General features: G+C 34.0%; 4 protein-coding genes across 7 annotated transcripts; 1 reads left to right on the forward strand and 3 right to left on the reverse strand.

Annotated features, from left to right (window-relative positions):
* The first annotated feature begins 19,207 nt into the window (after positions 1–19,207).
* Positions 19,208–20,387, forward strand: LOC114188047. The gene is made up of 2 exons (XM_028076541.1): positions 19,208–19,856; positions 19,960–20,387. Exons 1-2 carry the CDS (start codon positions 19,208–19,210, stop codon positions 20,385–20,387), a joined length of 1,077 nt encoding a protein of 358 aa, XP_027932342.1.
* Positions 20,388–28,363: 7,976 nt separating this feature from the next.
* LOC114175616 (metal transporter Nramp6-like) lies at positions 28,364–40,164 on the reverse strand. Of its 4 annotated transcripts, none has more exons than XM_028060406.1 (14): positions 39,969–40,164; positions 32,857–33,008; positions 32,436–32,514; positions 32,304–32,344; positions 32,154–32,232; positions 31,951–32,055; positions 31,421–31,530; positions 31,123–31,304; positions 30,963–31,032; positions 30,282–30,455; positions 30,011–30,115; positions 29,524–29,655; positions 29,085–29,180; positions 28,364–28,901 (listed from the first exon to the last, which is right to left on the reverse strand). In XM_028060406.1, the coding sequence occupies exons 2-14, from the start codon at positions 32,974–32,976 to the stop codon at positions 28,557–28,559; spliced, it is 1,638 nt and encodes a 545-aa protein (XP_027916207.1). In that variant the 5' UTR covers positions 32,977–33,008; positions 39,969–40,164; the 3' UTR covers positions 28,364–28,556. The 4 variants fall into 4 exon arrangements, with proteins under 4 accessions (XP_027916207.1, XP_027916182.1, XP_027916190.1 ...); XM_028060381.1 differs by lacking the exon at positions 39,969–40,164 and adding an exon at positions 34,200–34,324 and having other exon boundaries at positions 28,557–28,901; XM_028060389.1 differs by lacking the exon at positions 39,969–40,164 and adding an exon at positions 34,187–34,323 and having other exon boundaries at positions 28,557–28,901.
* A 12,928-nt stretch (positions 40,165–53,092) lies between these two features.
* On the reverse strand, positions 53,093–53,620 carry LOC114188055. The gene has a single exon (XM_028076554.1). It carries the CDS (start codon positions 53,618–53,620, stop codon positions 53,093–53,095), a length of 528 nt encoding a protein of 175 aa, XP_027932355.1.
* A 1,151-nt stretch (positions 53,621–54,771) lies between these two features.
* On the reverse strand, positions 54,772–55,314 carry LOC114188063 (uncharacterized mitochondrial protein AtMg00860-like). Its single transcript, XM_028076565.1, has one exon. The coding sequence runs from the start codon at positions 55,312–55,314 to the stop codon at positions 54,772–54,774; it is 543 nt and encodes a 180-aa protein (XP_027932366.1).
* Positions 55,315–72,089: the final 16,775 nt, after the last annotated feature.

Raw genomic sequence — 72,089 nt, forward strand, 5'->3', positions numbered from 1 at the left:
TAACAATAGCCATCATAGTTCCCAGCCACGTACAAAAAAAGGTCGTGATAGTTCCCGACCATATACAAAAAGAATTAAAATACAACAAAAACTTAGAAAAACAAAATTAACCATAGATTTAATCAAACTAAACATCTCTTATAAAATCAAATTTTCTACGCGTGTCCTCAACCCTTACCTGTGCGCCACTACTTTAAATCTCTTCCCTATGCAATACTATTTAAATTTCTTACCTATGCGCCATTATTTAAATTTCTTACATGTATAGTAAACTCACACAACGTACACGAAATGAAAAGCATCCAAATTATAGACCAAAGAAAGCAAGTCAACATAAACACATTTGCCCAATTAAAGAAATTAGAAGTTGTCATATACATAACAATAACCATCATAGTTCCCAGCCACGTACAAAACAAAGGTCGTGATAGTTCCCGACCATATACAAAAAGGAATTAAAATACAACAAAAACTTAGAAAATCAAAATTAACCATTGACTTAATCAAACTAAACATCTCTTATAAAATCAAATTTTCTACGCGTGTCCTCAACCCCTACCTGTGCGCCACTACTTTAAATCTCTTCCCTATGCAATACTATTTAAATTTCTTACCTATGCGCCATTATTTAAATTTCTTACATGTATAGTAAACTCACACAACGTACACGAAATGAAAAGCATCCAAATTATAGACCAAAGAAAGCAAGTCAACATAAACACATTTGCCCAATTATAGAAATTAGATATTGTCATATACATAACAATAGCCATCATAGTTCCCAACCACGTACAAAACAAAGGCCGTGATAGTTCCCGACCATATACAAAAGGAATTAAAATACAACAAAAACTTAGAAAAATAAAATTAACCATAGACTTAATCAAACTAAACATCTCTTATAACTCCCTGGCAGCATGCTTGACAGAGCCTCCATCATCCTCAACATTAGGAGCGACAATAGTCGATTCCAGACCCTCGGCAGCCTTTAAATCCCAATCTAATCTTCATCAAGAAGACAATTGTTGTAGATGTCCTTATTCACATCAAAATGAGCATCCTTCACTGATAACCCGCTATATAAGAACTCGGCCTGTCATAGACCCTTTTGAAAATCGTTAATATGTTTGGACACTACATACTTCTTCAAATTTTTCATTTCAGTCTCCACCTCAACAACTCTTCCCTTCCATTCCCCAACCTCCGCCTCCAATTTTTCACCCTACCTTTAGCCTTTTTCTCATAGTCCAAACACTTGACCTTCTAGATTCCCAACTGTTGCTTTTCAACCTCCAAGGTCTTCTCCTTCCATGCCCAAGCCACTTTGTCCTTATCATACTTGGCCTGAAGTAAAGATAAATCATCGGCCACCCTATCCTTGTCCCTATCCCTCAACTTCTTCTAATAAAATTGCCTACCTTCTAGCTCATCAACAAAGTCTTGCTTCTAAATTCCAGTAGGACATGGACAACAAATAGACTCTAACTAGGCTTTTGATAGGCAGTTTGTGGGGAAACTTCTTAAGAATCCCCACAATCTTCCTATCCTCAGTCGAAAAAATCTCCTTCATCATGTCCTTATACCACCACGGATTATCGGTCTAGTAAAATGTAAACTTTGCATTGCCATTGTCACCATAAAAATGGGTCTGCCTGACCGTCCTTATGACAACCCTGAAGAACCTGTCTTTAAACCGCTTAAAGGATTGGGAATACACATATAAAATGTTAATGGCCGACTAGCCAACGACAACCAAGTAATCGGATCTTTAGGACGTATGTCATAAAAATACAAAAAACACTCAAATGATGGTCGTAAATGCAATGATCAACATAGCAACCTAAATGCTTGAAGGTAACCTCAACTATTACGGTGTAGCTGAGTAGGCACAACATTCAGCAAACGAAACACTCCCATGGTAAGTTCATCAAAAAGCAACTAGATACAAAACTCGACAAAATGACACACACACACACACACACACACACATATATATATATATGTGTGTGTGTGTGTGTGTGTGTGTGTGTGTAAATAACTCCTCATTGTATTACTCTCAGTCACAACGGACGTTGTCCACAACACTCTAGTGAGACTATGTCTACCGACATACCTCTCTCAACCACGTAGATACTTTGCAGCCATGAGTTCAAGATCCTAGACACCCATTGTCCTCTAACCTTTGGCGACACCCATTCATATCCCTGTTACACGACAAGTCACTTTCACTTAATTCCTCTGTTGGGTACTCCATATTATTAAGAAATTGTCTCTGTAACCAACCCGCACATCCTTGACAACGATTCACTCAAAGAAGAGGTTAAAGTTAGACTGCCTTGACTACCTGAACCTCCCAAAGACTCTTCACTTGAACCACTGCAAGACATACCTTAAGTAGACCAAGTGAATTCAAATTCATAAAAAAATATATATGCATGTAAAACCACATTTCAATGTAAGTTGGACACATGGAAAAAACATAATTGACCACAATCACAATTGGTTACCATTATAACATGATTGTTCAAAAGCTAGAGACAACCCACGTGCTACTAAAAAATGAATAACACTTCACTTATGTGCAAAAATGTCATCATATAAAATCAGGCAGATAGAATCACCCTACACATCACATATTCACTAATCTACGAAATACAGTTCAAGATCCTACACTATCTATACACGGAAAATTGACCTCTAACCTCTAGCGACACCCATTCATATCCATGTTACGCGGCAAGTCACTTTCACTTAATTCCTTTGTAGAGTACTCCATATTATCAAGAAATTGTCTCTGTAACCAACCTGCATGTCCTCGACAATGAGTCACTCAAAGAAGAGGTTAAAGTTCAACTGCCTTGACTACTTGAACCTCCTAGAGACTCTTCACTTGAACCACTGCAAGACATACCTTAAGTAGACAAATGTTAACGACACTGAGAAATTTCTTTTGCATAGATATCTCGACAACACAGATAGGATAATTATCACACAAAGCTCATAATGACAAATGGTCTCCTTTTTATAGACAAGTCTTTGCACGCCTTCATGTTCCTGCCCAACCCAATTTCCATTATATCTACATGAGTTTCTATTTAAAAATTTTAACATCAGTTTCATATTGTATTTAATTTATAGTGGACCATATTACACAATATGCCTACATTTTACTTTAACAATGATTCGTGGATATCCATCTTATTTTAATATAATATACATGTATTTATATCTACATATGTTTCTATTTAAAACATTTAACATCAATTTCATGTTGTATATATTTTGTACGATATCACATTATACAATATGCCTACATTTTAATTTAATATCAACCCCTGCATACACATTTCATTTTAATGTAACATACAAGTGTTTATATTTACGTGTGTTTCTATTTCAAAATTTTAACATAAATTTCATGTTGCATTTATTTAATACGGGATCATATTATACAATATGCTTACATTTTCCTTTAACAACAACCCGTACATACATATTTCATTTTTAATTAAATATACATGTATTTATATCTAAATGTCTTTTTATTTAAAAATTTTAACATCAACTATATGTTGTATTTATTTTGTACGAGACCATATTACACAATATGCCTACATTTTACTTTAACTACGATCACCCGTGCATACACAATTCATTCTAATATAATATATAACTCCTATAAATTTTAATCATATAATAATGTTATTTTACTACACATTACTAATTAATTAGTGTTAATTTTATAATTTAAAACAAACAAATTCATATATAATTATTATCTTTTAATCTTATTATGATTATTATTAATATTAATTTTATTAGTAAAATCTATTATTATTATTTATATAACAATAATTATATTAATTATATAATAGTAAAATATAATATTATAGTTAGAAATTTTATTAATATAATAAATGCAGTATAGTATTAATATGTATTTCAATAGTTATTACTTAATATATTATTACAACTATATTTTTTAATTAATTTAACTAAAATAAACTTATTATAGTTAATTAAATCAATAATAATTAGGGATGTTAATGGGGCGGATAAGGTACGGCTCCTATCTACTAGATAAATATTTGTCTCATACTCGTACCCATATCTGTGTGGGTATCCATTATGCGGGTACTCGCATATTTTTTTAATATCCACGGATATTTACGGGTATCCGCGGGTATTTACAAAAGAAAATTTTAACATTTAATAAAAAATTTGAACTATAAATTCAAATAAAAAATACAATGCATAACCTTTATAAATTTCAAACAAAGTGAGAATAATTCATTTAAATAGTGTTGAATGATAGTTTACAAATAAATAATTTTTGTTTAAAATCAATTGATAAAAAATAACACATTCAAAATCAATATAATAATATTTTAATATTTTTTTAATTTAAATTATAGTATAACGGATATGGGTATCCACGGGTACAAATATTATGATACTCGTACCCGCCCCGTTAACATGCGAGTATAAAAAATACCCGTACCTATTTCCTACCTGTTGTGGGTTTTATATGTGGATACCCGTTGGTACGGATTTTTTGGACATCTCTAGTAATAATAAACATTCAAATTATTTTTTTATTCATATATAATAACAACAAATCTATTTTAAAAAAAAGAAGTCAAAATTCCAAAATATCAATCATTATATATAATTAAACCAAAAATAATAATCATTCAAATCTTTAATTTATACATAATAACAATAAAATTTGTTTTAAAATTATAAAAACCAAAAAAAATATGCTCGCACGACGCTCCTTATAGTTATTAATTATTATTTATTATGCCATATTATCATTTATTATTATTTATTATTATTTACTATTATTTACTATGAATTCTTTTAATATTTTTTGTTATTTATAACATCTTCACACCCAACTAAAACTACTAAATGAAACACTTGTTTAAACTATTGAAAGTTGAGAAATTGAAATGAAAAGCTGGTTAGAGTATGATGAGGGTTGTACCTCTTCCTAATTCATGGAAACATTGAACATTTTAAATTTCAAGAAATTTAAAACTTTAGTAGATCATGTATTGCTTACGTGTGATTCAATACAAAAAGGTTTTTAAAAAGAAAGCATGAGTAATTATATTGGTGTTAGTAGCTAGACAGAAATTTGTTTACTTTCGTGTTGGGCCTGGTGTAAAAGGATTAAATAGTGTAAGGGGATTTCTTCTTGCATTCCAAATATTTCTTATGCAGCCCCAAAATTTTATGGCCTTCCATTTATACCCTTTAAGAAAATAAATCAAAATAAAAAGGGAATCAGGTAAAAGTAATAATTAAGTAATTATGAAGTTACAAGGTTGATGACTGTCTCAACAAACATAATAACTTATGTGGTGTGTAGGGATGTCAACGGAGCGGGTAGGGTACGGTAATAGCTTCCTCGTACCTTACCCGATGGATAAATATCTGCCCAATATTTGTACCTATATTCGTCGGATATCCAATATACGGGTACCCGCCTATTTTTTTTATATCCACGGGTGCCCGCGAGTATTTACAAAATTATTTAAAAAACAATTTAATCATAAATTCAAATAAAATACATCATTGTCATAAATTTTAAATAAAGTTCAAATAAACTCAAGTTCATACAAGTCCAAATAATTATAAAAGTAAATATAAAATGACATTCAACACAATGAAAATTCTTTAATTAGTACTTTGATCAACAAGCCAATTTTCTCCGATTGATTCCTGAAAAATAAATAAAATAAACAAATAATAAACCTCAACTGCCACTAGAGATGGCAAATAAACTCGTCCCCGTGGGTATTGCCCGAACCCGTCCCCGTTTTGACGGGAAATCCCCGCATTGACTGGGTATGGGTACGGGTATGGGGAATCCCCGACTTTTTCAGTTGGGTATGGGGATGGGTATGGGGATGTACATATACCCGCCATAATACCCGTCACCGCCATATCTCCATTCTCGTTTAAATTATTAAAATATTCACAATTAATCAAGTAACCCCTATATATATATATATATATATATATATATATATATATATATATATATATATATTTTCTATTTTTTATTTCTTTTAATTATTTCATTTGTCATGAAACTCATTCTCATCTCCAATATATTTTTTATCTTATCATAACCTTTATGTAATTATGTTAAAATGATGTATGTTAATTAAAAAAAATTATGCCTCACATTTGAATATTTATATTATTTTTTAATATTTTTATTTATTATAAATTTTTCTTTCACATGAGAATGTTTATACTCTCAATTTAGGGTAATATAAAAAAAATTATTTACTTATTATTATTATTAATTTTTGTTTAATTTGAAGAACTCTTTTTTTTCATTAAAATAATTTTCGTTATTTTTCAACCATTAAGTATATATGTTGATATTTGAAAAGTTTTCTTAATTCTCTAAGATATTTTTCGTCTTATCATACCTTAGTTATGCATTTGATTTGTTTTTTTTCGATAGTCTCTCAAATTATTTCTAAAACACACATTTGTTAGTTTTTTAATATTTTTATTTATTGTTTTTATTTTCATCATGTAGAATAATATTTCGATATATTCTATCTAATTATTTTTTGTTTTATAACTCATTATTAATCATAATGTAATTTTTTCACTTTAAATTTTTTTTGGAGTGGTTAAAATTATATATATATATATATATATATATATATATATATATATATATATATAATGATATTTAGGAATAGTATATGATAATTCACTACAAGAAAAACATGAAATGGTGACTGATTTTTCGTCATTGGTGGTAGTAGTTGATTTATTGTCTGAATCAATGACTAAATTAGTGACCGATTCAATGATCGAATCGGTACTTAATTTAGTGACCAATTTAATTACTAATTTATTTGTAATTTAATGACAAATTTTTTGGTCACTAATGATATTTCTATTTAATTTTAACCACTTCAAACATAATTTAATAATTAGTTCTCTAAGGTATTTTTCATCTTATCATACCTTAATTATACATTTGATTTCCTTTGTACGATTTCTTTCGATAATCTCTCAAATTATTTCTAAAACACACATTTGTTAGTTTTTTAATATTTTTATTTATTGTTTATTTTCATCATGTAGAATAATATTTCGATATATTCTATCTAATTATTTGTTATTTTATAACTCACTATTAATCATACTGTAATTTTTTTCACTTTAATTGTATAAATAACTTTTATTTACTACAATATAAAAATTTAATGTAATTGCTATGAATATTTTTTTGTCACTATCCAACATATATTGAAGTTCAAAAGATACAAAATCTATGTCAAAATTTTATTATTATGTTTATTATTTGTTCTTTGTGTCATTTTGATCAAGTGATGTATTATAAATTTTATTAGTGTATAAAAAAGAGATTCATTATAATTTAAAAAATTGAAGTAAACAAACATTTAAAATATATTTTAATTTGAATATTTGTTTTCCTTTTATTATTATGTTTATTATTTGTTCTTTGTGTCATTTTGATCAAGTGATATATTATAACTTTTATTAGTGTATAAAAAAGAGATTCATTAGAATTTAAAAAATTGAAGTAAACAAACATTTAAAATATATTTTAATTTGAATATTTGTTTTCCTTTTATATTTTTTTGAAATATTTTTTAATTTTATCAACTAAGTTCATCAATGTTGTAGTTTGCAAATTTAATAAATGTTTTGGTTCACATGAAATTTTATTTGGTATTCTAATATAAAATGTAAACAATTATAATTTATTTTAAGGTATTTGGCATCGAAGAAAATCCTCATAATATTAATATTTCATAATATTATGTTTTCTTTACCGTAATTTTTTTTCTTTTATAAAAATTAATATTAAAGTAGTTAGAACACGGGTACGGGTATGGGTACGAGATTATACCTGTTACCCGATGGGGATGGGGATGGGAAAAAAGTTTGATACCCGTTGGGTTTGGGTATGGGGATGGGGATGAATTTTTTATGCGGGGATGGGTATGGGATAGCGAAACCCGTCCCCGCCCCGCCCCGTTGCCATCCCTAACTGCCACGTGTCAAGTATTCTTATTTTGATTCCATCATTTGACAACAAGCACACCATAAACGCCACTGTCTATATAGGGTTTGATGTATATGTCCAATTTCAAAGAAATAAAAGAGAAGAATGTCAAGGGGTGTACCTAGAAGAAGACAATGTACCAATACTTACTTGAAGCTGGAAGAATGAAGACAGAAGACAAGACAGGACAAAATGTGCAGCCTAGAAAAAATTAGGTCAGAATGTTTTTTACTAATATGTATATGTGGGTATTTTTATGAATTAAAGTTTAGCGAGTACAAATATCCACGGGTACAGATATTATGATACCTGTACCTGCCACGTTAACATGCGGGTATCAAAAATACATGTACCCGCAGGTAGCGGGTATCCATTTTTAATATGTGTTTCCTACTCGTTGCGGGTTTTATCAACGGATACCCGCGGGTACGGATTTTTTTGACATCCCTAGTGGTGTGACTATATGAATATGTTGCACCCCAAAATCACCTCACACTTTGTTTTTTACTTTCTTTTCACTTTCACTGAAGAGTTTAAAGCTTTCTCTTGTTCTCATGTTCTTGGTTTTTTTGAAGAATACTCTCATTCAACTTGCCATTTTGAGTTGGCATTCTCGTGGTCATTTTTTTCTTATTTCACCATCTTCTTACACGTTCAACCAAGCAAGGTATATTTATCTCATGTGATATATATATATATATATATATATATATATATATATATGTGTGTGTGTGTGTGTGTGTGTGTGTGTGTGTGTGTGTGTGTGTGTGTGTGTGTGTGTGTGTGTGTGCGCGCGCATGTGTAAGTGTGTGAGTTGTTAGAAACAACTTGAGTTCCGAAAATCAAAAGAACAAATTTCCACACTTATGGAAGTCGACATCTAAAAATCTTTTTACCAGATGTTGACTTCTGGTTAATGATTTCATCGAAAGTGGACTTCTGATTCCTCCTAGTCATGGAAATGGATTTCCAGAAAACAAAAAAATTGCAGTTCCAGAAGTTGACATCCGAAAATGTAGTTAATCAGATGTCGACTTCCAATTTAAAACTATGCTAGAAGTAGATTTTCGTCCACAATTTGTTGCCACGCTTTCAGAAGTGGACACCCGAAAATACAATTAATTGGATGTCGACTTCTGGTTTTAGGTGTTCCGTATATGGAGGTGCATTGGAGTGGTTGAGTGGTTCTTGCTTATGGAAGTAGAGATCCGAAACTGTTAAAGAAGAACTCTAATGATGTGTTTGGATGAGTCAATTTAAGAGAGTAATTCATTTATTTAAAGAATTTGAATATCTTTTAAGTAAAATGACTTGTTTGGATGAGGAAATTGAAAGGAAATTGAAATTGAGGAATTTTAACAACGTATTTCAAATCACCAAAATAGTAGAATTTGAAATTCACTCAAAAAGGAAGGAAATTGAAATTCCACGATTTGTGGAATTCGTCATTATTACGGATTAGAGGTGTCAATTTGGCCCAGACAAACCAAATGACCTAGACGGGTGGGCTGGCCCTATTGACGATCCAGACAGACCAGACAGACCCATGACATAGACATGTGGGATGGGCTGACGCTCAAGGTGGGTCAGGCAGGCCCGATGACTCAAATGGGCCAGCCGAGTAGATGAGCCAAACAGGCCCAACGATCTACACAAGTCGGACGGGCCTGATAACCCAAACAGGTCGGCGGGCCGACAACCAAGACAAGTTGACATGCTGGACAACCAAGACGAGTTGGCGTTCCCGACAACCAAGACGAGTTGGTGTGCCTGACAACCAAGACGAGTCAGTGGGCCTAATGTCCTAAACGGGCTTGGGCCTGATGAACTAGACAAGTCGGGCCGGGTCGACGACCTAGACGGGTCCAATTGGCTGGACGACCCAGACGGGACAAAGTGTGCAATGACCCAGACGGGCTAGGTGGAGACGACACTGTCTTAAATTCGTTCAAATTTGACCAAGTTGACCTCGACCTAAATTTGGAAAAATTTGGTCGAGTTAGCACCAGTCGAAATTTGGCCGAATGTGATTGAGTCGGCTTCAACCTAAATTTTACCAAATTGGACTAAGTTTACACCGGTCAAAATTTGGCTGAAGTTGGTCGAGTCGGCTCGATCAAAATTTTGACCGAATTTGAATAATTTAAGTTGACAGATATATTTACTAAATTTAATTTCAAAATTTATATATTAAAATTAATATTATTAAAATAAAATTTTATCTCATAAGATAAATTCAATTATTTTACTCAAACAAGAAATTGAAATATAAGGCATTCTAATTACTCCATCGAATCAGATTATTTAGAAAATGAAGGGAATTCAATTGCAAAAATTTCAAATGTAATGCATTTCAATTTCTTAGAATTGTTAAAATGCTTCATCCAATCACAAGGTTAAAGTCGATATGCGTGTTATTTGAAACATGTTGGTTAAAATTTGAAATATACTTCAATTTTTATGTTGTTATAGTTGATATTTGTTTATGATTTATGAATTATTTATGTTTTATATTTATTTTATTGTTGCAAGAATATTTTTATTTTCATTTTTTATTTATTATTGTTGAAAAAACTCGGTATTGAATATTGATGTTAGGTTAGGTTATAGGTGGTGAAAGTTATCTAGAATCAATGACGGATCTTGATAAAAAAGTTTGGAGGGGCCAAAATAATATACTCAAATCTTATATATTTAATTATTATTACTAATATAACAAAAGTATATATAATTTAGTAATGAAATCCTTGTACATTTTTTCTTAAAAAAAATATAGTTTTGAAATTGTATTTGATATGAAACTCATTTTAAATAAGCTTTTCTAACTTCATCTCTTTCCCATAATATTCTCATATTTGATAACGTTTTTCTTATAATAAGTTCCAAAGAATTAATATAAAGCATTTCGTCTATAATTTAAAAGAATTAATATGAACTTTTCCACTTACAATTCTTTGAATCTTAAGAAATGGTCCTTTAATTCAATAATTGAATTCCTAGTATCATGCTTGAAAATAGGTGAAGAAGAAAATTTTTATTGTTTTCATCTTTAAGGGTATCTTCCATTTTTATCACTTAAAACAAATGAATCTATTATTTTATTTCTTATCAATAATAACTATTTAAAAAAAAATTAAGACTAAAAAATAATTTATCAAAATCCAATAAAAAATTGAGATATGTAATTACTAAAAAAAAATATGATAATCAAGTCACCTTTAATAAATGGTTATGAAAAAACATATAGTACCTATAACTTTTCTTTTTATATTTATAAAAAAAATAAATATACAAAAAACTCATAAGATGAAAAAAAAAACTAAATATCAAACTAATATTTTCTTATCATGAGAAAATTACCTTTTTTTTTATCTTAGAAGAGAACTGATGAGAACTAAGAGTACGAAAGAATGAATTTATGTCTAACTTTCTATTTTTTTAAACAAAAAATCAAAGAAGAGATGCAAGTAATTACTAAAAAAAAATGATAATCAAGTCACTTTTAATAAATGGTTATGAAAAAACATATAGTACCTTTAACTTTTCTTTTTGTATTTATAAAAAAATAAATATACAAAAAACTCATAAGATGAAAAAAAAACTAAATATCAAACTAATATTTTCTTATCATGAGAAAATTACCTTTTTTTTATCTTAGAAGAGAATTGATGAGAACTAAGAGTGCGAAAGAATGAATTTATGTCTAACTTTCTATTTTTTTATACAAAATATTAGTTTAATTTTAAACAAAAGAAAGAACTAAGAGATGCAAGAGTAATAAAATACAATACCTAAAAAACTTCAAATAAGAGAAAACAAAAAAAATATCTCAATAAATTTTATTATACTTTATCATGTTTAATTTTTTATTTTATTATTTATTAATATTAAATATTATATTTTATAAAAACTAAAAATCAATTTTTAAAATTTTAAAAAATTAAAAATATTTTAAAAAAGAAGTAAAAAATCTTGGGGTGGCCATGGCCCCCCGCGGACCTTAGAAGGTCCACCACTATCTAGAATGGAAGATTTCCTTTTAGCTTTCATGGAATCACAAGTTAATTCAAGTTTCATCTAAGATTTCTCTTCTTTTATGAATTAGATGTGTGAGGAAAACTATACAAATATTTTTACGACTGAGTAGATATTTCCCACACGAGATGAGTTGATTTAGTGGGTTTGAGAAATAGCTTTTGATCTTGGTTTTTTTGTTGTTATTATAACATCTGACAAAGCTAATGGTCAACCTAAGAGGAAAATGTATATATACTATTAGGATGTGAAAGTGGTGGTATGTATAGGAAGTACAAATCTAATGTTCAACCTAGTGTGTCCGACACAAGAAAATGCGACTGTCCATTTAAACTAAGAGGCAAACCAATTTCTAATGGACATGGGTGGGTGTTTAAGGTAATGTGCGTATATCATAACCATGATTTGTCTTAGACTTTAGCTGGTCAGCCATTTGCTGGGAGGTTAAAATCTACTAAACATTCCTTGCTCGTTGATATGTCTAAGAGTCAAGTCAAGACTCGAAATATTATGCTCATTCTCAAAGAAAATAATGAGTGTAATGTGACAATGATAAGGCAAGTATACAATGCAAGATACACTTATAAATGATCGTTGAGAGGTTCGATAAATCAATTACAGCATTGAATCACATAGTAGCATCAAACCAGAATTTTGAACAAATGGCTCAACAGCCTCATGACACACTCCAAATCTTTTTAATTTCTTGCCATGCGACACCAACTTCATGTCCACTCGGTCTTAGTAAAACATGTTATATAAATTTGTTATATTCATCCACCAATTTCATCAAAAATATTATTAAAGTACTATACTAAACTGGCCATCCGAAATAGCATGTGCGACATGATCAACATAGCTGGTCAATAGAGAAGTATTCTCAGGTCCTCTGGTAAATCCTCTTGAATCATGGTCGTCGTCCTCCAAAACAACCTTCTCATGGTGCATAACATTCTCCTACTCATCATGAATATCAACAAGAGTTGCTAATGATGAACCAGCTTCTCCATCAGTTCCTAATGGACCAGGTTCTCCAAGACAATCCTTGCATCTCCTGTAAGAGGGCGTCGTAGGTCTACGTCTCGGCTCTTGCTTAGAAGCATCAGCTTGCGAAGAATTTTCAGAACGAGATACAAATGCTCCTCTTGTTCTAACCATATCTATAATAAATAAATTAAAAAATTAAAATTAAAATCTATAAAAAACATATTAAAAATAAAATTAAATACAATTACAAATTAAAACACAATAAAAAATGAACATAACAACTAAAATAAAAAATATAAATAGAATATTTCATAAATCATAAAAATAATCAAATTTTAAATGATAAACCAAAAATATAATAAAAAATACTAGAAGTCCATATTCGAAATTAACAAAGTCCCCCTCTGGAACCAACATCATTGAAAGTCCACATCCAGAACCAACATCACCGGAAGTTCATATCCAGAAGTTACAAACGTTAACACCAACCGGAAGTACACATCTAGAAATCTCAAACCTCAACGAAAGTCATTGAATGTCGACCTCTGAAAGCACCATTCACTGGAAGTCGATATCTGGAAGCTACTTTTTGTAGACTCCACTTCTGTAACATCCAAACTTCACTTCTGGAAGTCCACATGCGGAATCTTTTCCTCTTCCGAAAGTCCACTTCCAATAGTTTTTCCTCTTCTGGAAGTCAACTTGCGTATGTGTTCTAAACATACAAAAGTCAACTTCCAGTGATGGTTTTCAATAACTTTTCTCTTCTTTCAAATGTCCACTTTCGGTTGCATTGTCTCTTCTAGAAGTCCCTTTTTCTCTTCTGAAAGTCCACTTTCGTGTTAGGAGAAAAAGGCTCTTGGATGGAAAACTTATTCACTTTTCGTAACGTGTTTATTCATGCCATCAACAATACAATTTAGAGGCTTACAATTTTCGTCCGTTGTACTCCCGATGGCTATAAATGACTAGTACATTAACTACCCAACGGTTAGTGCAGTAACTATCCAACGGCTAGTACATTAACCACCCAACGGCTAGTACATTAACCACCCAACGGCTAATACATTTAAGTTTATTAAAAACCCAACAAAACTCCCTCGTAAACTTAAATGTTTATTTTATCCTCCATCCTGATCAGTTTCTTGCAGTTATTGAACAACACAGTGGGTAGTGGCTTTGTAAACAAATCTGCAACTTGATCTCGGCTTCCCACGTGCACCAGCTCCACATTACCTTCCTTTACCTATTCTCGGATGAAATGATAACGAACATCAATGTGCTTGCTCCTTTCATGGTTGACTGGATTCTTTGCCAACTCAATGGCTGACTTGTTGTCCACTCGTATCACAGTACCTTCTTCTTGTTTCATCTCTAGTTTGCTTAGAAGATTTTTAAGCCATACCGCATGACATACACACCATGATGTTGCAACATACTCGGCTTCACATGTTGACAATGTTACTATGGGTTGCTTCTTTGAAAGCCAAGTGAACGTTGTGTGACCCATGAAAAATACATACCCGGATGTGCTTTTTCGGTCGTCTACATCTCCGCACTAATCACTATCTGAGTACCCTACTAGTTGGTAGTTGTCCGACTTAGTATAGTATAGTCCGAGTGATATCGTTCCCTGAATATACCTTAGTATTCGCTTCAAAACCTTCCAATGATTGTAGCTCGACTCCTCCATATACCGACTTACTATTCCAACACTTAGTAGTAAGTCTGGCCTTGTACTCGTCAGATAGCGAAGGCTTCCAACCAAGCTTTGGTACTTGTTGGCATCAACTTGGCACCTGGTTCCATTGGGGTCGAAACCGGGTTGCAGTTTGTCATCTTGAACTTGTTCAAGATCTCCTTGGCATACCTTTCTTGGGACACAAAAATGCCTTTTTCACCCTATTTGACTTCCAAGCCAAGGAAGTACTCCATCAATCCCATGTCTGTCATCTCAAACTCCTTTGTCATTATGTCCTTGAATTCTTGAATCATCTCAGCATTGTTCCCCATGAATATAAGGTCATCTACATAAAGAGCAACAAACATTACATCCCCTTTACTTTTGTTTATGTACAGAGCATGTTCATATGGACATTGCTCATATCCTTTATTCTTGAAGTACTTGTCAATGCGGTAATTCCATGCCCGAGGAGCTTGCTTCAATCCATAAAGTGCTTTCTTCAATCGTAGTACTTTCTTCTCTTCTCCTCTTCTCATGTATCCTAGTGGTTGTTCAACATAAACTTCTTCCTCCAGGATTCCATTCAGAAACGCTGATTTCATATCCATCTAATAGATCGACCATTTGTGCTAAGTTGCCATTGAAATTAGCAGTCGAATTGTCTCCCTTCTAGTGACTAGCGCAAACACCTCAGCATAGTCAATTCACTCCTTTTGTTTATAGCCCTTAGCAACAAGTCAGACTTTGTAACGCTCTATTTCACCTTGAGCATTCATTCTCTTCTTGTATACCCATTTCACACCAATGGGTCGAGCTCTTGTTGGGGGATTGGACAACTCCCACATGTTATTGTGCTCAATTGCATCGATCTCCTCATCCATTGCAAGTCTCTACTTCTTATCTTGCATCGCCTCCTCAAAGGTTATGTTTTCAGAACCTGTCAAAAGATAAACATGTACCTGTTCAGTAGACTCATACAATTCTTGCAAGGTTCGTATTATGGGTCGTCGGGGTTCATCTTCATCGTCAGTGATTTCCAAATTTTCTGTAGTCGGTGGTATAGCAATTGACGAGCTAGTATCTCCACTCATCTCTTCAATTGAGTTGTTCCAACTCCACTTATTGGCTTCATCTACTCGGACAACATGACTTACTATCACTTTTTTGTTTATTAGGTCTAACAATTTGTAGGCTTTTGTCATCTCATCATACCCAATAAACACATACTTCTTGCACCTATCTTTGAGTTTAGTTCTTTATTGACTTGGTACGTGGGCATATGCTACATTGCCAAACATCTTGAGATGAGACACACTCGGCTTTTGTCCACTCCATACTTCTTGTGGTGTCTTTTCATTCAACCTTGCATGTGGACACCTATTTTGTATATAAATGGCACATTGTACAGTTTCTGCCCAAAACTCTGGCATATTCTTACTCTTCATCATGGATCAAACCATATTAAGAATAATTCGATTTTTCCTCTCAACTACACCATTCTGTTGTGGTGAGTATGGGGTTATAAAAAATCTTCTTATATCGTGCTCTTCACGGCAATTCATGAACTCTGTTGATGTGAACTCGTCTCCCCTATCATACCGAACAACCTTAATGTGTTTGTATGTCTCCTTCTCCATCGTCACTCTAAACTTCTTGAACACCTTGAACACCTCAAACTTTTCCTTCAAGAAGTATACCCATGTCTTTCGTGAAAAAACATCTACAAAAGAAATAAAGTATCTCTTACCACTGAAAGATTCAAGGGTAATTGGTCCACACACGTCAGTATGAATTAGGCCGAGTTGTTTCTTTGCTTGGTACTTGGAATTTCTCGAAAACGAAGTCCTCGACTGTTTACCGAGGACACATTCTTCACACAATTTACTTTTGAACTCCATGCTTGGCAATCCATGCACCATACCTTTTTTCACCAATTCCATCAGTCCATCAAAATGTAAGTGACCAAACCGGAAGCGCCACATCATTGTCTCATCCTGGACATCAAGTTTCAAACACTTCTCTTGTATGATCTTTAATTCCAACTTATACATCCGGTTTTTCTTCATCTCTATGTGAGGAATCAAATGTCCAAGTTTGTCCTTCAAGTCTAGTACTCGATCTTTCATTAAAACCAAGTAACCATTTTCCATCAACTTTCCCATGCTCAAAATGTTACTTTTGAGATTAGGTACATAGTACACGTCTCGAATTTCCCCAACTCGACCATCCTTTTGCAAGTACCAGATTGTTCCTCGACCTTGTACCGCAACCTTTAAATCATCTCCAAAAGACACATCTCCAGCTTCTACTTTAGCTAAGTCTTTGAAGAAGTGCTCATCTCCGCACATGTGGTTGCTTGCACCTGTGTCAAGGTACCACACTGAGTTGGTTGAACTTTTTTTGTTGTTCTGTCGAGTCGTTCAATTGCATATTCTCGACTATTGACATCATCAACAACCCCATTTCTCTTCAACATCTTATGTGAGAAAATCTGTCGTCACTTCCTTCTTACTTTCAGATCGACACTCTTTTACACTTCTTCCTCTCCACGAACCGCGTCAATTTTGGTTGCTTGTACGTTCTCTCTCTACTTCCTGTCTGCCTCGACCTCGGCCATTTCAACCGTTTCCTCTACCTCCCCGGCCTTTTCGTCTGCTTTGAGTGTTCTAAGTATAAAACACCTTTTTCTCCTGGAAATTTGTCTTTGCTTGGAGTGCTTGGCCAAAGTAGTCTTCCTTCGTCTTTATTCTTCTTTGTTCATATGCTTCAAAGGACCTAGCAAGCTCTTCCACCATGAGTTTTGAGAGGTCTTTGGATTCCTTTATGGCACACACAATGTTGTCAAAGTCAATTGTCAATGACCTCAAAATTTTCTCCACAACTCGGTTTGCAGGCAACGGCTCCCCATTCTTGCCGAGTTGGTTTGCCACAGTCTCCACCCAAGATATGAACTCGGTTACCCCTTCATTCTCCTTCATCAACAACCTCTCAAACTCTCTTTTGAGAGCTTGAAGACGAACCTGTTTCACATAGTCATCCCCCTTATATGTTTTCTCCAAGATCTGTCACGCCTCTTTTGAAGTCTTAGCATTTGCTAACTTCTCAAGGCCTACATCGTCCACAGCTTGGTATAATGCATACATAGCTTTCCTATCTTTGACTCGTGTTTTTCTCAACGTAGCAATCTGGGCGACTGTTTGTTCATCAAAATCCTCTAGCTCTTCGAAGCCACTTTCAACTACATCCTGTACGTCGGGATCCGAGGTAGGCCTTCATCTACATGCTCCACTTATCATAGTTGGCTTTTTGTGTCAACTGGGGTAAGGACATATTGTTGGCCATCACTCTCTCTTACTATTTGTTTCACTCAGACACTCGGGCAACTGACTCTCTCTAACACTCAAGAATAACCTAGCTTTCTCTAGCTCCCTGGCTATCTACCTAGCTCTTGATACCACTTTGTTAGGAGAAAAAGGCTCTTGGATGGAAAACTTATTCACTTTTCATTGTGTTTATTCATGCCATCAGCAATACAATTTATAGGCTTATAATTTTTTTCTGTTGTACTCCCAACCATGGTTATCGAACTCACGGGTTGACTCGTAAACCCGTACGAGTCTGCGAGTCAGTGCATTGTTCACGAGTTCACTCGCTCGTAAACTCGTTTTTTTCAAACTCAGAGTGGACTCGGAATAAACTCGGTTGACTCATAACAGAATCACGAGTTCGAAACGAGTCACCGAGTTTGTAATGGGGGACAAAACGACATGAAAATATGTTGTTCCTATGCAGATTTTAAACTCAAACAAAAGCCCCAACATCAAAAATTGAAGACTCGTCTGAAATCAGTGATTGAAGCCCAAATAGCAGACCCCACAAACCCTAATCGAAAAAGAAGCAAAGATCGAAGCAGCCTCGACGAGAATCGAAGGTGAAAGCGTCGACATTTTCGCAACCTCGCGACCTCCGATTGCAGCCTTGCGACCTCCGACCAGCCTTGGGACCTCTCATTGCAGCCTCGCGACCTCCGACCAGCTTCGTGACATCTCATTTTGCATTTCTTTTCTCTGATCTTTGTGTCCCATAGTTGAGTGGTAAGCAAATGGGTCTTCACAAATGGGTTTTTTCTGATTTCACAGTTCGCATTTTATAATTTGATTTGAAGAAATGGGTCACAGTGGTTATTTTAAAAGTGTTAAAATTGAAATGGGTCTTGAATCATCATATTGAAATGGGTCGCACAGTACCGTTGAAAGAGTCTTTATTTTTTTTATATATAATTTATTCTTTTTATTTATTGTTTCTTAGTTTCTTAATTATTATTATTATTATGTATGTTTATATGTTTATTTTTTATTTAATATTTTTTTATTTCTGGTTTTCTAAAAAGACAAATAATTTTATTTCTAGTTGATTGCTGTTTTGCAATGTCTAGAAGTGGGACAACTTCAAATTCTTGTGAGCCCAATGCTAGACCTCCTAGACCTAGAAGTAAGAATGCTTCAGGAAACCGTACTGACATTGGATGGAAACATGGAACAGATGTTTTGGGCAATGGAAAAAAAGTGAAATGCAACTATTGCTCAAAAACATTCAATGGAGGAATTTTCAGATTTAAGCATCATATTGCTGGCATTAGATATGATTCTAAACCATGTGCCTTAGTTCCTGAAGAAGTGAAAGTTGTAATGATAAAAGTTGAGGCAGAGGCTAAGGATGTTTCAAAAAAGAAAAGAAGACGAAATACAATTGATGAGTTTGATGATGAGCATATTGAAGAGGTGGATACCAATCAAAGTAGTAGTAGTATGATGTTCAAAAATAAAGGAATGGAAAAATCCAGTCAAGGTGTTCAATCTACTTTAAATCAGCAGTATAAGAAAGGGGATAAAGAAAAAGTTGATGCTCAAGTGGCTGAATTTTTTTACACAAGTGCTATTCCATTCAATGTTATTAGAAATCCTACTTTTGCAAAAATGTGTGAAATGATTGGAAGATATGGAGTTGGCTACAAACCTCCATCATATCATGATATTAGAGAAATTTTTTTTGAAACAAGCAGTGCAAAAAACCGATGTAATCCTTGAAGAGTTTAAGGAGGAGTGGAAAAGAATCGGTTGCACAATCATGTCTAATGGGTGGACTGATAAGAAAAGACGTTCAATTTGTAACTTTCTAGTGAATAGTCCTAAAGGGACCGTGTTTCTTTATTCATTGGATACATCAGATATCTCAAAAATTGCAGATAAAGTGTTTAAGATGTTGGATGATGTAGTGGAATTTGTTGGAGAGGAGAATGTGGTTCAAGTGGTTACCGATAATGCTGCAAATTTCAAGGCAGGTGGGGAGTTATTGATGAAAAAATGGGAGCATTTGTATTGGACTCCATGTGCTGCCCATTGCATTGATTTGATCTTTGAAGATTTTGAGAAACATTTAAAGGTCCATCAAATTACTATCAAGAAAGGGAGAAGAATCACTACCTACATTTATGGTAGAGCAATGCTAATTAGCATGCTGAAGAAGTTCTCCCAAGGTAGAGACTTGATAAGGCCAGGTATGGCTAGATTTGCCACATCTTATTTAACTCTTGCATGTCTCCATTAATTGAAAGCATCGTTAATGAGCTTCTTTAGCTCTAATGAGTGGAAATCAAGCAAATTTGGAACTTGAATAGAAGGGAGAAAAATTGAGCATGAGGTATTAGATAGCCGATTCTGGAAGAATGTAACCACTTGTCTCAAAGTTGTTGCTCCTTTGATGGTGGTCCTTCGACTAGTGGATTCATATGTAAAACCCGCAATGGGTTTCATTTATGAAGAAATGGATTCTGCAAAAGAGAAGATCAAATTTAACTTCAATAATATTAAGAAAAGGTCAATCCATATTTTGTGTAATTATTTCTAACATTGCATGATTGCATAATTGTAGTTATGAACCGGTTTGGAACATAATTGATGAGAGGTGGAATAATCAACTTCATATACCTATGCATGCGGCTGCATATTACCTTAACCCTCACATGCACTATGAACCTAATTTTAGAAATGATGATGTTGAGGTAAAGGAAGGGTTGTATGAATGCATGAAAAGATTGGTCAAGGATGTTGCAGAAAGGAAAAAAATTAATTTGTAGCTTATAGAGTTTCATTTTGCAAAAGGACTTTTCTCAATGGAAAATGCAAAAGATTGTAGGAAAGTTATGCTTCCTGGAGAATGGTGGGAGATGTTTGGAGATGAAACTCCAAAGTTGAAGCGATTTGCTATTCGAGTTTTGAACTTAACTTGCAGTTCTTCTGGGTGTGAGCGTAATTGGAGCTCATTTGAAATGGTAAGTCAACTTTGTTAAGTTATTTTTTGTTTCTAATTTTTGGCTTGTAAACATTCATATTTGTTTATAGGTGCACACAAAAAGAAGAAACCGTTTGCATCAAAAAAAGATGAATGACTTGGTTTATGTCAAGTACAACTTGAAGCTCAAAAGTAAACAAATTAGGAAAACGGTTGCTCTCCCCCATTTGATGATATTGAGTGTGATGATGAATGGATAATGGAAGATGGAGATAATGTTGGGTTTGAGCTTGTTCAAGGTGAAGGTGAATGGTGATGGAGAAGATGATGAAGCAGATGATGTTGGAGATTATATAATTAGAGGATTGGAGCCAGAAATTTGAAGTTATTTATGCTGTGATTTGTACTAACTTATGTATGCTGTGGTTAACTTATATAACTAGGGCATGTGTGTTGAACTAAGTTATTTTAGAATTATTGAACTATTGTTTACTTTTTGGATTAATTGTGGTGATGAAATTTTGAATTTGTATGGTACTATATACAACTTTTCAGATGAAGTAGACTCTTACGAGTCTACGAGTCTAGTCTGCGAGTCGAGTCTACGAAGCTCTCACGAGTCTACGTAGACTCTCGAGTTTGATAACCTTGCTCCCAACGGTTATAAACGACTAATACATTAACTACTCAACGGCTAGTGCATTAACTATCCAACGGTTAGTACATTAACCACCCAACGGCTAGTACATTAACCACCCAATGACTAATACATTTAAGTTTATTAAAAACCCAACATTTCGACGGCTCTTGTCTTCCGAAAGTCTACTTATGGGTTTTTCTCCTCTTCCGAAAGTCCACTTCCGACAATTTATCTTCTTTCGAAAGTCCACTTTCAGGTTCTTCTCCTCTTCCAAAAATCCACTTCCAGTTCCTTCTCCTCTTCCGGAAATCTACTTGCAGGTTCTTCTCCTCTTCTGGAAGTTTACTTGCGGGTTCTTCTCCGCTTCCGGAAGTTCACTCCCAATTGTTTTTTCAATTTCGAAACTCCACTTTCGTGCCTTTTCCTAAGAAAATGTTCTCGTGATTTTGTGTTTGTGTTGCAGAAACTTAAAACTATATGCATTTTCAAATGAAGAAATCATCACAGCCAAGCACAAGCACAAACAGAGAGAGACAAAATATTTACCAGGCTACGAGAGAATAGTTTAATTATATTTATATACCTAACCGAAAAAGAATCATTTGTGATGCACAAACCATGTTCCCTTTTACATGGATTTGGTTTGTTTTGATTATAAAAGCAGACAAACAATATGACCACAGTGTTTGCAATTAATTTGAAAGAATTTCAGAAGTGAAGCTGAAACAAAAAACATTTGGAAAGAAAAATTTCGTCACCATATTTTTCTTCACAAATTTAATGCTTTCATTTCTTTTTTTAAAACAGAAGATGCATTTGTTTCAATAAACAATCATGCTAACTCTTGAAAAGAAATGAAAATGATATTTATATTTGATGTAAAATTTTATAAAATACTTTTGAATATTAAACCATCAACCAAAACTTCAAAAGTATATACAAGTAATTCAAGAAAAATTAATAAATAATTAAATTTTTGCCCTCCCTTAATTTACCAATCTCATTCCGTTGTTGTTAAAGTAGACTTTAAGTCTAACTCAACCCCACAAAACCGGCTTGTAATGTGAGGATTGCACCCCACTTATATATTGTGAATTGGTCTTATTTTTAGTTGATGTGGTACTTCCAAAAGTTGCTGAAAAAATATTACTAAAATTCACCAATATGATTGTTTCAAAGCAGACAACTTTAACAATTAGATTAAGGGCCATTAACAAATCATAGTAAAAAAAGTTTAGGTATAATTACGGATTTGGTACCCAATTTTTTGGTTAAGTTCAATTTGGTACACATACTTTTGATTTGTTCAATTTAGTACCCCAATTATCTAAAGAGATTCAATTTGATCCTCTCCGTTAAGTTGGAGTTAATACTGTGTCCGTACAGGACACGTGTCAAGCCATGAAATTTTAAATTTTTAAATTTTTTTTTTCAAAAAAATAAATATTTTTTTTTTCAAAAAATTTAAAAACTGCTACGTGTCAATTTATCACCGTGCCACGTGGCAGCTTATAATCATGACACGTAGCAGTAGTAATAGTTGCTTTCAATTTAGTACCCCAATTTAGATTTTTTGTTCAATTTAATACCCAATTTTTTAAAATGATCCAATTTCGTCCTTTCTAATTTGAGATCAAATTAATAATTAAGTTTAATTATAACTTACATATACATGTTAAAATAATTGTTTTGAATTTATACATCAAATCACTACACCTAAATATTCAAATTATTTTATTTTTTACAAGTTTAAAAAATTTCATGTGTAAAAAATTACAAAGGTTAAAATATAAAAAATAAAATAATTTAAGTATTTAGGTGAAATGATTTGATGTATATATTAGAAAAAGTTATTGTAACATGTATATATAAGTTGTAATTAAGCTTATTTACTAATTTGGTCTCAAATTGGAAATGACGAAATTGGATCATTTTAAAAAATTGGGATACTAAATTGAACCAAAAATTTAAATTGGGGTACTAAATTAAAAACAACTATTATCACTGTCACGTGTCATGATTATAAGCTGCCACGTGGCACGGTGATAAACTGACACGTAACATTTTTTAAATTTTTTGAATAAAAACTAATTTTTTAAAAAATATATAAAAATTTTAAAAAAAAAATTAAAAAAAAAATTAAAAATTTCATGGCTTGACACGTGTCCTGTACGGACACGGTGTTAACTCCAACTTAACGGAAATGACCAAATTGAATCTCTTTAGAAAATTGGAATACTAAATTGAACAAACCAAAAATATGGATAACAATTTGAACTTAACCAAAAAATTTGAGTATCAAAACAGTAATTATACTAAAAGTTTATAATAAATTTAAAGAACAAAATAAATAAAAAAGTGTCAGAGAAAAGAGAAAAGATGTACAAAAGCATTATTGCTACAAATTAATACATATATAAACAACTAAACATTAGCATCACGTTGTATCAATATCAACCCTTCGCACACTAATACTCGTTTAGATTAAAATAGAAAAGATGTGCTTGTGTGTTTGGTTGCATGGATAGAATATAAGGAAAGTGGAGAAATTTCTTTCTAAATTTCCATTTGTGCAAAAACAATGAAATGGAATAAATTACTTGTGAGAAATATATTTTTATATCAGCTAAAAATATTAAATTAAACAGCATATGTATGCCCCCATTATTTTTGCTAACATAAAACTATTTATTATTTTAAAATTTGTTATAAGAAAATATTTAATTTTTGCGGATCATTTCCAATCAAAATTTGGTATTTAATCCTATCTTCTCCTTTTGGTTTCATAGCAACTAAATTTCTTTCAAGAACTTTGTTATTCTTCATAAGAAATGTGATGATACTATCTATGGATATAATTACAATATCAGAGAAAAGAAAAGAAAAAAAAATGGTTAAATATGTTTTTGGTCCCTCAAATTTTAGTGAAATTTGAAATTAGTCCCTCTTCAAAAAATTTGACCAATTTAGTTTTTCATCTTTAAACCAAATTTTGTTAAGTTTATCTGACGTTTCAAGTGCATTTCATGATAGTATTTGAATTGTTTACACCGTTTGACACATTTTCACTTCAATGTTAACTCAAATATTATCATAAAATGTGTTTAAAATGTCAAATAAACTTAACAAAATTTGATAAGAATGACTAAATTCACACATTTCTAAAAATAAAGGACTAAATTAATATAAAGTTTCAAACATGGATTAATTTTAAAATTCACTTAAACTCGAGAGACAAAAACATATTTAATTAAATAAAAAAAGAGTGCAATTGAGATTTTGTCATCGAAGAGCAATAGTAGAAGAAAGAGGAGGATGCAGATAAAAATAATGGTCAGAGGTGGATCTTACCGCTGGTGGAGTGGCTCTTCTACATTTTTAAATTTTATAAAATATAATATTTAATATTAATAAATAGTAAAATAAAAAATTAAATATAATAAAAATAAAAAATTTATAGATATATTTTTTATGTTTTTGTTTTATTATAATTTTTTTTTCTCACACATTCTCACTCATATACTTTTTTTATGAAAAAAATAGGAAATTAGACATTAATTTATGTTTTTTGTCCTTCTTTTATATATATATATATATATATATATATTCTCATTATTGACGATAAAAAATAAGTTTCATAAAATATTAGTTTAATAAATAATATTTTTCATCTCATAAGTTTTTTTATATTTATTATTTTATGAGTATAAAAGGAAAAATTATATATTATATGTTTTTTCATAACTATTTTTGTAATTGTGACTTGATTATCATATATTTTTCTTTTAGATGGTTATATCTCTCAATATTTAATTAGATTTTGATAAATTATTTTTATTCTTAAATATTTTTTTAAATATAGGTATATAGATAAATAATAAAAGAATAAATTCTGTTTTTTTAAATGATAAAAAAGAAGATATTTGAAATATGATAATAAAAAATCTTCAATCGGATGAAATATGATGAATTGAGACGATTATGAGTATATTAGTTTCGCTCCTCAAGATTTATAGTCAAGAATGATAACCTCTTATTTACTTCATTTAATGCTGAAATGTCCTACCCTCAATATATCTAAGCTTGTTTGATCCCTCGTAGAATTGGGAATGAGGTGGTGCTTGATTTCATTTGGTATAAATCTTTTTCGATCTATCATGCTTCTTGCATGGGTTTTATATATTCCTAGTTGATACTCCAACCCAATCACAATCACGAGTTTCATTGTCCTACCAAATAATGAATGGATAATGGGATGAGGACGTTGGAGAAGCGACTACACAGTTATAAGGTTTCTGTCCTCAGCTTCTTTTTTTATTTAACTACATTATGCACTGAAAAATACAAAAGATTTATAGAAAGAATGGGTGATGCATTAATAAACATGTTGATACATATGGGTTAATGAAAATAATGTCTTGAAAAAATCTCACATGTCTAGGATAACTTAGGGGATGAATATTATTGACTATATAATATACTCTAAGTTCATGTAAATTTATTTGGAGTCAAGGACATGAGAAGGTAGTCTATGTGTTAATTTTCACATAATGATATTTTATGATGGTTTTTCTTCCATTTTTAGGTTTTCATATTATATTTTTGTGTTCTTTGTTTTTATCTTGTTTCTATATTAATATGATGATTCTTGAAGATAAAAATATTAATATTCTTAATTGATATTACATTTTTTTTTCAGCAAATACATACAAATTGTTACAAGTTTTAAAGATTTATTGTTTCATTGTTTAATCTATTTTTCGTGTATACAAAAGATGTGTCCTATATAAATAGTCATAAGTTATTTGTTCATCTTCTTGCAAAGAATAAGAATATATATATATATATATATATATATATATATATATATATATATATATATATATATATATATATATAATCCATCAAATAAAATCTTACCTTATTATTACATGGTTAAAAGTTATAATTTTTCAAAAAAAAATGTCAACCAAATTTTAATTGTCAGAAAGTTTTAGGGACAATATTAAATTCACAGAAATAAGAATGTGAAGGGAAGAGCAATTGGTACCAATAGCAAGCAATTCTAAATAAATATGTTGGATCCATTCCTCTTGTGGCCACAAAAAATTAATTAAATGAAATAATTTTAATTACAACTTTTTTAGTTTCAATTATTGTTTTTTCTTAATATCATACATTCGTGTATCGGTCTTATTTCTCAAAATAGTTTCAAGTAAGTTAAAAATTAAGTGAAACATTGTATGTTCATGTTATATTTTTGTTATAGTAATTAGTGTGTTGACTAAAACAAATAGTTATGCATTTTAAACTATAACGATTATCCGTTGCTCCGTTTTGAGGTACATGCAATAAACTTTTTCTTCTTCTGAAGCTTGTTTCTACTTGACAGACTTTACATAGAAGCATCGTATTGATTGGTAAATATCACGTTACAAAACAAATAAAAGGCATAGGTATAATCTTCCTAACCAAATAACACCATCCTAAAAAATCGAATGCAGATAATCAAATTCTAGAGTATGATCTTGTAAAAATATTTTATTATAAATTTCATGTCCATTTAAGTATTAAAGAATAAAGATCATTTTTTGACCAAACACTTTTATCTGTATTTCTTATATATTTTCAATAATCTGTGTTACTTTCATTTCATGCAAGATATTTCATTCCCAGGCCAATCAAAACATTAGTCAGAGAAAGGGTGGTCGAAAACAACATACAAATAGTACGTATGATCGTGTCGTATCTTAGAAAAGTTAAAAAAGAGAAGAAGGTTTGAGATAAGCATGATTGATGCATGAAGGAATGTTGCAGGAAAGGTTGTTATAACCGGGTGGTGTTAAACAAGATAAATCTAAACCCAAAGAGACTCATAACGAAAACAACTAAGATAATTTTGGTTCTCATCTTTCGCAAACATGATTATAATCATAATAATATTGGGAAAGTAATTCCGTATGGAGTCACTGCCCTTGCCAACTCCACACAATGTCTTTCAGCCAAGGCGTCACTTCTTTCTCACACAGCAGAGTAAAAGATTAAAAGAACCTCGAAATTAAAAGATTCTTTTCGATTATATTCCATGTAACTTTGTTTTACTGACATGTCTTGCTCTTTGTATGCAGAATCGAAAAAAAAAATTAAAAAGACATGTTCTTGTGAAAGAAACGGTTTTCATTTCACTATTATTTTAATCTTTTTTATGTTATCATCAAGTGATTTCGAACTATTATATGTTGATTTTATTCATCAATTTTTATATTTGAAGCTAATTGTATACGGCAAAAAAAAAAGTTAAAATGTGTGTAAATTAGTAGGAATTATGAAGCAAAAACTACTTGATATTTATTCATTTATTTTTATGTTGGGGAATTGTCCATCTTGAATCCCCTGATAAACTCGGTTGCTTAGGAGCTTTCACGATGAATAGACTAATCCAAGTGGAAAGCAACAATCATGACAAATAATTTATGTAGGGTGTTAGTTTATAAAGTGTGTTTAGCTTAGATAGAAACAATAACACACTTCTTTTATCCTTTGTTCGACATAAAGACATTTCATATTAACCATATTATGCGTATGATCCTAGTCAGCTTCTGTTGCTACTTTCTAACAAACCTCTCAACATACCCCACATGAGAAGAATGTCTATAAAGAACAGAAGCACTTCCTTCCACACAAGTTTTGAAACACAAGAAATAGTTATAACATCAAAAGCAAAAAGGTTTAGCAATTCTAATCAAGTGACACTTAAGTTAGTCTTCTACTAGTCCAATATTGCTATTTATTTGTTTTGTTTATCTAAGTCTATATTGCTATTCTCATCTACTGATACATATTGGTCAGTCAAGATCAGCAGCAGGAGTACTTCTTTGAGGCAATTGCATGCTTACTATGTCTTCTCTTGGAAGAGAATAGATTGGTCCATTGCCATGTTCATTTGTCATATGTTGATTTTCGGGTGCTGTTAGAGCCAAAAGGTGTGTAGCCTCTGTATTTTTGCGTAGCACTAGATATGTTACACCTGCTAGATATATTGCCATGCCTGAAAATCCAATCATCCCAAGAAACACCTTACCCACAATTTTTATGTGGCTGTGAATAAGCAGCTTGATGAAGCCAGTTATTATGTAGTATATGTTAATGGCCATGATGAGGGTACCGATTATCCATGTAACAGCTGAAATCTACAATATATAAGCCAATCATTAATTCAACCAAAATGCACAAGAGCCAACTTCTTTCTTTTTTTCAATTTTATAATTATGATTTTAACATGTAACTGCTGATTTTTGTGAGATATGTAATTAGTGTAGTACTATTTGGTTGCAATCTAGAACTGCAAATTTCACGTTATTAAAAAAATTTACCATGGTAGAGTTGACATGTGTCCCCATCTTAGTTTTGCAGCTTGTAAACTTGAGGAGTGGAACCAAAGCAAAAGGAAGTTCAAATGATAAGATCATCTGATCAGAAGAAAAAGAAGGGCTTCAGCACAAGCTACTATGACAACAAAAAAATATGTACATGCATAAACAGCAGCAAATATAAAATAAGGTCATGCAGACGATTTTTTCATACAGAAAAAGTGGTGCATATGTAGGTGTATGTAACCAGATTTGTTGCCTACTTGATCCCTTTTGAACTAAGTTGAAACAAACAGTACAGTTATGCATACCAGTAAGCATTATGCTATTTTAGAAATTTCAATGATTTTAGTATGACAATTTAAACAAAATATTGACTTCAATAAAAGCATAATCCAAAGTAAAACAGATGAAAGAAAATTCGATTGAAATGATATCTTACGGATGCAATTATTATGAGCTTCCCAGCCCCGGCTGATCCACCAATGACTGCAACAATCAAACTAGGAACTATAGCTAAGCAACGAGTTAACATATTCCGAATCCATGGCTCCAGTCGTAAATCAAGAAATCCCTGAAAGAAGAAAGAATTCATGGGGAAATACAAAACCAAGAAGTAGACAAAGATCACTAATGCTTCAAAATAGCCAATTATGTAAGTGAACCACAACAAAACTAACATAATTTTTAACCCCAAGGACCATTAGGAACACTTGTTACTGCCATTAAAGGTCTTAAATGATATGGCAGGTTTATTGAACATCAAAATACCACACATAATTAGTACATGACTCATCTATACTTAAATCTGATGAAATTATGAATTGTCATTTGCTAAGATCAACAGTGATCCTTTCTAGTTAAGATGTAAAAATATTCTATTATCTTTTATGCAAAAAAAGTGAAAACAAATCCATAAAACAAACTACCTGCATAACATATTGCCCTGCATATGTTCCTGTTATAGTAGAACTTTGACCCGATGCAAGCAAAGCAATTCCAAACAGTTTTGAACTCCATTTCCCCAAGACATTCTGAATACGGCACATATAAGATATATCAGCTATGATTTTGTTAACACCTTACCAATAACGATTATATATGAAGCTTAAGGAGTGGGAAGAATGGTGGAGGAATCAGTGACTAACTTAGAACTACAACATAACCAAGGTAAGAAAATCATCTCCAATTTTCACATACTCTAAGTAGGAAGGAGGCTTCGTTCAGATCCAAATTCTGACAGCTCATTTGATCTTCTGCATTCAAATTCGAAGAATTGCAAACAGCACCACTTACAGAAATAACACAAACATTTATGAGGAAGGCCACCATGAGGGCAAAGGCACTTTCTATCATGTAAAATCTACAAGCCTCCTGCAAAAGAAAATTGTTGAATGAAACACAGGTTATTGCTTTACCATAATCACACTTAATACTAGGTTTTAACTTGGACCATTTTGTCTGAACGTTTACAAGGTTAAACACTTGATAGACCTTCCAACAATAACTCAAATTCCAATAAAGTTTAGTGTTTTAATGAAAAAATTCAACTTTAAAAGCTCCGCGCAAAAGAAGAGAGATGGAGAAAGAAGGGAATGTTTTTCATAATTATCAACCAACTGGGATATTTGAAAATATATGGACCGGATAAGGCCATAAATATCTACAGAATCACATGCATAAACACACTGAATGAAGTAGAAGGTAATAAACATTATTGTTGAAAAGTTTACTACATCTTAAACATCAACCACATCGATAACTGGTGTTCAAGGCAGTATCTATCCCCAAAGGCAAACAACATTAAACATTACTTGGATCAGATATAAATCTTTAAAGGGAAAATATTTGAGAATGCATGCTAGAATAAAGATGCTTTACCTTGATTCCTCGAAGGGATCGTGGAATTTTCCTAGACAGCACCAGTGCTGAGTGTAGGAAGAGATTGTGCCTGAGGAGAATTCATAAAGAAGCATGGCATGAAGTTATATGTTAAAAGAAAAGAAAAATTAAATGGTTGAATAAGACATGAAGAACCCACGGCATAACCATAGCTCCAAGGAGGGAAATTGCGAGACCAGTTGCACCATTTCCTTTTAGTTCTGGCACAAAAAGACCCTTTATAACTTCTTTAGCATCAGGCTTTGCATATCCAAGCTCAGCCATAAAACATGCAGCAATTGTAAATACAAGAAATGCAATCAAGAATTCAAGTTTCCTAACCTGTTCAACAACAATACAAAAAAGGCTCGTGTTGTTTTTACATGGATAGTACCTAATATAACATGCAATGAAAATCATTTTTTTTTTCAGGATAAGAACAGAATATGATAAAGTACCCCATATTGCTGTAATGCTAAGAGAATCAATGTGCTGAGTCCTGTCAGAAGAACACCAATCCAAACGGGTATGTTGAAGAGCATGTTCAGTGCGAAGGCTGTCCCAATTACTGCATGTGTACAATAAAAAATTCATAATAAAGATGAATCACATAAAGAAAAGGCAGAAAACAAATAAATTGTATGGTTTGTTTTAAAACTAAGATAATTTGCCCGTTTGGACTTTCAACATTTTTGTTTCTGAGTGCACTGTTTGTAGCTCAAATGAGTTGAGGAGAGAAAGGGAATGTGAAATTGCATCACTTCCTTTAACTATAAAACTTCACTGGTCTTGATTTAATGACTCCATTTAGTTATCAATGAACTTATTGAATATTTGAATCTATTAAACATCTTGGTTATTAAATATGTTTTGATCACTGAACTCCATTTCCCATCCTAAGTACAGATAAATACAACAAATCCCCATACTATTTACATGTATAAATAAAGTAATGAAATAATTCCAAATGCACAATTCATCTTAATACCTTCAGGAATGTCACAGGCCACTATAGCAATTTCAGCAATAATCCAAAGGATGAAGTTGGGCACCCGAGGATATTCAATTCTACAATGCTCTGCTAAGTGTTTTCCTGCAACATAAATTGAGGAATTCAGAACAGAAAAATAAAATTTCACATCCATTCTTAATTTATTCAACAGAAATAAAATTAGTTATCAAATCAAGTACCAGTGACCACCCCAAGATTAGCTGCCATTGATTGAATTACAAGAGCAGCACATGATGCCACCAATATGATCCAAAGTAACTAAAGAAAAAAGGTAAAGGTGAAAAAGAGATGAAGGAGGCTAACTATCCCAAGAAAACATGTCAAAGCACCTCATATTTAAATTGTGCCCCAGCCTGAAGATCCGTCTCAACTGCAAGTTATTATAAGAATACCTTAAGCATACAGTTTCAGAATTTGTTTTCCCTTCATTAAGGAAAAAATTAAGAATAGTGTGATCTTACAGTTCCCTGGGTCTATGTATGCAATGGATACAAGAAATCCAGGTCCCATGTAGGCAAATAAATTTTTCCAACTTCTCCTCTGCAAAATAAAAGTTTGCACGAATGGTGATTATCAAGTAAACAATCCTTATCAGATGAAGTATATGTATGTATTAATGCAGTGTAATCTAGAACCAAAAGACTTAGGTTGCACCATGATCTAACTCTGCAACTAAACAAAAAGCTAAAAGATACAGTTTTGTGAGGGTTGTAAGGTAAAGGTAAAGTAATCTTCAATCTTAATCGCAGGTGGTGAGGTAAAGTAATGTTCGTCTCACCATTTTTACCATAGCAATGCTGACTAAAAACTTAGAAATGCTGACTAAAAACTGAAATAGAGAATTAAAAAAAATGAAGGAATTCAGTGAGAGCCGAAACCCACATCAGGCACAACAACTTGATTAGTATCCGAGTTCTCAATGAGTGGCGCATTGGAAGAGCTTCGGTTGCCGGTGCTCGAAATGAACTGTGGCTGCCCAGAACCAGAACCTGTGATAGCCATGTTATCTGTTTTCTTCTTTTTTCCCTTCGTTTCTGCATACAGAAAAACAAAGACAAACATGTCAATAAAACAAAGTCACACAAATGGGATCCAATCGAAACGAATCTCTTATTGTCGTGGTTCTTAATTTCGGAAAGACGCAGTGAAAACCCACCCCATCTGTAGATTCGGGTAAAAGATAATTTTTTTGTGAAGAATAATTAATTGAGAGGAAGAAGTTGCAGAAGTGAAGTCTTCATATGCATGAGTGGGTTTGATCGGTTAAGTAGGTTAACTTACTAAGCCGTATAAAAAATGAAAAGTACTTTCTTTTGTCATTTTTAAATATTCAAATTTTTCTTAAATTTCTTTTTGTCATTTTTAATGCTAATTTTGCTCTTATCAAAGAGGATAGATAATTTCTTTGTCTGAATACACAACTTTTCAACATTAAATTTCGAAGGATAATGTTAGTCACCAATACAATGTAGAAAATATCCGAATTACAGCAAAAATTCTCATATAAACCAAAAGCCATTATAAATTGTAATGGTAGCCCTGCTTCCCCCAACAACCCCAAAACAACTACCACATTCAGCTCCCATGGTTCTTAAAAGAAGGGTCTCTAATATAGTCTAAATGAAAGAAGGACTTTCCATCATATATAAATTGTCCTTACCTCTGCAACCCCACTTGTCACAACCGCGTTTTCCATCATATATTGGAGTGTAATATACAATTATCAGAAAGTACCAAATGAGAGCACAATTCTAGAGTTACAACAACTATATCAAAGGTTTCCTTCCTCTCTCAAAGTCACATAATGTCTTCCTACTCTCCTATCTCTTTCCCTATATTCATTCCTGAAATAGAGTTCTCACTCCCTTGTTGCCAAATTGACAATCTTTCTCTTTAAATAGAGAATGCATATAATGGGCCTAGTGAAATAGGAGCAACTACATGAATCACTTCCTTGGCATTAAATTAGTAAAACACAATGTGTCATCCTTACTACTCAATCTAAAAAGATTTTTTACAACATTACAAAATAATCTAAAATATACATGTGATTATTTCTCCTTAAATATAATTATACAGAGAGAGGGAAACTATTGATAAGAAGAAGTAAAAACAAATTATCAAAACTCGAACCAGAAACAAAAAGAAGGGTTCAGGAGGAACGCACAAATTTTAATGGGGAAAGAAGAATAATAGTGATTCAAAACGTTACATGCGATGAGCACCTATGCAGAGAGAGGAGCAGCTACGCAGCACCGACGCGATGAGTACCAATGCGTGACACACCAACGCGGAGTACCACTGCGGAGCACCAATGCCGAAGTCCAGCAAACGAGAGCACGGAAGTGGAGGAAGTAATGAAATTTTTTTAATTAAGATTTATGTTGCCAACAATAAAAAAATTTAAAATTCAAAATATTTGGTAATTTAAATGTAAAATTTAAAATAGTAAAAAAATCGGTAAAATTATGATATCAAAGTGCGGATTTAAAATTCAACATTCAAAAAGCTATAAAACAACATTACCGCCTTTTCAATGTATTTCTTAATGTTTTTCAGCAATTTTACATATTTTTTACCTTTTAAAAACTTAAACAATAATTAAAAAAAATATAACATTAATATTAGTGTATCATTATAAAAATTATAAATTCTTAAAACTTATAAAGATATTAAAATCATTAACAATTTCAGTTTCAATATTTTTTTTTTAAAATAAGATAATTATCATCAAATTTGTAATTCGAATTTTATAATAATAAAGTTCGAATTTAAAATTTTAAAATTGTAATAAAAACATGGTAAAAAAATTTAAATTAAAAATTCAAATTAAAAAAAATTGAAAAAACAATTCTGAACGAGGAGTCCATTAAAGGTCTAACTTTTGTACTTTTGTATAGTCTATCTTTTATAATTTTTTTGCATGGTCTATATTTTGTAATTTTAGATAGTATATTATTCATATTTTTTTCCATTGTTTAACATTTTTATTTTTAAAGAATCTACTATTTATATTTATATGTATAATTTATCATTTATAGTTTTATGTTGTCTATTATTCACATTTTTTGTATTGTTTCTAATCAATATTTAATTTAAAGTTGAAATTAATTTCTTAATTTTGATTAACTCAATCTTAATATATTATTTAAAATAATTATACACACTAAATTTTTTTAAAAATATATATAAATAAATTAAATACATTTTCTAAAGCCAATTAAAAAATTATTATTTAATTTTATGAAATAAAATATTTGTATTAAATTCAGTTATACTTTTATAATTTTAAATTAATTTAATAAATATATTAACAATTTTAAAATTTTGTGCTTCGTGAGTTGCACGCTTAGAAATACTAATATCTTATATTTTGAAAGACAAAAAAATTAATAAATTTATATGATATAATAAAAAGAAAAATAGAAAGACAATTAAATATATAATAAATTAAGATAAAATAAAAATGTAGTTATATATATATATATATATATATATATATATATATATATGTCTCATTACTTCTATTCTTCCTCATTGAAAATGTGAGAGAACACTGTGTGTGTTGTATCTGGTAAGGTCCTATGTCGTACTCTGCTCACTAGGCCCCGTTTGGATTCTGCTAAAGGGACAGCTCCACCATAACTCATTCAACAATGACCCCTATTTTTCCCACCTTTTCTCCTTCGAGGTTTCTTCCTGCACCCCCAATTTTTTTCTGCAGCTCCAATTTTTTTTTATCCTTGACATTGACTGACAATAAATCTAAAAAAAAAATATAAAACTGACTCCTTTCTCCTATTTAATCAAAATTAACTCACCAACTCACCTCTTAACTTAACTCTAACAGCGTATCACTCTTCCCCCTCCCTCCGAAGCTCTCTTTCTCCTTTCTCTTCTCTTCATCATAATATTACCTTGCTTTGTGGTGTGCTTCCACTCTCTCCTCTCCTCGTTCAACATACATTTCACAGATAATGTGTTGTTACTTTGTTCTGTTATGTATTTTTATTACTTTTAATGATTTGAAGTGATGTGAATGTGGGTAGTAGAAGTTTCTTGCTTTGATATTGTGAAAGGAAAAGCTGAAAGCTACATATCTCGACACTCTCAATACAGAAAATTAACTTCTGGAAGAGAGGAACAAGTACCGGAAGTCAACTTTCGGTAAAATATTCAACATATGAAACTGTGTTGTGCAACTTCTGTAAGGCAAACCCAAAAATAACATCGGAAGTCTACTTTTGTAAGAGAGATACATATTGGAAGTTGACTTCCGGTGAAGCCTGTGACTTCCAGCTACATATTGAAGTAGAAAAGTGGCTTTCAGATGTAGAGGAAGCAGTGGTTTTGACCTCCGAAAGTGAACATCCTGCTATTGTTGGTATCCAATGTGGACTTGCGATTAAAAACTTATTACTAGGGATGTCAACGAGGCAGGTAGGGTACGGGTAGTAGCTTCCCCGTACCCTACCTGCTGGATAAATATTCGTCACATACCCGTACTCATATCCATCGGGTATCCATTATGCAGGTATCCGTTTATTCTTTTTATATCCGTGGGTATCCACGGGTACCCGCGGATATTTACAAAATTATTTAAAAAACAAATATTTAATCATAAATTCAAATAAAATAAAGGGTTAAATATGTTTTTGGTCCCTCAAGTTTCAGTGAATTTTGGAATTAGTCCCTCATCAAAACTTTATACCAATTTAGTCCTTCATCTTTCAAAATGAGTGAATTTAGTCCTTTTAACCAAATTTTGTTAAGTTTATCTGACATTTCAAGCACATTTCATGATAATATTTAAATTAACATTGAAGCAAAAATGTGTCAAAGAGTGTAAATAATTTAAATACTATCATGAAATGCGCTTGAAACGTCAGATAAACTTAACAAAATTTGGTTAAAAGGACTAAATTCATTCATTTTAAAAGATGAATGACTAAATTGGTCAAAATTTTTGTTGAGAGACTAATTCCAAATTTCGCTGAAACTCGAGGGACCAAAAACATATTTAACCCTAAAATAAAATAAAATATATCACAGTCATAAATTTTAAATAAAGTTCAAATAAACTCAATTCATACAAGTCCAAATAATTATAAAAGTAAATATAAAATGATGTTCAACGCAATGAAAATTCTTTAATTAGTGTTTTGATAAAAAAGTCCAATTTCTTCGATTGATTCCTAAAAAATAAACAAAATAAACAAAATAAACAAATAATAAACCTCAATTGCCAATTGCCAAGTATTATTATTTTGATTCCATCATTTGACAATAAGCATACCATAAACGTCATTGTCTATATTGGATTTAATGTATATGCCCCAATTTCAAATAAAGGAAAGAGAAGAATGTCAAGGGGTGTACCTGGAAAATGTACTAATACTTGAAGTTTGAAGAATGAAGACAGGAGACAGAAGACAAGATGTGCAACTTAGAAAAAATTATGCCAGAATATTTTTTACTAATATATATATATATATGAGGGTATTTTTGTGAATTAAAGTTTAGCAGGTACGAGTATCCACGGGTACGGATACCCGTACCCGCCTCGTTAACATGCGGGTATCAAAATACTTGTACCCACGGGTAGTGGGTATCCATTTTTAATATCCATTTTCTACCCGTTGCGAGTTTTATTCGCGGATATCTGCGAGTACGGATTTTTTTAACATCCCTACTTATTACGGAGGTGGACTTCCGGTTCCTTGAATTAATTTTTTTTAATTTTTAATTTTATTATTTTTAAGATTTATGAAATAATTATTTTATTTAATTATTTTTTGTTTATCATTTTAAATTTTTTTATTTTTAATATTTGTGAAATATTTTAGTTATTATGTAATTTGTTTAGGGTTTTATCTTGTAATTTTTATTTGTAGTTAATTTTAATTGATTTTAATTAATCATAAAATAAAATAAATAATAAACCGTAAAAAATACAAATTCTAACTAAATAAAATTATAACAATAAAAATAAAAATATTCATTCAACAATAAAATAAATATATAACATAAATAAATAAATAAAATAAAAGCATAAATAATAACCCGTACAAAAATACCAATGAAAACAAAAAAAGTTAAACAATAAAAATAAAAAAATTTAAAACATTCATGCAACAGATAAATAAACATAAAACATAAATAAAAAATTTATAGAGCATAAATAAATACTAAGAAGTATACAATACCAATTAAAAAAATAAAGTAGACTTCCATCAGGGATTAATTTCAATACAACCGGAAGTCACCTACATTTCTGGATGTTCACTTTCGAAAGAGAGTTAATACATTATTTTTGGACCAGCTAAATAATCAGAAGTCAATTTTTGGAAATAAAGTAAATTGGATGTTGACTTCGAGTTATTTAACGGTTTTGGAAATGATGTGGTTATCAATTTTTTGTTTTGTTTTAATTAATATTTCTTACGTTTTATTATTTATTTATACTGTATATTTTTATTTATTTATGTTTTATGTTTTTTATTTGTTGCATGAATATTTTATTTTTTTATTTTTATTTTAATTGGTACTTTTTACGGGTTATTATTTATGCTTTATTTTATGTATTTATTTATGTTATATATTTATTTTATTGTTGAATGAAGTTTTTTATTTTGTATTGTTTTAATTTTATTTAGTTAAATTGAATTCTATTTATTTTATTGTTGAATAAATTAAATTAATATTTATTATGAGTTAAATTGAATTTTTTTACAGAGAAATAAACTATAAAGAAAAGATTATTTAGTTTTTTTCTTTATAAATTAAATTATATTTTATTATGAGTTAAATTGAATTTTGTTAACATATGCACAGACTTATTTTAATAGGGAAACTAAATTATTCTACTTTTCTTCTTTGAATGCTTAATAAAAAAAAATCTATTCTAACAGCACTAAGTTGACACGGGAAACGTACCACATTCACATATATTATTTAATATATTAATTTTTAAATAAAAAAAACTTTGGAATATAATGTAATATAAAAAGTTTACTTCTAAAATAATATATTTTTATCACGACAAATGCTAGAGAGAATAAACATTATATTTACAAGTTCATGAACCATATGTTTCATAAGTCTGTTTTTTTTTTCCTGATTGGGTCAAATTTATAATTTTTTCCCTCTTTGATGTTAGATTTAAATGTAATAAGTTATATTCTATTTTATTGGTTTCATATTTAAGATATGCAAGAATTTTAATTTTTTTAACAAATACTGTAATATACTTTTAATTAATGTCAATTATTTTTTATTATTATTGAAATTACATAATGTTTTTTTAATTAGTTAGTAAAACATTACGCGTTAAAAATGCATTTTATTTAATTGAACTATGAGTAGCTAGCGAGTGCATAAAATATTGATTTCCCACATGCTACTTACTTTACTCCCAAAAGAAAGAAAACAAAAAATAAAAGGTTAGACTATATAAAATAATTTTTATATAATCTATAAGTAAAAAGTAATAAGAAAAAATAGTTTTCAAATTATATAATTCTTAAGTCTTTCGATTTTTAAATTACAAAATCTTAAAATTTTCTTATGTAAGTAGCATGTCCTAAATTTAATTCACCAGAAGTCGCATCATTTAGTAAATTCACAGAAGTATACTTTCGGTTAGATTTTTTATTTGATTTTCCTCCGGTACAGAAGTCCACTTTTTGTCTACTCATTTGGCTTATTATGGAAGTTAACTTCCGGTGACGACGGATGAATTACGGAAGTTGATTTCCGGTGTTGAATTCGATATTCTCTAGCATTTATGTGACTGCGATATATCGAAGTCGACTTTTGATTTTGAATGACTTACATAGATCGACTTCCGATTATGGATTATTTTCTTAACAACAAAAGATGTTTTTATACATCTATTCTCACACAAAATAACTAAACAATTCCTATATATTTACCTATATATACATGGCAAGAGGCAAAGTGAAAAAACACTAACAGAAAGAGCACTGATTTACCTGTTAAATCTTGGGCAATATGGAGACAAGAAAAGGAGAGCAAAGGAAAATACACGACGACGACGAAGGACTGAAGCAAACGAACGAGAATGAGGCTTAGAGGGATTTGAGGGTGAGGAGGGCTAAGTTAAAAAAGTGGACAGCATTCATTTTCATTAAATAAAAGAGATGAAGGAGTTTCAAAATTTCAAACATTTAATGCAGACAGAAGTTAAATGGTCAAAGGACCATTATAGATTTTACAAAATACTTGGGGGAGTGAGCCATAACGCATAGTTAACGGTTGTGGGCTAAAGACCGATCCATTCCCAGAACATTCCTTCTTTTCCACACAATCCGCAATTGCGACCCAAAAAAAAAAATATCTATCTTTAATAGGAGAAAATGTTAAGAGCCAACAAAAACACACCTTTCTCATCATATTCTACAGTACAAGCCAAAACAAAAAAGTTTTTTCTTTGCACCACAAATCCAAGAATATATTTTATTCTTTTCAAATTTTTTCTATTTCTTTATACCTCAAATACAGTTTTTTTGTGTGCAAACTTTTGTCATGCATTTTTGGAGAGTTGTTCCATAGACTTTGCTTAGCAAGTTTTAAACAGTGTTATTATTTAATGAGTGAAATAAGCAGATGAAGTGTCTGCATTCAGAGGGTTGAGAGATTAGAAAACGAGAATGAAGGATTTGGAATTTTTATTAATAGAATTTAAGCTGGTAAAACAGAGTGGTGGTGGGATTTGAGATAAGTCTGCAATTATTCTATTTCTCAATATTCTCACGTTAAAAAAGGTTCACTATAAATATTTAAAAAAAAATGTTGAGATAAAAAACTATCCAAACAATTGTGAATATAATATAAAAAGGGAAATCGAATGTTGACCTTGAAGATAAATTTGGAAGCATCCAAATCCAATTTTATGATTGAAGTGAGTAGATATGTTTATTATTCCCTAATTCCATATGTAGTTTCTGGCTAATCTTTAGAGTCTTGGATCTATGGAATTCACCATCAAAACATGTTGAACTTTATTATTTCAAGTGCAGATTCTTTTATGTTAATTTTGCGTGGAGAGTGTTGAAAGATAGGATTTTTAAAATTATAATATATTTATTATATTAATTTGAGTCTATAAGAATAAAATTACAATTTAATATAAATATTTTTGTTTATATCAGATTTGATGGAGCAATCTCTGAGATGAGCTAATTGAATTCTTATGTGTGACCAATCTCCAAATCACCACAGGAGAAGGTTCACCTGCAAAGATCTTCCTGATTATGAAGTCAGTAAGAGGTTTTGTTTAATACCGATTCTAAAGGTTTATTATCCGAAAAGCAATAATAAATTTTAATACATACAAAATTTTAATATCAGATTTGTTTAATAACTCTTTCATAACACATTACCTTTACTGTCAATGAGAAGAATGTGGAGAAAAGACCTCCTTCCACACGAGTTTCGAAACAGAAGAAATAGGTATGACATGATAAACAAAAGGCTTAGCAATTCTAATCAAGTGATACCTTATGCCAGCCTGATACTAGTCAAATATTACCAATTATAGAGATTAACATAATGATATTTATTTGTTTTGTTTATCTTTTTATATTGTTATTGTAATCTACCGAGACACATTTGCCAGTCAAGATCAGCAGTACTAGGTATGTTATACCTGCATGATATATTTGTTGAGTTATATATTTTACATAGGATATGGTTATAGATATCGAGAGATTGTGGTTTCATACGGTTATATAACATTAGTTTTACATATATAAGGTATTTGACAAAATTTTACACAAAAACCTTAAGACAATGATGTTATGGGTCTTTATTCTTATATAGTGTTTAACTTTGTCTATTATATTCAATGTGAGACTTTTGACTCACATTTGGACTATTCCCAACAATCTCTCCTCAAGGGTGAGTCCCTTGTTTTTTTTTCTTTTCATATGATATATTTTCCTTCAGGTGTATGAGTGACCCCTTTTTGGTTGTGGTTATGCGGTCAGTCACTAATGACCCCTTTTTTGTGTTATGGTTATGCGGTTAGTCACTCCGAACCATCGGCTCTGATACCACTGTTGTGAGAATTTTTAAAGCTTTTAAAAATATGAGATATATAAGAGATATATGTGATATGTTATACGGAGGAACATATTTTTGTATTTTATTGATATACGCTATATATATATATATATATATATATATATATATATATATATATATATATATATATATATATACACAGAATATCAAATATAAAATATTTAAAATATCTCACTCCTAATCTAAAATAATAACTAATTTCTAAAACTGAAACATATATCTAAAACTGAAATATTTTCTAAAAACTAATTTAAATAAAAAAGATATTAAGTAATATTTGTTGACATGTGAAGCCAATGTGGTATGCTTCTTGAAGATTTGATGGTATTCATGTTGATCAAGGCTGGAATGTGTGCTCTCCACATGGTTACATCATTAAGAAAGTGTATTTGATGTTTGTAATTCATATTGTAGACCTTGTAGCATTAATTAGATGTATTTGGTCTTTGATGTATCTTTTAATCTGTTGAATGGTTTTTCAACGGGTTAGAAGATTGGTTGCAATAATCTTAAACTACAACAAATTCAATCAGTTGATTTATCTTTTAATCGAATGATTTCACTTGAGTCAAGTGAAATCAACCGATTGATTTGGAAATCAACCGATTGAATTTCGTAACAATTTAACTATAAGAGTTGTGATTTTCGAAAAAGAGGAACTCTGATCATTTTTTAGCGCGAAATTGTTCTGGAAACTTGTGGAAACTTTCTCCTTCACGATCATTCAGTTTGCAGCAGTTGAAGATTGATCTTGGATCAATTCTTGGAGCCTTTGGCTTGGTTTAAAGCTTGTAGAAAGTGGTTTGTGGTAGGCTGGGTTGTGCTACCACTCAGGTTTGATCTTTCTCAAGCTTTGTGTGTGTGCCTGATGATTTTCCAGGTCTACAAGAGGGTTCTTACTATGCTAGTGTGACTTTTGTGTTATTCAAGAGTCTTTTGTGTGGTTTTGGCATATTTTGAAAGTGTAAGGGTGTATTCTGTAAGACCCGTAAAAATTAATTAATTAAATAAATAAATAATTAATAAATCCAGGTAGTGGGAGCCTTTAAGGCATTAATTGTTTATTTATATGATGTGAAAAAGTACTAGCTCAAATGGTTGAGAGTACTTGATTGTGTGAGAGGACTTAAAGTCCTATGTATGCCAATTGTGTGTTATTTAATTTATTATTATTTTTAATAATATGCTTGATCATGTTGAATGATAATATAATCATAGAATTATATGAATTATCATGAAATATGAATTGGTTGAATGGTTGTGCATGGAATTAACAGTAGTGTGGGTATGGGTTTGAAACTTGATAAATACAAATTTACTCTCTTTTTGCTAAAATTAGTTTTGGCATGAAGGTGAAAGGGTAGAGAAACCCTAGTTGACAATGGACAACCAAGGGAGGCTGGAAAACAGCCACTAAATGGACCTTGAATGGTAATTAAACCCTAGTTATGGACAATTTTCGTTTTAGTGCATTAATCTACCATTAAGGTAGCATTAAAAGACAAATTTTGGGTGAGAAGAAGGGTTTTTGTGCTTGTCATTGTGTCATAGTCAGAGGAATACGAAATTGGAGAATGTGCTGTGAGGATTGAGTGCATTTGGGAGCTGAATTGAGGGGAAGTGCTAGGCGGCCTAATGATCAAAGAGGAACTCCCAAGAATCTCCATTTTTAGCAAAGGAATCCAGGTTAGGGGATCTTTACGCGTTAATTTTATTTTAAGTCTGAGTGGCATGATAAGTATAGTAGCTTTACGCGTTAATTTTATAATTAAGTCTGATTGGCATGCTAATTATAGTATGTTTATGCTTGAGATTTTATTCCATTAAGTTATTGTTTCTGGAAAATTCCAAAACTGTCTGGCCAGCGATGAACTGTCATCAGACGATTCTTTCCTTTTTCTAGGCCATTTAGGGTCCCTACAGAGGAACCACCTGCCAAATATAGTGTAAAATAGTCAATTTGACCAATGTTGACCAACCTTTGCCCAAAGTTGACTGGTTGACCAGTTTGACTCTTTGGATTGTCCATTGAGAAGCAGACATGTAGCATTGCGCTTTCTCTTTCCAAAATTAAGGTTTCCCCATGAGTTCTTTCATGGTTGACGACTGTTGCGATGGTGGTTGATTAGGCTGACATAGGTGGTTGGCGATGACTCCGAATACACCTCCGACGAGGCTCACGGCGCACAATGTGGTGGTGGTTCAGTCTAGTTAGAAATGGTGCAGACTTGTGAAGATTGACACTCGCGTGTAGATTCGAGAGCTTGCTTCGTCTCCTCCTACTCGTGACAGCAGCGTGAATGTGAGGAGAAAATGGAGGTGACAGTGGCACGGTCATGATGGCGTCAAGCATGGCTCATCGACGATGGTAGTGTGTTGAAATGACGATGGTGGCGCGACGAGAAGAGGCAAGCCGTAGTGGCGTTGCGTGGCTGTTGCAGGTCGCGAGTGGTGCTGCAATGGTGGATTCCTATAGCGTGGGTGCAGGTTTCACGTGAGAGGATGTGGCGCGTATGTGCGGGTGCTGCCGGTGGTCCAGGGTTGCTGTGGCGAGCTGCAGTCACGGCATAAGTGGTCCTATCATGGTGATGGTTGCGTGATGAACGGAGAAGACGACATAGCGGAGCTCTGTGGTGGCTGCTGTAGGCTCGCAAACTCTGACGGTGCAGTAATGATGGCTACATTTTCAGGCATGGTCACGACGAGGTGGCTACGGTTCCGGCGACCTGTAGTGGTGGTCGGACGTTGTGGTGACGGCTGGCGTTAGGTGCGGTGGTTGCGACATTATGAAGGTGAGAGAGGAGGAAAAATTAGGGTTAGGGTTTCTGATTTTGTGAAGGAGAGAAGGTGATGAGGTGTCATTCTATGATTGGGTATTTTAGTGAGTGAAGGATTGATGACGTGGCAAGTTTTAAGTGGTTATTTTAGTGAGTGGAGGATTGAGGATGTGACAAGCTTTAATTGGTTATTTTAGTAAGTGAAGGATTGCCACATGGGGTAATCTGGTGGAGTGGAGTTTAAAGTGATATTAGGGGTGCAAATTAGTAAAAAGAAGGGGTGCAGAATAGAGTTAGAAGACTCAATTTTAGGATGGGTGTGGAAAATAAAAACTGGAGGTGTATTTAGCTCCAGAAATATTCCTTTTCAGAAATAGATGGTCCAATTGCAGAAGGGGGTATAAACATGAAAACTGAGGGTGCAATTAGCTGCTGAATTATTCCTTTCCAAACTTTTGTTTTTGGGACTTATTTTATGACTTGAGATATTCTCAATTTACACTCTTAAGGACCTAAAATAAATTTCAGTTGCATTATTAAACTTAAGAATATCCAATAATATATAATGTGACTAAAATCAATTCTTAAGCGAAAAAATAATATTAAATCCCCAAAATTTAAACATTTAATAAGAGTAAAGGTTCAAAATCATCACACCCTCCAGGCGGTCTGGAAGTGGAAAGTGCTTAGCGCCTCGTGAGCGGCGCCAGGCGATATTGTTGCAGCAGAACTATATTTTGCTTGTGTGATTTGCGTGGTCTACAAGGCTTCTAAGATAACTTAAAGGTCGGCTTGCTGGTATTCCTTGAGTTGTGGCTCGGGATAAGGGTTAAGCACGTGGCATTCCTTGAGTTTGGCTCGAAATGGCATCCCTCGAGTTGTGGCTCGGGATAGCGGATGAACATGAGGGACTCTTGAGTTGTGGCTCGGGTTGGCGAGTGTTACCAGTGTGAGTGTGTTGGTTGTGGCCCGCACGAATGAGTCCAAATAGATTGCCCTCCTCACTAATTAGTTGACGAGTTTGGTAGTCTTGGGACGTTACGAGCTATGTTCGTATTGGGAATTCCACCTGGCGCTACGGTGTGTTATCCGTAGCATGGTTTCCCACGCGTGCTTTATCGATTTTGACCGATAGGTGTAGCAGCAAGACATCTTGAGGTACTCACTAGAAGACGTAGAACACGGTTAACATGGTTATGGCCATGTGGGATGAAATCAAAGGATGGAATTCCTTTGGTGTGATTGTGTGTGTGTGTGTGTGTATATATATATATATATATATATATATATATATATATATTGTATATACGTTTATTTTGTTAGCTCACCCTATCTATTTGTATGTGGCGATGATCGTATACGCGGTATACGTGAGCAAATGATGTTGCAGGTAGGGATGGCAACGAGGCGGGGCGGGGACGGGTTTCACTATCCCATACCCATTCCCGTAAAAAAAATTCATCCACATGCCCATACCCAAATCCAACTAGTATCAAAGTTTTATCCCATCCCCATCCCCACCGGGTAAAAGGTATAATCTTGTACCCATACCCGTACCCGTTTTCTTCCTACTTCAATATAAATTTTATTTAATTTTTATAAAATAATAAAAAATTACGGTAAAGGAAACATAATATTATCAAATATTCAATATTAGGAGGATGATTGTTTCTTCGATATCAAATACTTTGAAATAAATTATAATTGTTTACATTTTATATTGGAATACCAAATAAAATTTCACGAGAACTAAAAAATTTATTAAATTTGGAAACTGCAAACATTAATGAAACCTAATTGATAAAATTTAAAAATATTTTTAAACAAATTTAAAGGAAAATAAATATTCAAATTAAAATATATTTTAAATGTTTGTTTACTTCAATTTTTTAAATTCTAATGTCAAAATGATAATACATCACTTAATCAAAATGACGAAAATAACAAATAATAAACATAATAAAATAAATTTAACATGGATATTGTATCTTTTGAACTTCAATATATGTTGGATGGTGATAAAAAAAAATTCATGGCAATTACATTAAATTTTGATATTGTAGTAAATAAAAGTTATTTATACATTTATAGTAAAAAATTACAGTATGATTGATATAATGAGTTAGAAAATAAAAAATAATTAGATAAAATATACTGAAATAGTATTCTACATGATGAAAATAAACAACAAATAAAAATATTAAAAAATTAACAAATGTATGTCTTAGAAACTACTGAAAGAAATCGCACAAAGAAAAACGAATGTATAATTAAGGATTTGGTAAGATGAAAAATACCTTAAACATTTAAGAACACTTTTCAATATACTCAATGGTTGAGAAATAATTGTTATAGTGAAACAAAAGAGTTCTTCAAATGAAAAAAAAAATAAAAACAAGTAAAGAATTTTTTTATATTACCTAGTAAATGAAAGGTTTATGTTATTAAACACTTAAATTAAGAGTATTAAACATACTCATGTGAAAGGAAATATACAATAAATAAAAATATTAAAAAATAATAAAAATATTCAAATATGAGACATAAATTTTTTTTAATTGACATACATCATTTTAATATAATTACATAAATGTTATGATAAGATGAAAAATATATTGGAGATGCAAATGAGTTTCATGACAAACCAAATAATTAGAAGAAATAAAAAATTGAAATATATATATATATATATATATATATGTATATATAGGGTTACTTAATTAATTGTGAATATTTTAATAATTTAAATGATGACGGAGATATGGCGGGAACGAGGTATTATGGCAGGGATATGTATATCCCCATAACCATCCCTATACCCAATTGAAAAAGTCGGAGATTCCCCATACCTATACGCAGTAAATGCGGAGATTCTCCGTGAAAACGGGGATGGGTTCGGGCAATACCCACCGGGGTGGGTTTATTTGCCATCTCTAGTTACAGGTGGGTCTGGTGAGGCATAGAGCCGAAGCAGGGCTAGACTGGGGAGAAGGATTTTCTCAGACTTTTTATATTGTTTTTATGATTTCACATAAATTGTAATCATTGATATTAATAGACTTTTTGATAATTACAATAGTATTTATTATTATGGATTTTGGATTATTGTTGAGGTAATAAAAGTTTTAAAATTTCTAGTGTTTTTGAGGAAATGATATTTCATTAAATGCAGTTTAATTATATTTCTTTATTTTAATATTTAAATCCGTAATATCCAGTTAGTATGTTACATTTGGTATCAGAGTAAAGGTTTTCAAAATGATTTTTGGGGTCTATGGGGAGTGAGCTTATCGTGTTACGTTTGCGTAACTGTTTGTGTGTTTTGTGTTAACATTGCTTGTATAGCTATGACTTAAGCTGTGTGATTTGAATAGCTGAAAATGTGGCGTGCATAGGCTATGAAAAATAGGAGGAGGAGGAATGCTGTTGGGGTGGATGACATTACTCAGGCGATTCATCGTATGATGGACGCAATGTAGCCCATTGCAGCGCAACCCAGGGCCATAGTCGCACATGCTCGCCCGATAACTATGGAGGACTTCGTGAGACATAAGCCCTCTAAATTCACACGCAAGGCCACTCTTGACAAAGCAGATGCTTGGCTCAGGGAATGTGAGAAGATATACAGGGTGATTGAGTGTACTGATGCAAAGAAACTCTCATTCGTCACATTCTTACTGGTGGCGGATGCTGAGTATTGGTGGTAAGGGATGCAACAACTAATGCAGACCCGGGTAGAGGAGGTAACCTGGACTTCCTTCAGGACGAGGTTCCTGGAGAAATACTTCCTTGACAACGTCAAACATAAGATGAAAGCTAAATTCCTCACGTTATAGCAGGGGAACCTGATTGTGCGGGTATACACAGACAAGTTTGAGTAGTTGGTGAGATTCTACTCGCCCACTGCACGAAGGAATGGAGATGTCAGAAGTATGAGGGCGGGTTGAAACATGAGCTTCGCAGATTCCTCGTACCTTTGAGGATCAAAGAGTTCCCAGTCTTGATGGAGCAAACCAAGGCAGTAGAGCAGTTAGAGATGGGGCCCAACAGGGTGGCGTCGTCACAGAAAACCCCATAGATACTCAACAGAAGAAGAAACCCTATAGTAGACCGTAGTCTTCAACTAGGAAACTGCAATGTTGCAATTGTGGGGGAGAACATCTCAGGAGGGACTGGCCAAAACCCTTTGGTAGTTCTAGAGGCGGCTCTAGCACTGGCAAGTGCTATGTATGCGACCAGACTGGCCTTTTTACACGCCATTGACCTAACAAGAAACCAAGTAGAGGTGCACCAGCCAAGAAACCAGTTGGAGAGCGGCCTAGAGCACTAGGGCGTGTATTCGCCTTGACGACCACCGAGGCAACACAGTTAGGTAACCTGGTGCATACTACTTGTTTATTGTTTAATTATGAGGTTGTGGTGTTGTATGACTCATGAGCTACCCATTCATTCGTATCCAATGAATATGTGAGGAGGCTCGGCGTTGTGATTCGAGAGCTAGGGTGCGAGTTGATAGTCGTGACACCAGCGTCTAGCGAGGTATCCACCATTTTGTCTGTGTGGGATGCCCTATGGAGGTGGCAGGCCGCGAGTTCAAGATGAATCTCATTTGCTTGCCAATAGAGTCCCTGAACGTGATTCTGGAAATGGAATGGTTGTCAAGCAACCATATTGTCATTGATTGCAGACGACATAAAGTAGTATTCCCAGATATAGAAGGATTGGAGCTTATATCGCCTAATCAGGCAATGAAGGAGACAGAAGCTGAAGCTACTTACTTCATGATAGTGGCTCAAGGAGAGAAGAAAAGTACAACTAAGCAGATACGAAGCATACCAGTGGTGGATGAGTATGCAGATGTCTTTCTAGATGAAATCCCAGAACTTCCGCCAAGTAGGGATGTGGATTTCACTATTGATCTCATCCCTAGAGCTGGCCCAATCTCGATGGCACCATACAGGATGGCACCGATAGAATTAGCTGAGTTGAAAAAGCAGATTAAGGATCTGCTTGAGAAGAAGTTCATTAGACCAAGAGCATCACCCTAGGAGCGCCTGTACTCTTAGTGAAGAAGAAGGATGGTAGTTCAAGGCTGTGTGTTGATTACCATCAGCTGAACAAGCTGACTATCAAGAACAAATACCCATTGCCGAGAATTGATGACTTGCTGGATCAATTGAGAGGAGCAGCAGTGTTCTCCAAGATTCACTTGAGGTCTGGATATCATCAGATATTGGTTAAGCCTGAGGATGTACAGAAGACAACTTTCAGGTCACGCTATGGACACTACGAGTATGTGGTGATGTCATTTGGGGTGACAAATGCTCCTATAATCTTCATGGACTACATGAACAAAATCTTTCGGTCGTATTTGGATCAGTTTGTCGTTGTATTCATATACGACATACTGATATACTCTTAGAGTCGAGAAGAACACATATGAGAGTGTACTGGAGGTTCTCAGAGAGCATAAGCTATATGGGAAGCTGTCAAAATGTGACTTCTGGTTGGATGAGGTGGAATACCTTGGTCACATGATCTCAACCCAAGGAATAGCAATAGACCCGACGAAGATTGATACAATAGTGAAGTGGGAGAGGCCACAAACTATTACTGAGGTGCGAAGCTTTTTGGGTCTTGCTGGGTATTATAAGACGTTTGTGGAGGGTTTCTCCAAGACGGTTCAACCGCTAATGTAACATCCCGCCTGGATATTACGAATTTAATAAAAATAAAATAGAAGTAATACGTCAACATCATTTATTAAATCCTCATGTTAGAATAATACCACGTTTCCCAAAACACGGGAAATGTAAAACCTTATTAAATTACCAATAAGTCCATAAATACAAAACTGTGAATTTAGTCAAATAGGCCATGAGCCTTTACATCATATGTTAAAAATAGAGTGACCAAAAACATGAACATAAAAATCACCATAATCAGCCCCTCTCCATAGCTAAGCCTCACCAGCTCCACCTGCATCATCACCTGCTCACGTGTACCGCATACACGATCATCGCCAAACACAAGCAGATAGGGTGAGCTAACAGATAAAACATACAAAAATATATACCAAATATACATATTCATATTTAACCAATACAAATAATATAACAACAACATAAATTCTTTCTTTATACTACATGGCCACAACCATATCAAGTATCCTTTCTTTTCCCACAAAATCTTACTCTATTTCCATCACATGGCCACCACCATGTACACCGATGCACCTAATGGAAGTCACGTTACCTTCCCTCCACATGGCCACCACCATGCATAATAGGTACATCAGGAAACCTCGTTCGAGTTCTTCTCATGGTCACAACCATGTAAGCAGTGTTCTATATCTTCTATTGAGTATCTCCAGGTGCCTTGCTGCCACACCTATCGGCCACAACTGATAGAGCACGTGCAGAAACCATGCTACGGATCACACACCGTAACGCCAGGTGGAGTTCCCAAATACGAACATAGTCCGTAACGTCCCAAGACTACCAAACACATCAGCAACCACTGAGGAGGGCAATCCATTTGGACCCATCCGTACTGGCCACAACCAGCACACTCACACTGGCACACTCGCCAACCCGAGCCACAACTCAAGGTTCCTCGTGTTCATCCGCTATCCTGAGCCACAACTCAAGGGAAGTCATTCTGGGCTACAACCCATAGAATGCCACGTGCTTAACCCCTATCCTGAGCCACAACTCAAAGATACGTTCCGGGCCATAACCCATGGAACATCAGCAAGCCCACCATCAGGATTACTTTAGAAGCCTTATAAACCACTCATTACGATTTTCGTCAATACAATAATAAGTCAGGCCTTGAACGCTCAATAACACCTTTGCTCACTTAGGCCAAAAGCCTTTGTTCCGCCAATCCAGCCTATCTCGCTTAAGCTAGATCCACTAGCTTGGGCGAGCCTCTAGAAGCTCTGCAGAACACGTACTCTCGCTTAAACGAGCTCACCCTCGCTTGGGCGAGACCCTCGCTCGTCTAGAATCATAATTCATCTCGTCCAAGCGACGAGTCCTACCAAACAGCACAAGTCACCCTCGAAATCTCGCCTGAGCGAGACGTCCCCAATAGCACGCTTCAACATGCGTGTATCCTTGCTTGAGCGAGACACGTTCGCCTAAGCGAGATGACCTGTCGCTCAGGATCAGACCCCCTCGCCTGCGCGAGATGATCACGTAACACAAGGATTTCCCCTCTGCCACTCTCGCCTAGGCGAGCCTGGCTCGCCTGAGCGAGAAATGCAGACCTCAAATCTGTTCACGCACGCACACTAGCAACCATGCCCAATTCAACACTCCAAAACATATCAGAACAGTGTACACATATTGCAACAACACATGGGCATAATTCTTGACTCTAAAAGGTTCACAAACTTCCAATTTAACACAATTTTCATCCTAGCCCGTGCATGAATCCATTATATTCAGAAACTTAGGTTACATTTTCAATAAAATAGTACCAAACTCATAAACCCCAAATCTCACCCCTTACAGCACGAATTCATGGTACAAAACATATTAGAATCACAAGCATACAATAGTTTAAACGAAAATTCGGGTTCAGCTCCCCTAACCTGAAAAATCCTTTGCTTAAAACTTGATTTTGGGAACTTTTCCCGGAACACCAATGCCCTCTCTTAGCTTCTCTCCCTTAACCTGAAAAATCCTTTGCTTAAAACTTGATTTTGGGAACTTTTCCCGGAACACCAATGCCCTCTCTTAGCTTCTCTCCCAAATGGCTCTCGATCGCTTCAGACCTCACTATTCACTCTCAATCTTCGCACTCTTTCTAAACTTCTCAGAAAATACCACTCCCAAATGGCTCTGTTAGGGTTGTCTCTACCCCTTTCATATTCAAGCCACACTAACTTTTTAGCAAAAAGAAAGTTAAATTTGAGTCCACCAAGGTTCGAACCCACACCATGCCAAAGTTAAATAAACTCTAAACCATCAGACCAACCCATGTTTCTTGCTAACACATACAATTCAAGCAATATCTCATACTGAGTGTGGCCCAACATATTATTAAAACATTAATAACAAAATACACATAATTGGCATACATAGGACTCGAACCCAAGTCCTCTCACACAATCAAAGTACTCTCAACCACTTGAGCTAGTACTTTTCCATGTCACACATAACAGAAATTAATGTCATAAATGCACAACTCATCCGCATTAATTAATTAATTAATTTATGTGGATCTTACATTACTCCTACCTTTAGAATTTTTCGTCCTCGAAAAAGAGAACCAGCGAAAAGATGAGGGTAAGACTTCCTCATGACATCCTCCATCTCCCATGTCATTTCCTGAGTTGCCTCATCCCAGAGCACCTTCACCGTTCCGATCTCCTTCCCTTTGAGCTGCTTCACTTGAGAATCCAAGATTCTCACTGGTCCAACTCCCATAGTCAGATCCTCACGCACCTGGACATCATCCTGCTCCAGCACATGACTAGGATCTGCCACGTCTTTCCTCAGTTGTGAAACATGGAAGACGTTGTGCAGATTTGCCAAGTGTGGTGGCAAGGCAATCTCGTACGCGGCTGGTCCGATCCTTCTTGTAATCTGATAGGGGCTAATGAATCGAGGGGTCAACTTCCTCGATTTCAGAGCTCTCCCTATGCCTGCTGTAGGTGTAACCCTGAGAAATACATGGTCACCAGCCTCAAACTCGAGTGGCCTCTTCCTCTTATCGGCGTAGGATTTCTGCCGACTTTGAGTTGCTCGCATCCGATCTTGGATCACTCTTACCCTCTTAGTAGTCTACTGCAGGAATTCTGGCCCGAACACCACAGACTCTCCATCTTGTTGCCAACACAACGCAGTTCTGCATCTCCTACCATACAATGCCTCGTATGGTGCCATCCCAATGCTGGAATGGTAGTTATTATTGTACGTGAACTCCACCAAGGGCAACATATCACTCCACGTACCCAGGTGATCCAACACACAAGTCCTCAGTAGATCCTCTAGTGACTGTATAGTTCTCTCAGACTGCCCATCAGTCTGAGGATGATATGCCAAGCTCATTCTCAGCTGCGTGCCTAAGGCATTCTGCAAAGACTGCCAAAACCTGGAAGTGAACCTCAGATCCCTATCTGACACAATACTCGCTGGCACACCATGAAGTCTAACGATCTCCCTGACATATAACTCTGCCAGCTTATCCAATGACATCTTCTGATTGATTGGTAGGAAATGAGCACACTTCGTCAATCTGTCTACAATAACCCAGATCGAGTCATGTCCTCTCACAAACCGTGGCAAGTGCATGACAAAATCCATGGAAATGCTGTCCCATTTCCACTAGGGAATGTCAAGAGGCTCCAACGTACCACCCGGTCTCTGGTGCTCAATTTTCGCCTTCTGGCATACTAAACAAGAGGCAACATAGTCGGCCACATCAGTCTTCATACCCGTCCACCAGAACGTCGCTTTCAAGTCCTTATACATCTTAGTCATACCTGGATGTATGCTAAGACGACTCTTATGCCCTTCATCCAAGAGCATCTTTCTCAAAACCCGACTGCGAGGTACACACACCCTCTCTCTGAATCTCAGGATACCATCTATGCCCATCCTGAAGTCTTTTCTCTTCTCGGTACCTAACTCACTCACAATCTGTTGCAGTTCTTGATCTTTACCCTGTTCCTCCCTGACCTTATCCAAGAACTCATTAGTGATTTGTAACATGCTGCACCGTATGTGATCAACACCTGTGTATAGGTTCAAGTTCATATCTCGCAGTTTCTCTATAAGCTCCAATTCTTTCATCATCATAGCTCCAAATCATGTGTGGGGTAGTTCTTTTCGTGTACTTTCAACTGGCGAGATGCATAAGCAACAGGTCGTTTCTCCTGCATCAACACACACCCCAAACCCTAGTATGAAGCATCGTAGTACACCTCAAACATCTTGGCTGTATTTGGGATAGCTAAGATTGGTGCAGTGGTCAATCTTCTCTTCATATCCTCAAAACAGACCTCGCACTCGTCTGTCCAAGAAAAAGGTTGGTCCTTCTTGGTGAGTTGAGTCAATGGACTCACCATCTTGGAGAACCCTTCCACAAAGCGCCTGTAATACCCTGCCAGGCCCAAGAAGCTTCTCACCTCAGTCACAGTTTCCCACTTCAACATCGTTTCAATCTTTGCTGGGTCCACCGAGATTCCTTGAGCTGAGATTACATGGCCCAAGAACTGCACCTCATCGAGCCAAAACTCACACTTTGATAACTTCCCATAAAGCTTATGCTCCCTGAGTACCTCTAATACCATTCGCAGATGATCTGCGTGTTCTTCTTTATTCTCAGAATATATCAGTATGTTGTCTATAAATACAACAACAAACTGATCTAGATACGGCCGAAATATCCTATTCATGTAGTCCATGAATATAGCTGGCGCATTCGTCACCCCAAACGGCATCACCACATACTCATAGTGGCCGTAGCGAGACCTGAATGCGGTCTTCTACACATCCTCAGGTTTGACTAAGATCTGATGGTATCCAGACCTTAAGTCAATCTTAGATAACACAGCTGCTCCCCTTAACTGGTCCAATAGATCATCAATCCTCGGTAGTGGGTACTTATTCTTGATTGTTAATTTATTCAATTGCCGATAGTCAACACACAACCTGGAACTGCCATCCTTCTTTTTCACAAGTAATACCGGCGCCCCCCATGGTGATGCACTCGGCCGAATAAAGTTCTTCTCAAGCAGATCCTCAATCTGCTTCTTCAACTCTGCCAACTCAGCTGGTGCCATCCGATATGGTGCCATAGATAATGGGCCAGCCTCAGGAATGAGATTAATGGTGAAATCAACATCCCTGCTTGGTGGCAACTCTAGGATTTCGTCAGAGAAGACATCTGCGTATTCATCTACCACAGGAATCAGACTAATCTTCTCTATAGTACTTTTCTTCTCCGTTTGAGCTACTATCATAAAACACGTAGCCCCCGCTTCAATCTCCTTCTCTACTTGGTTGGAGACACCACCCTGCATTGCCCACAATCAATCATCACATGGTTGCTGGCCAACCAATCCATACCCAGAAGCACGTCTAATGTAAGACTCGGGAAAAAATTAAATAATTAATTAAGTAATTATTGGATAAATGTGGGTAAAGAGAACCTTTAAGGTAATAAATGCGGGGTGTATGACGTGGAAAAGTACTAGCTCAAGTGGTTGAGAGTACTTGGTTTGTGTGAGAGGACTTGGGTTCGAGTCCTATGTATGTTATTTTTGTGTGTTATTAAATCAATATTATTTTTGTGTATATTAAAACGTGTTGTGGATTTTTATAATTATTGAATTGTATTGGTTAGTATGAAATATGAATTGGTTGCATTGGTTAGGCATTGAGTTAGCATGTGCATGGGTGTGGGTTCAAACCTTGGAAGACCCAAATGAAACTCTATTTTTGTCATTTTTGGTTTTGATTTGAAGTTAAAGGGTTAAGGAAAAACCCTAGCAGAAGTATCAGTTAAGGGTAGCTGGAAAAGCAAGCCAATTAGTGAGCTTGAATGGTCATTACCCCCTGCTTAATGCTATTTTCGTTTTAGAGTATTAGGCCACCATTAAAACACCCCTAAAAAGCCTAATTGTGAGAGAAGAGAAAGGTTTCTGCAGAGAATATTGTGAGGTTACAAAGACAGTACGAAATTAAGGTTGAAAGGTGAGGTTTGGGTGTTGGAAAGGGGCTGAATTGAGAGAAGACAAGGGAGACCAATTGGAGTTCAAGGAAAGAAGTAGAAGAATACCTGGGGAAGGCTTTAATCCAGGTTAGGGGAGCTCTTACTTGTCTGTTTAATGCTAATTGTGTGTTTTTCGTGTTGTATTGATTGATGTAATGTATGATCTAGGTTGGGATGGATTTTGGCGAAATTCTGGAAAATTTCCAGAAACCGCCTGGCGGCATTGAAGGCCCGTCAGGCGGCTCATGCTCCCAACGTTCTTTTTTTGGGTTCTGCCATGCACTGCCTGGCGGCTAAGGGTAGTCCGCCAGGCAACACATACTAGGTTGCCCAATTTCTTCTGATTTTTCTTATTCTCGTGGTGTGCGGGGCTTGGGAAGAATACTGGGATTCGAATGTGGTTGGTATGATGGATTATCAACTGTAAAAAAATTTGTAATTGGTGGATTAATACGTTAATTTTAATGGAATTGGAATTTAGGGTTCATGAGGATTTATAATGGGAAAACAGGGAAGATCGCCGTAGTGAGTTGTGTTGATGGGGGAATAGAAGTTAACGTAATTAAGATATGAAATTTGGTTGTTGTGTGGAAGTGAAATCATGTTAGACTCAATGAAAAATGAATTTGGGTTAGTCGTGAACACTGTGAATGCTGGAAAATGGGACTGGGTGTGAAACTGGTATGAACCGCATGATGGCTCTTGGGTGCCCGCCAGGCGACGCATCAGAGGTGAGGATGTTCTGGTGACGTTGCTGAAAAATGCGTTATCGAGGGTTACGGGGGAAAATTCTGGGGGATTTGGGGCAATAGTCAGTAAATTTCTTTCTTTGGAATTGAGTGAATATACCAACATGTGGGGGCTAAGGATTAAGTTGCGGAATGACTTAAGGGTAAATGAAATCTGAGAAGATCAATATACGATAGACCTTGTATTGGGATAAGTGGTGAGCATACTAATTAAACCAGAGGGCTTGTTCTTATATTGATTTATGCAATATATTGAAATGTGATGATTAAGACTTGGGTTTAGATAATTGTACATATATCATTTTGGTTTGATGCATGTATTGTAATGCTATGAATGTATGTGTGCTAAAACATTGTGTAAATGGGAGTCTATTAAGACCTGTAAAAAGGACCAAAAACCAGTAGCCTTGCGCTACTGGTATAGCGTCTGGCGGTGCGGGGTGTACTGCCTGGTGGTAGAGTGAAAACCAGTGGCAGTGGCCACTGTTAGCGCTAGGCGCCTAGCGGAAGGGTGGTCTCTGCCAGGCGGTGATGGAGAATTACGGGTCCTGTCTGGGCCGTATCGCCTGGCGGTAGGGGTGTGACCGCCAGGCGGTTTTCGGTCAGTATCCGCTTAGCGGTGTCTAGGCGGTACCAAGCGGTTTGCATGGCTGTATAATTGTCTTCTTTTGCTTGATTAGTGGACTTGAAGGACTAAGTTCGCTTCTTTTGTGCTTGGGCTTGATGGGCTAAGTCCAATAGGGGTCTGGGATGTGCTTGAGCGGTTGAACGCATGATGGGCATGGAACTAGTTGAGTTCCCGTCGGCTACTATTGGGCGAGGAGTCCATAGTATGGTGATTGCGTGCGTGCCAGGGTCCAAGTTGAGTGAGCTTGGATGTGTTACAACAGGCGAGGAGTCTGTAGGGTTGGACTATGAGCAGGATTGGCTCGTAGGGTTGGACCACAAAATGGATAGTATCGTGGAAGCATAGTGAAAATCCCAGGACCTAGTTTCATGCATGTGACTCAGGAAGGAATCTGAGATCAAGGGTGGATAATTTGTAATTAACATTTACTAGTAAATTTTTATTGGGATGGGTATCATATTTAATTTGTTTAATATGCATAGCTCACCCTATCTGTGTGTGTGTGGCGATGATCAAATGATTTATTATCCAGGAGCAGATGTTTTGACAAGTGAGCCAGGAGACGCTTGAGATTGGAGAGCGGGATCATGTTATGGGCTTTTGAAGATTTGAATTTTTGATGTACTTATGTTTTGGAACATTAGCCATTTTTGGCTTTTATAAGTTGTAATGTTTTTGAACTGTTAAACGGTACAATGATTTGACTTTACAACTTTAATTTTCCCACGTTTTGGGAACATGCATATATAAATGAGGAATAATTTTTATATTATCATATTTAATTTCATTTAATTAATTGTTTATGATATTTTCAAAGTAATATTCCTTAGGGATGTTACATTTAACCCCTCCATTGGTAAACAGATGAGATTCACCTTGAACTTGCGGCCTGCCACCTCTATAGGGCATCCCACACAAATAGACGTGGTGGATACCTCTCTAGATGCTGGTGTCGCAACAATTAACTCGCACGCCAGCTCTCGCATCACTAGACCGAGCCTCCTCACACATTCATTGGATACAAATGAATGGGTAGCTCTTGAGTCATACAACACAACAACTTCATGGTCAAATAACAAACAAGTAGTCTGCACTAGGTTACCTGACTGGGCGGCCTCGGTAGTCATCAAGGCAAAAACACGACCAGGGGCTCTAGGTCGATCCCCTACTGGTTTCTTCGCTGGTCCACCTCCAGCTGGTTTCTTATTCGGGCAGTGTCGTGCAAAATGACCCGTCTGATCACAAACGTAGCACTTGCCAGTGCTACCACCACCACCACCACTGAAACTACCTGAGGGTTTTGGACAATCCCTCCGATAATGCTCCCCACCACAGTTGTAGCACTATAGTTTCTTAGCCGAGCTCTGTGGCCTATCATACGGCTTCTTCTGCTGCCGTGAATCAGAGGTAGTCTTCTGTGGTCGAGCCCCTTTGCTGGGCCCTATCTCCAGCTGCTCTACAGCCTTGGCCTGCTCCACCAAAACTGGGAACTCCCTGATCCGGAGAGGTACAATAAAGCGGCGTAGCTCGTGTTTCAGCCCGCCCTCATATTTTCGGCATCTCCACTCCTTGGTAACAGTAGGTGTGTAGAACCTGGCCAAATATTCAAACCTTTTTGTGTATGCCTGCACAGTCAGGTTCCCCTACTGGAACGTGAGGAATTTCGCCTCTCTCTCATGCCTGGCATTAGCTGGAAAATATTTTTCCAGAAATCTCTCCCTGAAGGAAGTCCAGGTAACCTCCTCACCCCGAGTCTACATGAGCTACTGCATGCCCGCCCACCAGTATTCTGCATCAGCTATCAATAGGAAAGATATGAATGAGAGCTTCTGGGCGTTTGTGCAATCAATCACCCGACAGATTTTCTCGCACTCTTTAAGCCAAGCACCAGCTTCATCTGGAGAAGATTTGCCCGCAAATTTTGAGGGCTTATGCCTCATAAAATCCTCCATCGACACCGGACGTGTGGGTGCTACCACGGCTCGAGGTTGCGCTGCAATGGGCTGCATCGCATCTACCATCCGATGTATCGCCTGTGCGATCTCATCGCCCCAACATTATTCCTCCTCATCCTATTTGCCATAGCTTGATTACGCCACATATAACTGTTCACATCAAACAACTTGGTTAAGACTTCATACTAAAAGTCAGATAACAAACAATGATCAAAATGATCTCACAAGCACACACATGGTAAGCTCACTCCCCATAGACCCCAAAAATCATTTTGAAAACAAAGCTTTGATACCAAATGTAATATCCCGCTTGGATATTACGAATTTAATAAAAATAAAATAGAAGTAATACGTCAGCATCATTTATTAAATCCTAATGTTAGAATAATACCACATTTCCCAAAACACGGGAAATGTAAAACCTCATTAAATTACCAGTAAGTCCATAAATACAAAATTGTGAATTTAGTCAAATAGGCCATGAGCCTTTACATCATATGTTAAAAATAGAGTGACCAAAAACATGAACATAAAAATCCCCATAATCAGCCCCTCTCCGTAGCTAAGCCTCACCAGCTCCACCTGCATCATCACCTGCTCACGTGTACCACGTACACAATCATCGCAAACATAAATCTCATAAACCCCAAATCTCACCCCTTATAACACGAATTCATAGTACAAAACATATCAGAATCACAAGCATACAATAGTTTAAACAAAAATTCGGGTTCAGCTCCCCTAACCTTAAAAATCCTTTGCTTAAAACTTGATTTTGGGAACTTTTCCCGGAACACCAATGCCCTCTCTTAGCTTCTCTCCCAAATGGCTCTCGATCGCTTCAGACCTCACTATTCACTCTGGTGTCAAAAACGAAATTTGGTTTAAGTGTGAGATTCACCAATGCCCTCTCTTAGCTTCTCTCCCAAATGGCTCTCGATCGCTTCAGACCTCACTATTCACTCTGGTGTCAAAAACGAAATTTGGTTTAAGTGTGAGATTCTCCTTCTGCTAGGGTTGTCTCTACCCCTTTCATATTCAAGCCACACTAACTTTTTAGCAAAAAGAAAGTTAAATTTGAATCCACCAAGGTTCGAACCCACACCATGCCAAAGTTAAATCAACTCTAAACCATCAGACCAACCCATGTTTCTTGCTAACACATACAATTCAAGCAATATCTCATACTGAGTGTGGCCCAACATATTATTAAAACATTAATAACAAAATACACATAATTGACATACATAGGACTTGAACCTAAGTCCTCTCACACAATCAAAGTACTCTCAACCACTTGAGCTAGTACTTTTCCATGTCACATATAACAGAAACTAATGTCATAAATGCACAACTCACCCGCATTTATTAATTATTTATTTATTTAATTAATTAATTTCCGCGAATCTTACAGCTGACACAGCTCACCAGAAATGATTAGCCTTTCTCTTGGACAATTGAGTGTGAAACTTGTTTTCAAGATATGAAGAGGAGGTTGACCACTACACCAATGTTTGTTATTCTTGACACAACCAAGACGTTTGAGGTGTACTGTGATGCCTCGTATCAAAGGTTGGGTTGTGTGCTGATACAAGATAAACGACCAGTGGCCTATGCGTCGAGACAGTTGAAAGTGCACGAGAAAAATTATTCGACGCATGAGTTGGAGCTAGCTGCAGTAGTATTTGCCCTCAAGACGTGGAGGCATTATTTGTATGGTTCACAGTTCCAGGTGTTCAACGATCATAAAAGTTTGAAATACTTATTTGATCAGAAGGAGCGGAATATGAGACAACGGATGTGGATGGAATATTTGAAAGATTACGACTGTAAGCTTTTATATCACCCTGGCAAAGCCAATGTCGTTGCAAACGCTCTAAGTAGGAAGAGAGTCCACATATCTGCTATGATGATGAATGAGCTGGACGATCTAGAAATTGTGAGATATGGATCTGGGGCTAAATATGGGTGCAGGACATATTCGGTGTAGTATGTTAAGAATCACCAATGAGTTCCTGGACGAGATTCGGGTGGAACAGGGAATTGATCAGGAGCTGCAGCACATCATAGGTTGGTTGGGCACTAAGAAGGGAAAAGACTATAGGATGGGTAAAGATGGCATCCTACGTTTCAGGGAGAGGGTTTGTGTACCTAGGAACCCGATATTGAGGAAGATGCTATTGGAGGAAGGACATAAGAGTCGTCTTAGCATACATCCAGGTATGACTAAGATGTATAAAGACTTGAAGGTGACCTTCTGGTAGACAGGTATGAAGACAAATAGCGGATTATGTGGCATCGTGTCTAGTATGTCAGAAGGCGAAGATTGAGCACTAGAGGTCAGGTGGTACGTTGGAGCCTCTAGATGGTTAGCATTTTTTATCACACATACTTTATTTTCAAAGGAAACCTTCTAACCTTTCTCTAACAATTGAGCAACACTTAACAAATTTTGGGTAATCTCAGGAACATATAAGACATCAAAAATTAATTTGATACCTGAATGAGTTTTAATTGAAATTGTTATGTACCTTTTACAACAAGTTGTTCTCCATTCCCAATTCTTACCTTGAAAATATTTGATTTATTGAGTTCCTTAAAAAGTTCTCTATCACGAGTCATGTGGTTTGTGCAACCACTATCTATAATCCACTCTTTTGTAGATTCGTTAGTTGTAACACATGATGTTGTAAGAAGTAGATCCTCCTCCGATTTATCCTCATCTAATTTATTCTCCACAATCTGAACATCTTCTTGAGAATCTTTAGATTTGCATACCTTTTCCACATGTCCCAATTGACCGCATTTGTGACATTTGACATCTGGCCTCCACCTACACCAATTGGGTTGATGACCTTTTCTCTTGCAATGGGGACAAGATGTGTGTTGTTGTATTTGCTCATTCTATTTTTCTTGACTATGAGAGCATTCTCTTCAGTGTAATTTAAATTACCTTCAACCGCCTCATAATCTTCTCTCATCAATCTTCGTTGTTCTTGTGCTTGCAAGACATGTATCACCTCTTTAAAGGTAATTGTAGACAAATCTTTTGTGTTTTTTAAGGAAGCAATAGATACCTCATATCTTTCTGGCACCGTCACCAAAATTTTCTCAATGAGTCTGGAATATGAAAACTCCTTTTCCAACAATTTTATCTTATTGGCAATACCCAACAATTTGTTTGAGTATTCTTTAATCGTCTCCGACTCTTTCATTCTTTGCATCTCGAACTCCCTTATCAAGTTCAAAACTTTCATGCCTCGAATCTTCTCATTCCCTTCATATTCTGCTTTCAAGTATTCCCAAATTTCTTTGGGAGACTTTAGAGTCATGATCCTGGTCATAATCATTTATGAAACACCTGCAAACAAGCATGATTTTGCCTTTGCCTTTCTCGTTTTCTTATCTTTATGCGCTTTCATTTGAGCCACAGTGGGATTTTCAGACAAGGGAACATCATCTTCCTCCTTAGCAATTAAATATCAACACTACTAATGATGTTTTGTGGCACTCAAACACATGGGTAAACATCACAGTGTTGTCTATAGGTTCAAATTCAAATCTTCTACCAAATCCATAGGATATAATGCACTTTAAATATTTTTACAACCTAATTAAGTGCATTTGTGCACAAACAATTTCAATTTCTTTTTCCTTTTCCTTTTGGTTGTAGGGTTTTTAATCATGCAAACCTTTCTACCACTTTTTTATCACCAACATAATGGGTTCTATAATGGTTGTTGCCTTACTATGTGCACTTTTGTCAAATTCGTGTTAGTAAAAATGACTTTTACTATTTTTAGAATTCAAATTTTGAAACTCTACGTGTCCATGAAAAAGTACGAAGTCCATCTTGCAAAACCATTTTGTTTGACTATTTTTGTTCAACATTAGAGTTTTTGAATTTCTTGCTTATTTTGTGTAAGATGTCATATTAATCGTGGTTGCTATTTAATTATTGAATTAGTAGTTGTTTCGGGTGTAGGGACCAAGAGTCTACTAAGAGCCTCTTCGATCTTACTCCTCTTCTAGAAATCTCCTCTCCTGGTAACTGCAATAACTTCTTCTCCAAGAAATCCACTTCCTCGCTCGATCGGTTGGACAGACGATCGGGGTACCTGTCTAAAAGGCTCCGATGCTTAAGTCAGTTAATGAACCGATCAGAGTATCAGTATAACTGCCGTAATAAATGCGAATTAAAAATCCTCACCAACCTACCTTTGGGCCCTATTTATAGTTTCTGGTGTGGGTCTGTGATTAGGATTCCTTAATTACGGCCCAATGATCCTCTAATCAAGATTACTGGCTTGTTTAATGTTAATTAATCCGATTGACTAATGTTGTTTGGTCGTGCGACCGATGGCCGCTTGACTAGGCTGGTTACCTTCTGATTTTAACAAGGGAATATTTTATTTATAACTGATCGACCGATGGTCACCTATAAAGCACTACGCGAATCATTTAGGAGATTGATTGACCGATCGACCTTGTGACTGATCAACTGATTGTCCTTTATAAGTTAAGGTGTTGTTCGTGTGGGACCGAACGACCGATGATCCGTTGCGGAGTAATGTGTAAATAATATATAGGTCGATCGACCGATTGTTCTTTACGATATAATGTTGTTCATTTGTGATACCGATAGACCGATGGTCCTTAACATGGTTCATTCGCGAGACCGATCGACCGATGGTTTCTTGCAGTATGATATGTGGTTCATTTGTGAAACCGATTGACCGATGGTCCTATACAGTTCATCCGTGAGGCCGCTCGACCGGTGGATATGTTTCATACACAAGCCATCCTAGCCTTGTTCGATAGATCTGAGGACTGGGCATGGCCGATAGACCGATGGGACATACAGTACAATAGTCTATATTGTACAATTTTTGGATTTCAAACTTACAGTTGCATTATTCTTTGTACAGTAGTGGTGAAAAAGAAGATTGGAACATTGTTACGTACCATAATTTAGTCTTCGGTATACGATTTTTTTTAATTCACATGTTTCTAATTTAGACTGAACTTTCTAAATTTAAATTGTTTACAAATTTTTAAGTTCATAGGTTTACAACCTTTAACTATATGAATTATTAAAAGAAAAATCATATAATTGACTCTTTTTTATTTTGAATAAAAAGTTATTATATTTCACACTCTCTACCTTATCTTAATTATGAATACTACTGATATCATATCTATAATTCTATCAAATAATCATATTTCATATTAACATTTTTTTTTCAAATATTAATATTATTATTACTTTTGATATTGTTATTATAATTATAACCTACTATTAGATTTTATTTAATTTATTTATTTAACTAATAATTTATTTTTTTAATAATTAATATTAATATTTGTATTATTACTATTATTAATTTAATCATTAATTATATTGTATTCAAACTATTTTTTAATTATTATTACTATTATTATTATTTAATCAATCATTATATACTTTAATCAATTACTATTATTATTATTAATGTTATATTAATATTATTTAATATTATTATTTGAATCAATAATTAATTATATTTTGTTTTAACTTATTTTTTTGTTATTGTTCTTTAGTTACGAATTTTTCATTGGGATTTACTCTAAATTAAAAAAAATTATTCCACTTTATTATTTTATTTACAAGATTTATTGTAATATTAAATTAATTTTTAATTATGGTGATGTCAATTTTTTTAACCACGGAGAGGTTATAAAATATTATTTTTAAATATAATATGTAAATATTTATTAATAATCACAAACAATAATTTTTAATGGTAAAATTCATATCAATATTTCATTTATGATGTTTATTAATAACTTATAAATATATGAAAAAAAAAATATTTTTCTTTATTATATGGACAGTCAGATTTTTTTTTAGTTATATTAATATTTTAACTTTTTCTTTTTGCTTTATTTGAAAAGTTATTAACTTTCCTAGATAATGCATTCAATATCATATCATATCATAAATGTTGAGAATAGTTGAAGTGTGAGTCAAAAAGTCAAAAGTCTCAAATACTATATAAAAATAAAGACCCCATAACATCATTGTCTTAATATTTTGGGATGAAAGTGGTGTCAAATGTGTTGTATGTGTAAGACTAATGTCATATAACTACGATCTCTCAATAACTATAACTATAACCATATATGAAAAAAAAATATAAATACCATATAAGAATCAAGACCCATAACATATGAAATAACCCAACAGTGGTGTCAGAGCCGATGGTTCGGAATGACTAACCGCATAACCACTATATATGAATAAAGACCCATAACACCATTGTCTTCAGGTTTTTTGGATAAAAGTGGTGTTAAATGCCTCGTATGTATAAAATTAATATCATATAACTGTATGGAACCACAGTATCTTAATAACTATAATTATAATTATAACCATGTGTGAAAAAACAAATATAACCCAACAATAAATTATGTTGCAACTCCTGTAATGTGAAAGATTTTTTTGACGTTGTAATAATTATTATACATCTCGAGACCAATATACACGATTTTTTAATTAGTATTATACTAATTATAACTTAACTTTTTCAATTAATACAAATCCTTAAACAAAATTAATAATCTATTAGAGGAAACAAAAGTCACGAAGCTACAAGTAGGTTCGAACTAAATCATTTATATCATTTATATAAAAGTGATGAAGCGGAGAAAGTATTTGTCAATTCTAATGTAATTATATTTACAATACAATTATTTAATGCAGTTATTTAGACCATGTAACTGTACCACCAATGTAATTGTATTTTGAATATAATTATTTCAAATATTAAAATTTGAAAGCACCACCACAAACTATATATTAATAAAGATTCATAACATCATTGTCTTAAGTTTTTAAAGATAAAAGTAGTTTCAAATAGTTTATATATGTAAGACTAATGTCATATAACCATATGAAATCAAAATCTTTCGATAATTATAACTATAACTATATGTAAAAAAACAAATATAACCCATCAAACTCCTGTAATGTGAATTTTTTTTTTGACCCTGTAATAATTATTATACTTCTCGAGATCAATATACACGATTTTTTAATTAGTATTATACTAATTATAACTTAACTTTTTCAATTAGTACAAATCCTTAAACAAAATTAATAATCTATTAGAGGAAACAAACGTCACGAAGCTACAAATAGGTTCCAACTAAATCATTTATATCATTTATATAAAGGTTTAATTATGCCTTTGGTCCCCATTTTAGACTCGAAATCTCAAATTGGTACCTGTATTTTTGGAAATCTCAAAATGGTCCCCTTTTAAGTTTAAAAGTCTCACTTTTGCCCTTTCCGTCAAGTCTGGGCAAACGGCGTTTGTGGTTGCTGAGGTGGCTTTCTGTTACTGAAACGTGTCAATTACAGGTGGATTGGTGTGGAAATCTTGATTTATTTAAGCCACCAGCATTACAAAGTGTAGAATCCCTAATTTTGTTGTCATCTTCTCCCTTCTTCTGTGATGAATCCAACCAGTTGTGTGTCTTGTGGGTCCTGTTCAAGTTTAGATGTTGGAGGAAAGCAGAAGAGCAGCGTTAATTGCAATGCAGGTGGGTGTAGAAGCTCCAATGTGACGCCTAGTTGTTATTGTGGTGCTAAGGCTGTGTTGAGAACTGCCAGAACAGCCAAGAACAAAGGATGGGAGAAGGGGGTTCTGCAAGCACTGTTGTGATGGTTGCTGGGATGGCTGCTGGGATGGCTGACTAGGAGAAGCCGAAGCCGAACCTGCTCAGTATCTTGAAAGTGATGGCTCTGTGGATTCTTCTCCGCTCTCTGATCTCTCCTTTGATGTCAGCGAGCCGCAATGGGAAGATGCTTCTGCACATTTTAACTTGCAGAAATTTCCTTCTTATGAGATCGATTGGGATTCTCTCTGAACACATGTTTTTTAAATGTTTTGTGGGTAATTATGATAATAATAATTTAGTGTAGTGGTAGGTGGTAGGGGCTCCGTTGCAATTTGAATTTTTGAAGATTACAGTGTTGCATATGTAGGATTTGGATAATTGGGTTTATTTTATTTTAGGTTTGTTTTGGTGATACAGTGATGCTTTGAGGTTGTAATAATAAACTTTTTCACTAAGTAAATCACAGAATGTGAACAAATGTTTTTTGCTTTTCACTAATTCTACGTTTTGAAGTTGTGTTGGAAGGTGGAAATTGAACTAAACCCAAAGCACAGCATGGAATCTATTCCAGTTATTCCATTGAGTGAACCTTGGTTAGGAACGGAGACACAACCTCTCTATTATCAAAAACTTTGTCCTTTTCTTCACAAATCGATACAAAACAAAACGCCTTTCACATGAACCACCATCACATTTCTCCCCACCGTTTGAGATGAATGCGATGAAGTCAATAACCTCAGATTGCACGCGTGATGACGATGGAGAAGGACACCGATCGCATTCCACAGCTTCCACCACAGTTCCCCAATTTTACCCGAGCTTTCTTTTTTAAAAACCCTAAACCTAATTTCACAATTCTAATATTTTTGAAAAATAATTATCCCACCTTAAATTATAAAAACCCTAAACCCTAATTTAATTTAACATTTTTTCTTACCCTAAACGTAATTTAATTACATATGCCCATTCCACGTCAACGTTTTCCTGTCAAGTCACTGTTCAATAACTGGTCAACCTTGCCATGTCACTGTTCACCAAACGCCGTCAACCCAGACTTAACGGAAAGGGCAAAAGTGAGACTTTTAAAGTTAAAAGGGGACCATTTTGAGATTTCCAAAAATACAGGTCCCAATTTGAGATTTCAAGTCCAAAATGGGGACCAAAGATATAATTAAACCTTATATAAAAGTGATGAAGCGGAGAAAGTATTTGTCAATTCTAATGTAATTATATTTACAATACAATTATTTAATGCATTTATTTAGACCATGTAATTGTACCACCAATGTAATTGTATTTTGAATATAATTGTTTCAAATATTAAAAATTTGAATGCACCACTGCAAACTAACGGTGTTTGCTAAACTTTGTTGAAGACAGGAATTTGGCACAATCACCATGTCAACTCATTTATGTTTTAGTTTTCTTGTGTAAATAGTCAATGTTCAAAGCTCATTAGTTTCGTTTTTTGAATAATACTAGTAAAAAAGACAATGTTATTATCTTTCTGAACATAAATGTTGCAAGTATTTTCTCCAAATGTATACCAATATACCTGGTCGAGTTTTTATGTCTACACATATTTAGACTCTTTTACTTTGCATATTTATGTTTAACATTATTTCTTTGAATATGTTAGCTTTCTTTTTGTAATTCAACCTTTGTTTTAGTATAATTATACTTTAATGGAAACAAATATACTCCTGAAGTAATTATACCCAAAATTTTAAGGAAATTATATTTGAAACTTGACAAAATAGTCAAATAGAATTTGTGTCTTTTATTTCTTCTAAGAATTCAGTTGATATTGTTAACATTTCTAATCAAATGCTATTGTGTCTAAGTTTTACAGCTAAGCTCAAGTCTCTGAATGATTCTATCAAATCCAATTCCATCACCATCATCATGGATGCATCTATATAGTTTCGACTCAAAGCATCGACTACAACATTTGCTTTCCTAGGGTGATATTGCAGCTCAAAGTCGTAATCCTTAAGAAATTCCATCCATTTACGTTGTCTCATGTTTAGCTCTTTTTGATAAAAAAAGTATTTCAAACTTTTATTGTCATTGAAAACTTCAAACCTGGCTCCATACAAGTAATGTCTCCATGTTTTTAACGCAAACACCATTGCAGCTAATTCCAAATCCTTGTCGTGAAGCATAAGCTGCAACTTTTCTTTCTTGCATCAACACACATCCTAATCCTTGTCCACATGCTTCACAATATACCTCGAAATTTTTTGTAGGGTCAAGAAGGATTAAAACAAGTGCAGATGTTAATTTTTTCTTCAACTCTTGAAAACTAAACTCACATGCTTCATTCCATTCAAAAGCTTGTCCCTTATGTGTCAACTTAGTCAAATGCAATGCTAATTTAGAAAATCCTTCAATGAATTTTCTATAGTAGTTTGCAAATCCTAAGAAACTACCTATTTATGTGATATTCTTTGGTTGTTCCCAAAGCAATACCGCTTGAACCTTTGAGGGTGTCAACTGCAATGCCACTTTGTGTTATCACATATGTCGCAACCGAGATCGCGGCGGGACGGCGAAAATAATTTAAAAAAGTACAGATGAGTCGCCACCATAGTTTATTATGGAAAACTATAGAAAAAACCTTAAAAGAATGGTCTTCGAAACAAAATTTGGGTTCGGGAGTCGATTTCGTGTGGGGAATGTATTAGCACCCCACAACGCCCGTCTTAAGACGGTTCCTTCTTTAATTAAGTGTGAAAAGTAGAATTTTGATGTTTAGAATATTTGTTATTCCCCAAAAAAATTAAACAAAATAAAAAACACATACAAAAATATTAAAGATTAAAACAAAATTATTTTTTTTATTTTTTTAGCCCGATGAGGATTGTACCTCGCTCCTACGTATTTCCATTTGGAAAATCAGGGATAACGTAGTTCTTTGTACAAATATTTGTTGTTTGATATTATTACTTTGTTCTTTTAATTTTCTAGATTTTTATGTGTATGTATATTTTATTAATATCAAGAGAACCCGAGATTCTACATGATAAAAGATTTAGTTACCAAGCAAATCCGAGATTTGACATGATATTAAAAATAATTTTATAATTTTATATTTTTATTGTTATTAATTTCCTTTTAAGAACAAAAAAGCCTACGAAGAAGTGTTTTGATCACCAAGCAAGTCCGAGACTGGTATGCAATACTTATATCAAAGAAATAATATAATTTTTTTATTATTTTATTATTTTTTGTTTAGAGAGAATTAAAGCCTACGAAAGAAACCTTTTTATTTATCAAGATAAAAATAAAGGAAAAGAGAAAGGTTGAGCACATCAACGACAAACCCAAAATCATTTAACATGAGAACCCCAAACACATTTAATCATACAACAATTCAAACAATCATATATTTAATGTTATAAGAGAATCATGAAAAGTATTAAGAGCAAAGAAAATTTACCTCTTCAGATGACCCCCTTTTTTGCGTGTACTCTCTAATAGAAAGGAGAGGGATTTTTCGATTTTTTTCTCTGTCCCTCGCATTAGAGAAATTTTGTGCTTATATAGGCCCCTTTGGGGTACCATTGAGATCCTAGTCTTTAATTATAATAAAATATATGGGGAAGGAATTGGTCTTATCAAATCATTGCATAATATCCACGGTATTGATTATAATTATTAACGAAATATTGTCTGTAATTGCTAGAATCATATTCTCTATCACATAAAGATCGTGATTAAATCATAACATATTATTCATATAATCTATTCTAATTATTACTAGAAATATTTTCTTCTAAATATTAAAATCGTACCCTTCTCTAAAAGTATTATATCGGGAATATTTGCTTTTAATTAAAATAATACCTTCCCAGTCTGACAACGCAAAGAGACACATAAGTGTAAATGCAAGATATTTATTAAAATTATTATAAAAAAATATTGCTCATAATATTATACTCTTCTCTAAAAACAGAAATTATGAAACGTCCTTTACTGATATGTCATGCGAAGAGTGTAAATAGCAAACAGTGGGGAGTAAAAATATGTAAAACATTTGGGCTCATGAAAAGAATGCGATAATTAACAATAAATTAGATTCTCCTTCTCTTGTTTTTTTTTTCTTTTTTCCCATGGTAGAATTAAAGTTTAAAAACCTACCATCAATCAAAACATATTTTTTATTTTATTTTATTATTTATTGTTATTATTATATTATATATTATTTTTATTATTATTATTATTTTTAACCAAACACATACATTTACTCAGACGAAATTGGGTGTTGACAACATGTCCCAAAAATTGAACTTCTTTCAACTAGAATTCACACTTTGACCATTTTCCATATAATTGTCTCTCTCTTAGAATTTGTAACACAATCCTCAAATGTCTCTCATGTTCTTTATGATTTTTGGAATAAATTAAAATGTCGTCAATGAAAAAAACCACAAATTTATCCAAAAATTCATGAAAAATACGGTTCATATAATCCATGAAAATGGTAGGTCTGATGAATTATTTA

The sequence above is a fragment of the Vigna unguiculata genome, chromosome 1 (assembly GCF_004118075.2).
Source record: "Vigna unguiculata cultivar IT97K-499-35 chromosome 1, ASM411807v1, whole genome shotgun sequence".
Lineage (NCBI taxonomy): Eukaryota > Viridiplantae > Streptophyta > Magnoliopsida > Fabales > Fabaceae > Vigna > Vigna unguiculata.

Bases quoted from the DNA above. Each gene is read 5' to 3' on its own strand.
- LOC114188047 (XM_028076541.1), top strand. From the start codon at position 19,208: ATGTCTAGAAGTGGGACAACTTCAAATTCTTGTGAGCCCAATGCTAGA. The intron at 19,857-19,959 runs GTAATCCTTGAA...GTAACTTTCTAG, and splicing joins AAGCAGTGCAAAAAACCGAT to TGAATAGTCCTAAAGGGACC.
- LOC114175616 (XM_028060406.1), bottom strand. From the start codon at position 32,976: ATGGCTATCACAGGTTCTGGTTCTGGGCAGCCACAGTTCATTTCGAGC. The intron at 32,233-32,303 runs GTGCTTTGACAT...TTTTTTCTTTAG, and splicing joins GGGCACAATTTAAATATGAG to TTACTTTGGATCATATTGGT. The intron at 30,116-30,281 runs GTATGTGAAAAT...TGCCGTATTCAG, and splicing joins AAGCCTCCTTCCTACTTAGA to AATGTCTTGGGGAAATGGAG.
- LOC114188055 (XM_028076554.1), bottom strand. From the start codon at position 53,620: ATGCGAGCAACTCAAAGTCGGCAGAAATCCTACGCCGATAAGAGGAAG.
- LOC114188063 (XM_028076565.1), bottom strand. From the start codon at position 55,314: ATGCCGTTTGGGGTGACGAATGCGCCAGCTATATTCATGGACTACATG.